The sequence below is a fragment of the Cajanus cajan genome, chromosome 1, assembly GCF_000230855.2.
Source record: "Cajanus cajan strain Asha chromosome 1, NIPB_CcT2T_4, whole genome shotgun sequence".
NCBI classification, from domain to species: Eukaryota; Viridiplantae; Streptophyta; class Magnoliopsida; order Fabales; family Fabaceae; genus Cajanus; species Cajanus cajan.
The window spans coordinates 23,517,156-23,589,244 of record NC_138517.1 but is presented as its reverse complement, the minus strand read 5'-3'; the positions used below and the strand labels follow the sequence as shown (position 1 = coordinate 23,589,244).

At 33.5% G+C, this 72,089-nt stretch overlaps 4 protein-coding genes across 10 annotated transcripts; 2 read left to right on the top strand and 2 right to left on the bottom strand.

Moving 5' to 3' along the window:
* The first annotated feature begins 18,786 nt into the window (after positions 1 to 18,786).
* LOC109818388 (UDP-rhamnose/UDP-galactose transporter 6) lies at positions 18,787 to 28,135 on the top strand. Of its 3 annotated transcripts, none has more exons than XM_020383836.3 (6): positions 18,787 to 18,949; positions 20,305 to 20,493; positions 20,627 to 20,811; positions 20,894 to 21,094; positions 21,287 to 21,448; positions 27,506 to 28,135. In XM_020383836.3, the coding sequence occupies exons 2-6, from the start codon at positions 20,364 to 20,366 to the stop codon at positions 27,794 to 27,796; spliced, it is 969 nt and encodes a 322-aa protein (XP_020239425.1). In that variant the 5' UTR covers positions 18,787 to 18,949; positions 20,305 to 20,363; the 3' UTR covers positions 27,797 to 28,135. The 3 variants fall into 3 exon arrangements, with proteins under 3 accessions (XP_020239425.1, XP_020239426.1, XP_020239424.1); XM_020383837.3 differs by having other exon boundaries at positions 20,254 to 20,493; XM_020383835.3 differs by having other exon boundaries at positions 20,246 to 20,493.
* Positions 21,455 to 25,552, top strand: LOC109792958 (uncharacterized). Its single transcript, XM_020352413.3, has 4 exons — positions 21,455 to 24,227; positions 24,311 to 24,498; positions 24,594 to 24,980; positions 25,072 to 25,552. Exons 1-4 carry the CDS (start codon positions 22,825 to 22,827, stop codon positions 25,221 to 25,223), a joined length of 2,130 nt encoding a protein of 709 aa, XP_020208002.2. The 5' UTR covers positions 21,455 to 22,824; the 3' UTR covers positions 25,224 to 25,552.
* A 3,709-nt stretch (positions 28,136 to 31,844) lies between the features above and the next one.
* Positions 31,845 to 34,420, bottom strand: LOC109818387 (small ribosomal subunit protein uS13z/uS13y/uS13x). Its single transcript, XM_020383834.3, has 4 exons — positions 34,260 to 34,420; positions 33,998 to 34,158; positions 33,394 to 33,582; positions 31,845 to 32,171 (listed from the first exon to the last, which is right to left on the bottom strand). The coding sequence occupies exons 1-4, from the start codon at positions 34,260 to 34,262 to the stop codon at positions 32,066 to 32,068; spliced, it is 459 nt and encodes a 152-aa protein (XP_020239423.1). The 5' UTR covers positions 34,263 to 34,420; the 3' UTR covers positions 31,845 to 32,065.
* A 2,792-nt stretch (positions 34,421 to 37,212) lies between these two features.
* LOC109818380 (protein GIGANTEA) lies at positions 37,213 to 50,932 on the bottom strand. Of its 5 annotated transcripts, XM_020383823.3 has the most exons (16): positions 50,713 to 50,928; positions 49,797 to 49,839; positions 49,388 to 49,605; positions 46,978 to 47,049; positions 46,792 to 46,846; positions 46,535 to 46,677; positions 46,040 to 46,314; positions 45,470 to 45,525; positions 44,440 to 44,680; positions 44,203 to 44,353; positions 42,941 to 43,150; positions 41,309 to 42,835; positions 39,206 to 39,274; positions 38,686 to 38,904; positions 37,921 to 38,013; positions 37,213 to 37,631 (listed from the first exon to the last, which is right to left on the bottom strand). In XM_020383823.3, exons 3-16 carry the CDS (start codon positions 49,472 to 49,474, stop codon positions 37,341 to 37,343), a joined length of 3,489 nt encoding a protein of 1,162 aa, XP_020239412.1. In that variant the 5' UTR covers positions 49,475 to 49,605; positions 49,797 to 49,839; positions 50,713 to 50,928; the 3' UTR covers positions 37,213 to 37,340. The 5 variants fall into 5 exon arrangements, with proteins under 5 accessions (XP_020239412.1, XP_082932914.1, XP_020239413.1 ...); XM_083076788.1 differs by lacking the exon at positions 39,206 to 39,274 and having other exon boundaries at positions 50,713 to 50,929; XM_020383824.3 differs by lacking the exon at positions 49,797 to 49,839.
* Positions 50,933 to 72,089: the final 21,157 nt, after the last annotated feature.

The window sequence follows — 72,089 nt, the reverse complement described above, 5'->3', positions numbered from 1 at the left end:
GTGACGGATTTTGTGACGGAAAAATTTTCGTCTCTAGCAATTCCGTCACAAACGGGGTCACTATTATAAAAAAAAAAATTTGCGGCAGATTTAGTGACGGATTTTGATTCCTCTCTAAATATTTCGTCACAAAATTTAATGAATAATTTTGTGACGGATTTTGTGACGAAAATTTTTTAAAATTTATATTCCGTCACAAATTCCATCACAATCTGTGAGGGATTATGTATCCCTCTCAAAATAGAAAATTTTATTGTACAATTATTATATTTAAGAATTATGTATAAATAAAAATATTTTGCTATAAAAATAATTAAAAAATTATGAAACTAAAATATTTTTTTCATCAAAAGATTAAAAATTAAAACATAAGAAATGAATTAATTTAAATAATAAGTTTTCATTTTGAAGTATAAGAAATTAAAATATGAATTAGGAAAAAACTTTTAATTTAAAAATACATATGAAATTATAAAAGACAATATTATTTTTCATTTTAACTAAAAAAGCTAAAAATAAATATATAAAAGTATATTTATAAATTATATATAATTATATATAACTATATATATATATATATAATGGTTGACGCTAGAAAATTCATTGTGCTTAATCATTTAATAAAAAGTACAATTAAGTCTATCAATAAATATATAAAAATATTATCATCATACTTTATAATACACTTAAATAAAATAATTTAATATATATTATATAATTAATAAAAGGTGAAAATATATATATATATATACATATATATATATATATACATATATATATATATAATTAATTATAAAGTGTATTATATATATTATATAATACACTTTATAATTAATACTTATATATTACCAAAAAAAGGTGAAAATAATATATATTATATAATTAAAAAATATGGAATAATTTAATTATTTTTTATTTAAAAATTCGTAAAAATAAAAAATTATGATTTTGTGACGGATTTTGAATCCCTCACAATTTGTAACGGATTTTGTGACGAAAATTTTTTAAAAATTATATTCCGTCACAAATTTCATGACAATCTGCGAGGGATTATGTATCCCTCTCAAATAGAAAATTTTATTGTACAATTATTATATTTAAGAATTATGTATAAATAAAAAATATTTTGCTAAAAAAATAATTAAAAAATTATGAAACTAAAATATTTTTTTCATCAAAAGATTAAAAATTAAAACATAAGAAATGAATTAATTTAAATAATAAGTTGTCATTTTGAAGTATAAGAAATTAAAATATGAATTAGGAAAAAAAATTAATTTAAAAATACTTATGAAATTATAAAAAGACAATATTATTTTTCATTTTAACTAAAAAAGCTAAAAATAAATATATAAAAGTATATTTATAAATTATATATAATTATATATAACTATATATATATATATACATATAATGGTTGACGCTAGAAAATTTATTGTACTTAATCATTTAATAAAAAGTACAATTAAGTCTATCAATAAATATATAAAAATATTATCATCATACTTTATAATACACTTAAATGGAATAATTTAATATATATTATACAATTAATAAAAGGTGAAAATATATATATATATATATATATATATATATATATATATATATAATTAATTATAAAGTGTATTATATATATTATATAATACACTTTTTAATTAATACTTGTATATTAGGGGAAAAAAAGGTGAAAATAATATATATTATATAATTAAAAATATGGAATAATTTAATTATTTTTTATTTAAAAAATTTTAAAAATAAAAAATTAGGATATTGTGACGGATTTTGAATCCCTCACAATTTGTGACGGATTCTGTGACGGAAATTTTTAAAAATTGTATTCCGTCACAAATTTCGTCATAATTTGTGAGGGATTATGTATCCCTCTCAAAATAGAAAATTTTATTGCACAATTATTATATTTAAGAATTATGTATAAATAAAAAATATTTTGCAAAAAAAATAATTAAAAAATTATGAAACTAAAATATTTTTTTCATCAAAAGATTAAAAATTAAAACATAAGTGTGACACCCTTACTACCCCAACACATATATAATATAATTTAATTAAGAAGAATAAACTTTTAGAGGGTTCGTAAAAGGGTTCACATAAAACTTCAAATCTGTTCTTTCTTCAATATAAGAGAATGACTGAAAAATAAAACTTGAAAGGTAAAATTTAAGAGTTTACAATTTTAAAATCATTTATTACAATACCAAATCCATATAAATATTTTGTCCTAGAAATCTCTGCCCCGATGTCACACTATCAGAGCATTCCCATAATTTAACTGTTGGCATTCTAGATGCCACTCGTAGCAGGATCTTCTTCACCTAAAATATCCACAGTTTATACGGTGAGAAAAGAAAATATCTACATGCAAAGTACATACAAACACATCATAATATAATCTCATCATAATTCATTATTTAATAATATATATATATATATATATATATATATATATATATATATATATATATCAATCATTCATCATCTTCACATCTCAATTCACATTTAACATATCTCATTTCACATACATATCTCAATCCATCATAATCCACACCAATTATACAATTTACAACATCATTTCCATATTCATAATTCATGTCAATCTCACAATTAACACTATGCCAAGACCTCGCCACATCTGACACAAGTGATACGGGTTAATTGCCTCCCACACCAAACCAGGGTCACACCCTCCCTGTAGCATCACTTACCCAGGGGTCGTGCCATCCCTAGTCATTAAGGAGTACGCTCGTCCCTGAAGCATCACCTACCCAGGGTTCGTATCATCCCTGATCATCCAGGAGTACGCTCGTCCCTGAATCATCAACTACCCAGGGTTCGTATCATCCCTGATCATCCAGGAGTACGCTCGTCCCTGAAGCATCCACTACCAGGGTTCGTATCATCCTCGATCCTTTAGTGTGAGGAACCACAATCACATTACAATCCACATAGTCTCTTGCAATTAACTCTATGCCAGGGCTGCCATAATCGACATAAGTGGTGTGTGTTAACTGTCTTACTCATCCCACACCATGCTAAGGTCACGCCCTCCCTGTAGCACCACTTACCCAGGGGTCGTGCCATCCCTAGTCATTAGTGTGAGGAAACACATCGCAATCACATTTTTAATCATGTCCATACAACATCTCATCTCATATCACGATTCCATATCACATACACAATTCCATATCACATACTCAACAGATAAGTCTAACAAAATAAGGGTTTACACATCCTCAAGCAATTCACATCTCGATCATCAATTCTTATAAAATAATATAAGAATAACATTCATAAACTAATATAATAAACATTGGAATTATCAATTTAATATAATTTTAACATAAACAGTAAAATCCCCAATTGTTCCAAAACCTAACTCACAAGCACTTTTCTACAATTTCGTTCTCCCTCTCAGATCATCATTCTTACAAATTATTAGCATATCTATAATCCTCAATACATACAGAATCTAATGGGATCCTCAATTTCTCAAACAGAAATCATCCAATTTTTCACAACCTAACTTACAGGCACTTTTCTATAATTTCGTTCTCTCTCCCAAAGCATCATTTTCACAAGTTAAACATATATTCGTAATCCTAAATATATATAGAATCACATAAGATAATTAATCCTCCAAACAGAAATAATTATAAAATTATTCATAACCCTAAGGGCTCTTCCTCTACCCAATTCCCTCATGTAACCCTACATATAAATAATCTCATTTTCTCCCGTACCTGGATAAATAGGAACTCGGGCAGAACTTCCTCCTCTTTTTCCTTAAACAAGGATCGGAACTAAAACTGGAGTAGAACCTCATCCTCTGAGTTCCTCTTGGTCTTCAGAGAGAAGAAGAGGAACGAAAGAGAGAATAGAAGAGAAGAGAGAGTGAGAATGAGAGGTGTGTAGAAATGAGAGGATTTGAGGCCTATTTATAGGATTTTTCGCCCACCTACCACTACGGCCCGTTCCAAAATCGGAACGGCCCGTTCTGGCCCTTCAAACCTACGTAAAATTTTCAACTGGAACGGCCCGTTCTCCAAACCAGAACGGCCCGTTCTCCCATCAGAATGGCCAGTTCTGCTTCTACAATTTTGACCATACTCACTATTCCAGAACGGCCCGTTTCAAAATTGAAACGGCCCGTTCTGGGCCACGAATTGGGCCTTTGGCCCACGAAAAATGGGCTGTTACAATAAGAAATGAATTAATTTAAATAATAAGTTGTCATTTTGAAGTATAAGAAATTAAAATATGAATTAGGAAAAAACTTTTAATTTAAAAATACTTTTGAAATTATAAAAAGACAATATTAATTTGCATTTTAACTAAAAAGCTAAAAGTAAATATATAAAAGTATATTTATAAATTATATATAATTATATATAACTATATATATATATATATATATATATATATATATAATGATTGACGTTAGAAAATTCATTGTGCTTGATCATTTAATAAAAAGTACAATTAAGTCTATCAATAAATATATAAAAATATTATCATCATACTTTATAATACACTTAAATGGAATAATTTAATATATATTATATAATTAATAAAAGGTAAAAATATATATAATTAATTATAAAGTGTATTATATATATTATATAATACACTTTATAATTAACACTTGTATATTAGAAAAAAAGGTGAAAATAATATATATTATATAATTAATAAATCTGGAATAATTTAATTATTTTTTAAAAATTCATAAAAATAAAAAATTAGGATTTTGTGACGGAATTTGAATCCCTCACAATTTGTGACGGATTCTGTGATGGATAATTTTTAAAAAAGTGTATTCCGTCACAAATTTCATCACAATCTGTGAGGGATAATGTATCCCTCTCAAAATAGAAAATTTTATTGTACAATTATGTTAAAAGATGGATGAAAAAGAGAAGGATAATATATTTTTAATACAAAGATGAAACTATTACTTTGTAATACATTGTCATTTGCATTTATTTAAACTTCTTTTAATTTTTATAATTAGTTTAAAAAATATTTATGATAATTTATAATATATAATTTATAAAATAATATATGAAAGTAAAAACATTCCTTAATAAATTAATAAAGACGTGACTCTAATATAGCATATCAATATCTGTGAATGCAAGTAATGTAAAAATAATATATATATATATATATATATATATATATATATATATATATATATATATATACATATGGTTGATGCTGGAGAATTTATGGCACTTGATCATTATTTTGGATTTAAGTGTTACATGTATAATTTTAATAAATATTATAAAAAAATTATTATTTATAATATTTTTTATTAATTAAAAAATTAGTTAAAGGATTATAAGTATTAGAATTAAAGTTAAATTTATAAAATTATCTAGTAATCAAATATAAGGTTTTAGTAATTGATTACAAGTTTCACAATCTAAACAACTATTTATTCTTTTCGTTTTTCCTCGTGTAACCGTTTTGAATAAATTGTTTTAATTTTTAAATTCTATTTATGCATTACAGTTTCGGAGTCTATTGTCCTTTTCTTTTTGGTTGAGGATATCACACTGAACTCAGTCCGTACGTATTGGGTAGTTTGGTCTAATCAACATTATTTTTTGGTCTTAATTTTTGGATGACTTAATTATCAAAAGGTTTGATCTTTTCTTTTTATTTTATTTTGTTTTGGAAAAATAACGCAAACAAATATAAGTTTAGTTTTTTTTGAAAATTTTTACTTAAGTGGTGTTATGAGAGAAATAAATTTTAAAATAAATTTTTCATTTAATTATTTATAAAAATAATTTTATATTTAAATATTTACTAAAAATATACTTTCAATTAAAATATATTTTAATTTTTTTTTAATTCATTATCATTCATTCACTTGATTAAAAAGTGATAAAATATAATAAATTTTCAATTAATTTAATAAATTAAAAATTCTAAAATAAATTATATTATGATTTTAATTATGAATCTATTTTAAATTTATTAGTTTGATGTTTAATGATGTTTGATATTATTGTGATAAAAATTGATATTCTTTCATATTTATATATATATTGTTAAATAAGTACTGAACTGATAAGGTAGCTCAGATGATTGGAGAATGAGTATTAAGGTTAGAATGAGTAGAAGGTAAGGGGTTCGAATCTTACCACTGCCAATTATTTGAAAATTAATAATTAATATTTGTAGATTAGAAGAAAAAAAAAGTGAAAATAATATATTGTATAATTAATAAATCTTGAATAATTTAATTATTTTTTATTTAAAAATTTGTAAAAATAAAAAATTAGGATTTTGTGACGGATTTTGAATCCCTCACAATTTGTGACAGATTTTGAATCCCTCACAGTTTGTGACGAATGCGTTCCCTCACAAATTGCGACGACTTCTTAGGCCGTCACAAATTGCGATGGAATTTTACTCAAATATTAACATTTATTTAAGTAATTTGTGACAGAAAATTTATTAGTTAGTGACGACATATTTCCGTCACTAATTGTGACGGACTGAATTTTTCCGTCACTAAATGTTTTGTAACGCCATTTTTTGTGACGACCCACAATCCGTCACAAATTCCGTCACTAATAATTTTGTGACAGATTTTCTTTAATTTTGTGACGGATTCTTTCCGTCTCTAATTTCCATTTTTCTAGTAGGCTTATGTAAGGCATTAGTCCACGTGTTATACCAAGAAATAAATAAACATTAGTATTTCAATATACAAATTTTTTTTTTCATAATTTAAATGTTAACTTTATCACAAGTAATATACTTACTAACCTTGCCCCTAAAAGAACATGAAATGTAGATAAAGGTGGATAAGGTGGTGCAAATGCAGGTAACTGATACCATGCCCATAACTGCACCAAAATAGCTGAACCACCAATTTCCTTGTGGTCGTAATTAGTGCACACGCATAACTCCCTGTACATGTTTGCCAACATGCATGAACCTCAACTCATACGACCACAATCATCCAAGTCTTCTAGCAAAGCCAAGTATTTGAGGGATACAAACAAGCTTGAGTGATCAGTTAATAGATATCCCCCGATGATGTGTAAAATGAATGCTTTAGTATAGTGTTCCAATTGCTCCTAGCTATATGCTCAGAGACATTAGAGAAGTGGCGTTCAATCCAGTTCATCCTCAAATGACAACCAACTAGCACCGACTCAGGGGGTGTAATGCCTAGAAGGCGTTGCACAAGACCTGCCCAATCCATAGTTGCATACCCAGTAATGGGCGCACCTGAGATCTTCAACCCAAGTAACATAGCAACGTCCTCTAGCGTGATAGTACACTCGTCGAAGGGCATGTGAAAGGTGTGGGTCTTTGGTCTCCAACGCTCTACTAGGGCAGAAATCAAATGATTGTCTACGGGAAAGTAATTGATTGGGGCCACCCCCAAAAACCCAACCCTTTGCAATAGATCCCGAATATCATCTGGAATCTGAGCATCATGCAACTCTATTTGTGTTGCTCTCCTAACCTTCAAGACCCTATCTCCAGCTCCATTCCATATATGCTTAGATATATGAAATAGTTGAAGCCTTCATAGAGAATCGTCAATAGGTCCTGGATGAACAATTTATCTAGACATCCTAAAACAAACAGAAAATGATAGTATTATCTTAACATCAAATCTATTATTGTAGTTAACTCTTAACATAAATCCTAAATTAAAACAACACAAAATAAATATTTAATAAAATACTAATTATGAACAACAAATACTGCTCCAAAGACAAGCACAAAAGTTATTCAAACCACAATGTTTTACTAAATACTACTTACATATATTATTATTAATTAGTATTTAAGATAATAATATAACTAAATTATTTGTTATAATAAATATAAAATATTAAACATTGCATAATTATTATTAATTAAATCATTTCCAACTTTTATTTAGTAATAACTACTTCAAATTTATGCTTAAATAGTAATTAAATGTATTATTTAAAAAATACTTATGAACAAACTTATTTGCTAAATATGTTTGTTATAATAAATATTATACAATAAATCTTCACTAATTATTATTAAATTTATTTTTAAAATTTATTATTAAGTATTTCATATTTTTATATATTACTTTAAATACTACTTACATACATTACTTATTATTTAATAAATACGGACGTTATTTGATTAAAATATGGATTATAATAAATAAGATATAATAAATCTTCAATATTTATTATTAATTATATGTTCTTTCAATTAATTTTATATACATTTTATTATTATATAATTTTTTTAAATACTACTTAAATCTATTATTATTAATTAGTATTTAACATAATAATATAACTATATTATTTGTCATAATAAATATAAAATATTAAACATTGTCTGATTATTATTAATTAAATTATTTCTAACTCCTATTTAGTATTAACTATTTCAAATTTATGTTTAAACAGTAATTAGATATATTATTTAAAAAATACTTATGAACAAATTTATTTGCTAAATATTTTTGTTATAGTAAATATTATACAATAAATCTTCACTAATTATTATTAAATTTATTCTTAAAATTTATTATTAAGTATTTTATATTTTTATATATTACTTAAAAACACTACTTACATATATTTCCTTGTTATTTAATAAATACGAACGTTATTTGATTAAAATATGGATTATAATAAATAAGATATAATAAATCTTCAATATTTATTATTAATTATATATTATTTCAATTAATTTTATATATTTTTTATTATCATATAATTTGTTTAAATACTACTTAAATGTATTATTATTAATTAGTATTTAACATAGCAATATAATTATATTTGTTACACCATCTACCCCATTATTAATATACAACAAATGTAACAATAAAATATTTTTTTTCTTCTTTTTGGGTAAATAAAATCTTTCATAGTTGACAAATATTTCAAATATAACAAGGTAGAAGATTCACATTTGTAACTCATAAATCATAACTCCAGTGTAAAAATTATAAAAGAAAAGAAGTTAAGATTTTCAATACAATTTAGTGTAAAACAAGAAATCATATATATACAAATAATAATAAAGGAAATATAAATTAACTCCAGTAAAGGTGGCAGTGCCTCCTGGTTAGGAATTAATGTATACTCCCAGATCATATAATAATAAATATAACAAAGATGTACATTTTGGTCTTTTCTCAAGAACGTTCAAAATTACATAAGAAGAGAAAATTAAAGCTTTTTAATATAATAACATCCCAAATTAAACCTAGCTATGCCCGACGTCACATCCTATCAGAGCATGCCCCACTGAAGCCTTTAAGCCTCATCACCAACATCCCCATGATGCTGATCATCTGCAACATAATTTAAAACATATACAGAAATAACAAGGAAGTGAGAAACATCTCACTCAGTTTCAGATGCAGAAATAAAGGCTAGATAGCACCCACACACACAACAAATAGAAGTCACTTATAAACAATACACATACATCAACAATATCACATATATATTCATCTATCATGCAATGATGTCATGATCTTGACTTATAAATGCATGCATGTGGCGCCATAAGGAAGTTTCACATATCATCACTGGTGACCCTAAGGCACACCTGGTTACATCACTGGTGACCCAAAGGTACACCTGGTTACATCACTGGTGACCCGAAGGTACACCTGGTTAGCAAGTTACATCACTGGTGACCCGAAGGTACACCTCGTTAGCAAGTTACATCACTGGTGACCCCAAGGTACACCTCGTTAGCAAGTTACATCACTGGTATGCGGCCTCAGCGGCACACCTGGAATAATATATGCGTATGATGCATGTCATACCATCATAATCTCATTGACTCAATATTTAACTTGTTACATAATTTCATTTAGTACATCATGTCCTCATTTGTCATAGTCTCATAATCACATGTCTCAATAGTCCATTCATAGGTCTCATGTCATTTGTCCATATTTCACAAGGTCATGTCATAAATACTCCTCTTAAGGTCCGCATAGGTATTCACAGAGATCCAGAGAGCATTCTTATTCATATTAAAACTTATTTATTATTAACATTAATTTCATATTCATTTATTACTTTCAACAAAGAAAAAGGTAGAGTAAATAGAAAATCAGACAGAACAATGGCACTTTCAACAAAACAAAGTAGAATAAATAGAAAATCGGACAGAACAACGGCACCTTCAACAAAAAGCAAAGTAGAGTAAATAGAAATTTAGACAGAACAACGGCACCTCCAACAAAAAAGCAAAGTAGAGTAAATAGAAATTAAACAGAATAACGACAAAGGATTGGGGGCCAATCCGACAAACAACTATCCAACAATTATCCCTACACCCCTGAGCGAGGTTCTCACTCCCCCCCTTACCTGGATAAGCGGAGCTGAACTTAGGCAGAGCCTCCTCCTCTGGATTCCCTCTTCCTTTCTCTCTCTCTTTCTTTCTCTTTCTTTCTCTCTCTCTCTCTCTCTCTTCTCTTTCTCTCTCTAAAATTTCACTTTCTTCCTCTGTATAAAAAATTTCACCCCCTGCCCCTATTTATAGGCAATCTGACGCACCCGGAACGGCCCGTACTGATTTCGGAACGGCCCGTTCCGGATCCTTCAAACGTGGGCAAATTTCTCAACTGGAACGGCCCGTTCCAAAATCGGAACGCCCGTTCCCAAAAAGCAGAACGGCCCGTTCTGAAACCAGAACGGCCCGTTCTGAAACCAGAACGGCCCGTTCTCAATCTCAGCAGAACGCCCCGTACTGCTTCCAGAACGGCCCGTTCTCCATACCAGAACGGCCCGTTCCAGGCCCGTTCCGACACCCAGAAATACCCTTATTCCTTTATTAAAATTACGAAAATGCCATCAATAATTACGAAAATGCCATTACTAATAAGAATATCCTTTTAAGGAAATTGGGTGTTACAATATTATTTGTCATAATAAATATAAATTATTAAACATTGCCTAATTATTATTAATTAAATTATTTTTAACTCCTATTTACTATTAACTATTTCAGATTTATGCTTAAGTAGTACTTAGATATATTATTTAAAAAATACTTATGAACAAACTTATTTACTGAATATTTTTGTTATAGTAAATATTATACAATAAATTTTCACTAATTAATATTAAATTTATTCTTAAAATTTATTATTAAGTATTTCATATTTTTATATATTAATTAAAAATGCTACTTACATATATTACTTATTGTTTAATAAATACGAACGTTATTTAATTAAAATATGAATTATAATAAATAAGATATAATAAATCTTCAATATTTATTATTAATTATATGTTCTTTCAATTAATTATACATACATATATATATATATATATATATATATATATATATATATATATATATTATCATGTTATTTGTTTAAATACAACTTACATCTATTATTATTAATTAATATTTAAGATAATAATATGACTAAATTATTTTTTACAATAAATATAAAATATTAAACATTGTCTAATTATTATTAATTAAATTATTTCAAACTCCTATTTAGTGATAACTACTTCAAATTTATACTTAAATATTTTTTAGATATATTATTTAAAAAATACTTATGAACACACTTATTTGCTAAATATGTTTGTTATAATAAATATTATACAATATATCTTCACTAATTATTATTAAATTTATTTTTAAAATTTTTTATTAACTCGATAACTCTTTTATATATTAATTTAAATAATACTTACATATATTACTTAATATTAAATAATTACGAATATTTTTTTTATTAAAATATATATTATAATAAATTTCATATAAAATTAGTTTAAATACTACTTACAAATATTAATTAATATTTAATCATTAACATAGTATTCTCTTTTGACTTTCGATCATATTATATATAAATATATAATATTAAACATTCTCTAATTATTATTAATTAAATTATTTCCAATTCCTATTTAGGAATAACTATTTTTAAAATTAAGGTTAAAAATTACCATATATTTTTTAATAAAAGTTTATGAATAAAATTATTTCGTCAAGAGGTTTCTTATAATAATTATTAAACAATAAACCATCACTTATTATTATTTAATTTATTTTTAAAATTATTTTTCAGTAATTAAAATCTTTATATATAACTTTTTTTTTTGTTCGTCCCTGGAGTATCCAGGGCCGATAGCGGTGACTAAGCAGGATTCGAACCCCTGACCTTGCTTAAGCGTGGATTAACCCCTACCGCTAAACCACACGCTTGAGGTTATATATAACTTAAAATGATATTTATATATTTTACTTATTATTTAATAAATACCAACATTATTTCATTCAAATATCGGTTATAATATTAATATATAATAAATCTTCCAAATTACTATATATAAATTACCGGTTTTAATAAACATGAAACACTAAATAGTGACTAATTAATATTAATTTTATTTTCTCCATTTTCTATTTATTAGGAACATTTTCTTTAAATTATGTTTAAAAACTTGTCGTTAACTATTTATTTTCAAATATTATTATTTTATTTTTTTAACTCATTATTATTTTTATATATGACTTCAAATACTACTTATATATTTTAAATTAAACACTTTCCATTAACGTTTTATCTTTAAATTATGGTTTATATATCCATATAAAACAAATAATATATCAATTTTAGTAAATATAATACAGAAACAATATATATTTTCAGCAAAACATTTATCTTAATTACACAAAATTATTAAATATTATATAATTTATTTTCATGTTAAATTAATAAATGTAATTTTTAACAATAATTCTACTAACAGAATTCAACATACCGAATAAAAAATATTTTTGTTTTACAATTTTTCTACTAACACAAATAATACAAATATAAATTAAACATACTAACAATTTTCTACAACTAACATATTTACATCATATTGTATTTAAAACTAATGTATACATTACTTTAAATTAAAATATACAATCTATTTAAAATAAATATAAATCTATACTTACTTGTCAATATTTTGTAAAATTATCTTTAAATCTTTTATAATTTGCAAAATAACACATTTCACTAATTAACATTTTTAACATATAAAATTAAAAATATATCATTTCATAACTTATTTTCTTTTTAATATAAACATACATTAAAATACTTAAAATAAATTGAAAGGGAAAGACAATGTCGTTGCTAGACTCAGAGAGATGAAAATAATGAAAATAACACATTTAACAACTTACCAAATTTATTGACTACCGGAAAACAATGTCGCTGCTTGACTTAAGATGGAGATAATGAAAATTTAAAGGGAAGATAAGGAGCAGAGGAGAAGAAAGACTAAAGGATTGCTGCTGGGGTAGGGGAAATTGCTAGTAGAAGTAGAAACAAGAATGAGGTGGGGGTATAAAAATAATGTATTTAAGGACCAACGGTGGTTGGGGCCGCACAGTGAGCATGGCATAGGGACCCTAGTGCGCCACCTGAAAACACAGGGGAAACCCTACGCCACCCATGCAATTGGTGGTCAACACTACTGTTCTGCTACTCTGACGCAACTGTACCCCTGCTTGCATGCAGGGACAAGGCAGGTTTCAAAGAAAGTCCCTCCACCCCCTATGCAAACTGTGTATTTCAGGTTGCACCTACTACCCCTGCGCCATCTGTTTCCGGTGCCATGTGGACAAAAACACCTAAAATGGTAAATACAATTTTTTTAAATTTATTTTCAGTATTTTTTTATTAATTTATTTTATACAGTCAAAAAGCCTAATTAAATAGTGATGTACTCATATATGAGTACTATAGGAAACCAAAAAGAAACGTAAGATTCGTAGAATAAATTTTTTTTTAAAGAAAAGCTCATATCTAAGGAGCTGTTGCAAAATTTATATTAAATATTGGTCAAATAAGGTAAGTGTAACATGTGACACCCTTACTACCCCAACACATATATTGTAATAATAAAACTAACAAATAAATTTTTAATCGTCGGTAAAAGGGTTCACATAAAAACCTTCACAAATGTTCTTCAATATTCAAGATGATTGAAAATAAAACTTGGAAAGTAAAACTTAAGAGTTTACAAATTATTTTCAAAATAATAGATACAACTCCAAATCTATATAAAAAAAACTCATGCCCTAGAAATCCTCTGCCCCGATGTCACAATATCAGAGCATACCCATAATTCAATTGTTGACATTCTAGATGCCACTCATAGCTAGATCTTCCTCACCTAAAACATCCAGAAATTGTACAGTGAGAAAAGAAAACATCTATATGTAAAGCACATAAGAAAAACACAACATAATCCCATCTTTACTCATTACTTAATGAAATATTCACAAGCATTTATATATATATATATATATATATATATCATAATTTATCAATCATGCATCATCTTCACGTCATAACTCACAATCATACCAATTCATCACAAATCTTGTAATTAAGATTATCATTTTCACATTCATAATTCACACAAATCTTACAATTAACACTATGTCAAGGCCACGCCACAACTGACATAAGTGATACAGGTTAATTGCCTCACTCATCCCACACCATGCCAGGGTCACGCCCTCCCTGTAACATCACTTACCTAGGGGTCGTGCCATCCCTGATCATTGATGTGAGGAACCACAATCACATCACAATCCACACAATCTCTTACAATTAACCCTATGCCAGGACTGTCATATTTGACATAAGTGATACGTGTTAATTATCTTACTCATCCCACACCATGCCAGGGTCACGCCCTCCCTATAACATCACTTACCTAGGGGTCGTGCCATCCCTGGTCATTGATGTGAGGAACCACAATCACAATCATAATCATATCCATACAACATCTCATCTCATAGCACAATTCCATATCACATACACAATTCTATATCTCATACACAACAGATAAGTCCAACAAAATAAGGGTTTACACACCCCTCAAGCAATTCACATCTAGATCATCAATTCTTATCAAGTAATATAACAATAACATTCATAAATTGATATAACAATCAATGGAATTACCAATTTAATATAATCTTAACATAACGGTAAAACTTCCAATTATTCCAAAAACTTAACTCACAGACACCTTTCTACAATTTCGTTCTCTCTCCTAGATCATCATTCTTACAAATTATTAGCATATTTCTAATCCTCAACACATACAGAATCTAATGGGATCATCTATTCCTCAAACAGAAATAATTCAATTTTCCAAAACCTAACTTACAGGCACTTTTCTACAATTTCGTTCTCTCTCAGATCATCATTCTTGCGAATTAAATATATATTTCTAATCGTTAACACATATAGAATTTAATGGGATCATCAATTTCTCAAAACAGAAATAATTATAAAATTACTCATAATCTTAAGGGACTGTTCATCTACCCAATTCCGTCATGTAACTCTACATACAAGTAATCCCTTTTTCCCCCGTACCTTGATATGTAGAAGCTGAACCTACACAAGATCTAGTTGGTCTCCCTCGCTGGGTTCCCCTCGGTCTGAAGCAGAAAGTAGAGGGAAATAAGAGAGAGCAGAAGAAAAGAAATCAGAAAATGAAAGGTGTGCTTTTTGGGAGTGGTAGAGAGCTCAATTTATCGGCATCAAGCTTATCCGGAATGGCCCGTTCTAGACCCTTATATCACGACTAAAAATCACATTCAGAACGGCCCGTTCTCAAACCAGAACGGCCAGATCTGGGGTGCATTTAATACTCACAACGGTCATATTTTGGAACGGCCCGTTCTCAACTCTGGAACGACCCGTTCTCAACTAAGAATCGTAGGCAAATTTAATGGTTTGGAACGGCCCGTTCCGGGCTACCAAAAGTAGGTCTATTTAGTAATTTGGAACGGCCCGTTCCAATTTTGGAACGGCCCGTTCCGAGCTACTAAACCACCTTAATTGGGCTCTTGGCCCAGTAAAAATTGGGCTGTTACATAACATGTTCGGGACAAGGAAGAAAAAAAAATATAGAAACAAGAATTAAGTACATGCATGCAATCATAAATATTCTCTTGTCGGTACGTTTATATGTTGCAAGTCTATCACTATGCAAACAGACAAATATCTATAAATTGGATAAGTCATAGAGTAACTAAAGTTTGAAAAACTTGTTACTTCTTCAGTAATTGGGTATGTCACACCTACATTAATGAGTTTTACTAATTTAACCCCCTCAATTAGTATGAAAAGAGGTTTGAATGAAGAACTCAACACAAAGAGAGGAACATTCTTCCTTTTGTTTTGAACTTTTCTTTCTTTACATTTTGTAAGGCACCTAAGGAGATGAAGTTCAGTTAAAGGAACATTATAGGTAGGGGAGGAAACATCTATCAATTTTTTAAAAAAGAAATTATAACTATGGTTACTTAGTGGGGTGTCTCTAACCTCATCTTGTTTCTTTATTATTTTTACCTAGCTAATGTTATTATACTATTTAACCATTACTATTTTTTTTTACATCTTATATGTGTTGTTGGTATGTTTTATAAGTCATTTTGATAAATAAATTTTGATTTACACATATTTCATTTAAAAGTTTGTTTCCAATTATTTAACACAATAATATTAAGATCATTTTTATTAATTTTGATATTATATTATACTTGAAATATATATATATATATATATATCCTCTTCTCTTTATGAAACATTATTGGAACTAAATATATACAATTATGTATATAGTTTAATAATAATAATAATAATAATAATAATAATATTATATAGTAATATGTTATTATTTTGTTTTAAGATTATTATAATTAATAATATGTTATCTAAGTAATATTAAACACTACAAAACCCTAAATTAATGAGCTTGGATAAAAAAAAATGAGTTTGAATTCATTTGTAGTTGAAGGTTTGACCTTTAGAATTTAAATGAGTATAAATTTGATTAAGGAATAATATCCTTAATTTCTTATATTATTGAAACTATGGTAACTCATTTATCTCGACTAGTCACTACAAATTTATAATTCAAATATCTCCATGGAGTAAAAATTTAAAATTAATAACTAAAATGCACAACTAATATGTATGCATGTGTTTATGTATTATTTTTATGTAAATACTTGATTTATATGATATATATTTTCACTCGTTTTATGTTTTTTTTAAATAAAAAAATAGTATACATATTTAATTAGATGGATGCACTAGATTTACCAAGACCTTTTACGATAGTGATACAAGCTACTTTTCTGGGGACTAGCTGGAACACTAACATTATCAACAATGTGATGACTTTTAGTGAAGTAGGAGTATCTTCCTTGGTGTTTTTCCCTCAACAAGGAGAACCTTATGTAATAGAAGGACCAATATTAGTCATTTTTTCTCCATCCCACTAGTCATGAAAATCCAATTGCATCTATGTTTCTACCATTCATATAAAATAAAATAGTAGAATATTATGAAAAAAAATGAATATAAATAATTTTTTTCCTACTATCTAGAGTATAGGATGGATATAATATTAGTAAGTTGTAAAATATAATTTATATAAAGATAATAGCCATATGAGTGTTGTTTGTATTATGGTATTAAATTTTATTTAACTTTCACAAAAAAAATTTATATAATAATTAAGTACAATAATTTGGAGTGTTCCAACTTTTAAATCCTAGAGAAATTTAATTGACTCCATAAATTTAATTGAAATATTCTTTTTGTTACAAAAGGTTTAGATTAAGATAAGATAGATACAAGACTAGAATTAACTACTAACCCTTTTGAAAATTTTTAGTGAAATTATGAATCATATATCTTATTCTCAACACATATCCACATAAAAAGATATATAATATGAAAGAAATCATATTCAATTTCAAATCCTACGTAATATAAGAGTAAAGGGACTTAACACTTTTTCATATGTTATTTTTAATTAAACTTTTATATACTTGAACAATTATAATACGTAAAATATATCATTTAAGATAAAACAATGTGTAAAAAATATGTGTATACATCCATCCATTACCATTAACATTAATATGTGAGATCCAATCATTTTAAAAAATTAATGAGATTTTTGTTTCATGAAATGATATAATATTCTCATAAATTATATTTTTAGGAATAATATAATCAGAAATGTCATTTTTAAAAATATTTCAAAACATGCTTAGTTAAATTTAAACATTTGTAAAAAATATTTTTAAATTTAAAAAATAAAAATAAAAGTTAGACCGAAAGTTCTGACTTTAGATAATAACCTCCGACATCTTCATAAAAATATAACTTTTTCACCATAATAATAAAGATGACTTATATCATAACACAAAAATAAACTATATCTAAAAATATATTTTTAAAACTCTTAATAAACATTTGGGAAACAGTGTCTTAATAAACATAAAATTATACATTTGTAAGCTAACATTTCAGAAAAAGTGTCTTAATCCGTAAAGCAATCGGCCTCTCGAATTTTGATCTACTAGAATTTGCAATTTAACTGCAACCCATGCAGTTATAATCCATGCATAAGTATTGGTAATTAAATTATGCTTTATTTTAATTAAAAAATATTTCAAAGGTTTTGGATCTTTCCAGTTAAAACTTTAATATAAATTCATAATATACTTCCAAAAAAAAATCAATGACACTCTGTCATAATATCCAAAGCAAACGAATATTGAAAATCAATCCATTCAATATCGACATCCATTAATTGTCACTGCCATGAGAGAAACTAGATCTTAATATTTAAAAAAAGAAAAAGAAAAAGAAAATAATAATAAAAAAACCAGAAACACATGGTTTGGTTCCTTATGAAGCTTGGGTACACAGCGCGTGTCACTTCTACTGAGAAAAAGTGAGAAACACAAACACAAACACAGACACCAACCTCAAACTTCACACACAACCAAAATCCACACTTCTCTTCTTCCATTCTCTCACGCTATCACCATCTACACAGTGTCACGTCCATCAACGGTGAGCTTCTCCTTCTCTCTTTGAATCACCGTTTTCTTTGCATCATGTTCGTTAAAGGGTCGCAAAAAATTGAGATTTTTTTCCACCCCTTCTTCAACTGAATCTTAAAAGCTTGCCATTTGACGCTGGAACCAAAGAAAAATGTTGTTTTTTTGTGAATACGACGTTGTCCCTTCTCTGATCTCCTTTTTGTCTCAACTAGTTTTCAATGATGTCCTTCTGGATCTGAGACCCCTCTCTGGATCTGTTTGTGATGGATGTGAAAAATAGAATTTGATGATCTTCTTCTTCTCTCTCTCTCTCTCTCTCTCTCTCTCTCTCTCTCTTTCTGGGGAATAGAGGTGAAAGGTGTGTTGCATTTTGAAATCTTATTGGTGAATGATTGAAGTTCAATTTTATTTAGATCGATAATGGAGTGGCTGATGTGGCTGCATCCAACCGTGATCAATGAATTTAGTCTGTTGTTATGGCCATCCGTCACTTAGTAAATCAAAATCAGAATTTGAATTTACAATTTTTGTTCAAATGGGTTGTAACGTGTTCAAAATTTGGTGTGTTAAATCTATTGGTTTCTCGCAGATCTGGTGCTAATTTTGAATAACAATGTTTTCTTATGATGAACTTCTGTATGTTAAAAGTAAGGATATCATGACTATGAGCGGTTGAATTGAAAGCCACTGTGGACAAGGTTTTAAAGATGTGGTGTGATTTTGGCAATGAGAGTTATCCTTCGTGTTGTTCTTTAAAGATTTAGTCGTTAAGTTGACCAATAGATAGTATAGTTGTTCGTAGGTGGCAATTTACTGAGTATGAATGAGAAAATGGAGGTGTGATGTCACATGAATCTCCTCTAAAGATAAGATTTGGTTACTTAGTTTTAATATTTATATCTGAAATAGTGATTCTTAAAGTATCATGAGTCTTGGCTGTACCTTATGCATATCATTTTTTAGGCAAGTCTGATTGAACACTCAGTTCTAGTCTGGAGTAATTCACTTATTGTCTTGGTGTCAAATTTCTACCAAAGTAGACCTTTCCTCACCCATAAGAGAAAGCAAATGGGGTAGATGCTAGAGGTTATACATTGAGGTTTTACATTAATTGTTGCTAGTTTTGTAAATAAATTACCAGAAGGTTATTGTTAAATATTTTGAGATGAATGATCTTTCGCTTGTCAGTTTCTGACCCTTTTGATTGTCATAAGATGATTTTAGGTTACAGACTTGCAGTTGTTTTCTAGAATGATTGATTGTATTAATAATTTAATTTAGATCTTAAAATTTATTCACCTTCCAGTTTTCCAGGTTTTACTTGCTGGATGAACTGACTGCCATATGTCATTTTAATGTGGATAGAGTGCTATGGAGTTTAGCTAGGAAGTGCCAGAGGTAAAGTTGTGAGAAGCAGAGAGAACATGGCTCCGGCTAGCAAGGCTGAGAAAAAGGCTGCAGTGGATGCAGCTGCATGGATGTTCAATGTCGTTACATCTGTTGGAATTATCATTGTAAACAAAGCTTTGATGGCCACTTATGGCTTCAGTTTTGGTAAATTCCTTTTTCAGTTTCTTAATGACATTTATGTTATGGGTCTACTTGGTCTTTCCACCAGGTAGTATATGATCATGCCTTAATGTTAATTTCTTCTCATTTAATGCAATTTATCTATTACTGCTTGCAGCCACAACATTAACAGGCATGCACTTCGCTACCACAACTTTGATGACAGCAGTACTAAGGATGCTGGGATATGTCCAACCTTCTCATTTACCCTTGACAGATCTTCTAAAATTTGTTCTCGTTGCTAACTTCTCTATTGTTGGAATGAATGTTAGTCTAATGTGGAACTCAGTTGGATTCTATCAAGTGAGTTGGTCAGAGCTTTAGCTATTGGTTATTGGTTCATTAATGCCTTCAGAAGTTATATTTACTTTTTAACCATTGGCAGATTGCTAAATTAAGTATGATCCCTGTATCCTGCCTTTTGGAAGTTGTTCTCGACAAGATTCGGTATTCAAGAGACACAAAACTGAGCATAGGTGTCGTTCTTTTGGGTGTTGGCGTTTGCACTGTTACTGATGTGAGTGTTAACACAAAAGGATTCCTTGCTGCCTTTATCGCAGTATGGAGCACTTCCATGCAACAATATGTACGTATGACATTCCTCTACATGCCATGGATTTGCCTTCAAATTTAAGTGACACAGTTAACTCAAATAGATTTAAACAGACACCTGCATGCACAACTTATTTCAGCCTGCTCTTTACTTGTGCGTTAATTACTGTCTTAACATGAATTATATCTTATGGTGCTCATGGATTTTCAAACTTTTTATGTGCAGTATGTCCATTTCCTTCAACGGAAGTATTCTCTAAGTTCTTTCAACCTATTGGGACATACAGCACCTGCACAAGCTGCATCACTACTGTTATTAGGACCTTTTCTAGATTATTGGTTGACAGACAAGAGAGTTGACAAATTTGAATTCAACACTGCCTCTTTGGTAAGTTCTGGACAATGGAAAAAAATATTGATGTTAAAATAAATATTTAGAAACTACATCATTCGGTCTCTGTCAAAATGAGTATATGCATATGTATATTTACATGGATGTGTATATTATAATAGATGGCTTGATATGTTAAATAAATTTTGATTTGATAATTTGACCTACAAACTTATCCATATACTTGTGCATGCATATGATGTATGAGAGTTTTGTTTGCAGGCCCAAGTCTAAACTCTATATACATGACTTATTTGGACATTTGTCTATGTAACCAACTTACACATGTGCCTGGGCTGTTCCGTATTCTTTTTACATTGATTATATACTGCTACAAATTTGTTTGGATCTTTATTTTCAAAATAAAAATCTGTAGCTACTGTAAATGGATTTTGTTACTAGTATTACTTATGCCAATTGATTAAGTCTATGCTACAGGGCCTCTCAAAGACTATATATTTAGTAATTACAACAACAAACAAAGCTCTGTCCCACTAGTTGTGGTTGTCTATGTGGATCAAACAACCATTATGTTCTGTCAAAAACCAATTTTTCAGTGAGATCATTTAGATCTAAATCCATTTAGTTGGTTTCACTTGGAGTTTTTCTTGGTCATCCTCTACCCCTAATTATTGGGCTATCATCAATCTGATCACCCTTCTAACTGGGTCTATTGTCTTCTTCAACGTGTTTAAAATTCACCTTAGGCATGATTCTACTGATTTTTTCTCAACAGGTGTCACTCCCATGGTAGTAAGTATCGCACGATTCGCGATACGTATCGTACGATACGATACGATACAGAGCCTCCGCGATTCGAATCGCATGTAGAATCGTTTTTGATTACGAATCGTATGTGAATCGCTTGAATCGTGTTCGGAATCGGAAAATCGCGATTCATAGGAGAAATCGCACGATTCTGAACATTTTGGGTCACCCCCGAAACCGGGTCGGGTCACGCACGACCCGGTTCTAAAAACCCTAAAAAAATGATTTTTTAAAAAAAAAAAAACGAAATGAGACAGAAACTCCCGCTTAGACTCCCTGTACATGACCCACTTAGTGGGTTTCACTTTTTGTGGTCCATTTGCGTGGTCCAACTTCTCTGCTTCGTTTGTTTGGGTTGCTGTTCGTGGTCCAAGGTAAGGGCTTCCTTCTTGTTGCTGATTGGGTTGCTCTTGTTGCTGCTTGGGTTGCTGTTCGTGGTCCAAGACTCCAAGGTAAGGGCTTCCTTCTTGTTGCTGTTTGGGTTGCTGTTTGTGGTCCATTCCTTCACTTGTTCTCTCTTTTTTTCTTTGTTATTCCCTCTACAACTTCCCTCTCTTGCTGCTGTCTAAGTTTCTATTTATTGGTACTTGGTAGGCCATTAAAAAATGGGTCATTCAAAAAGAGAGCCGGATATCACTTGGAACTATTGTGATAGTATCCCTCCAAATAGACTCAAAGTAAAATGTAAGTTTTGTTCTCATGTTTGTTGGGGTGGTATTTCAAGGATGAAACATCATCTTGCGGGAACAAAGGAAAATGTGATTGCTTGCACAAGTGTTCCGGATGATGTGAAGGAAATATTTGTCAAGCTCTTGGAAACTAAAGATAAAAAGAAAGAGGATTGCTTGAATATAGAGAATGGGACAGTAAAAGGAAAAGAGGGAACATTTCAAATTTTCCAACAAAAGACAATGAATGAAGTTTGTAAAGATAGGGAATTTGTGATTCAAGAAATTTGTAAATGCATTTATGGTAATGCATTACCATTTAATTTGGTAAGGAGTCCTCTTTTTATTCAAATGTTGAAGGTTGTTGGAGAATATGGGAGAGGTTTGAAGCCACCAACTTATCATGAGGTGAGGGTTTCTTTTTTGAAGAAAGCTGTTGACAACATCCAAAAAAGCTTAGAGAAATATAGAAGTGATTGGGAGAAATGGGGATGCACCTTGATGTGTGATGGTTGGACGGATGGAAAAGGAAGATCACTCACTAATTTTCTTGTTAACAGTCCAAGTGGGACTGTTTTTTTGAAATCTATTGATACTAGTGATGTGATAAAGGATGGGAAAAAAATGTTTGAATTGTTAGACAACATTGTTGAAGAAATTGGGGAGGAGCATGTAGTCCAAGTTGTGACGGATGGGGCTTCTAATCTTGTGGCTGCTGGACAAATGTTAATGGAGAAGAGAACCAAACTATTTTGGTCCCCATGTGCAGCCCATTGCCTTGATCTAATCCTTGAGGACATTGGAGAGCTTCCGATATTCTATAATACCATTGCTAATGCAAAGAAGATTACTACCTACATATATAGGCATACATGGGTCCTTAATTTGTATAGACAATATTCCAATGGAGGGGAATTAGCAAGACCAGCTGTGACAAGATTTGCAACTTCTTATCTTACACTAAATTGCATTAAACAACAAAAGAATGCTCTTAGATCAATGTTTGCATCGGAGGAATGGGCTACTAGTCCACATGCTAGTAAAAGTGAGGCTAAGCAAGTCATGAACCTAGTGTTGAGTGATGATAGATTTTGGAGATCAATTACATATTGTCTAAAGTGCGTGATTCCACTTGTGAAAGTGTTAAGGCTTGTAGATGGTGATTCAAAGCCAGCCTCACCATACATTTATGAAGCAATGGATAGGGCTAAAGAGAAAATTGCTCAAAACTTTCAAATGCAAGAGTCAAGGTATAAAAAAGTGTGGAAGATTATTGACACTAGGTGGAATCTGCAGCTTCATAGGCCTCTTCATGCAGCTGCCTATTATCTCAATCCTAGGTAAATTATTTAAAAATAATTATCATTTTAAGAACTACTATTTTCTTTGTGCCTAGTAGCTAAGTTATTTCTTATTTGGTTAGGTATCATTATGACAAGAACTTCAATCCGGATAGTGAAGTGTTAATTGGTTTATATGAAACCTTTCAAAGAATGGTTCCGGATATAAGGACAAGAGTTATAATAGATCAACAACTTGAAAAGTTTAAGGGAGCTAAGGAGATCTTTGGAATGGACATGGCAATAGCTACTAGAGATAAGAAACAACCGGGTATCCCTTTAATTTTTACTCTTTATTAATATCATAAACATAATACATAATAATTAATAACTACATTTGTAAAATAAATACATTTTTTTTTGTAGCTCTTTGGTGGGAGAGTTACGGTGGAAGAGGTAAAGAGTTACAAAAGGTGGCCATGAGAATTTTGAGTCTTACATGTAGTGCCACGGGATGTGAGAGAAATTGGAGTACATTTGACCAAGTGCATACTAAGAGAAGAAATCGATTGGAGCAACAAAGATTAAATGCACTTGTATATGTCAAATATAATCTTCAACTTGAGATGAGGCAAAATAGTAGAGAAGAGAATGGAGATACCTATGATCCCATATGTTTGTCAGATATTGAATCCGATGATGAATGGATCACCGAAAAGGAGAATCCTTGCTTGCCTATTGATGCCTCATGGATGGATGTACATGAGTGCTTTGGTGTTGATGAGGGAGCTCCAAAGAAGAAAAGAAAGAGAGGTAATTATTTATATTTAAAAGTTAGTTTAGAACTTGGAAGTTGGAATTAGAACTAGACCTTATTATTTTCTTATTTCTTTTGATTACATAGGTCCAAGAAACTTGAATGCCAAGATTGGTAAGGGAAAATCAATAATAGAAGATGAGGATGAAATTGAAGATAATGAAGAAGAAGAACTTTTGATATTAGAAGATGAAGATGACTTGAATGATGTAGATCTTGGGGTTGGGGATGATGAATGATCTTGGATAGGGGCATTTTGTATAGATTTTTTGAGGCCATATGACTGAATTTGTGTGGCAGAATTTGTGTGGCAGTAGCACCACTTGTTGCTGAGTTTATGCTGCAACAACACTAATATTTTTTTTGGGTAGCTATATTGCTGAATTAGAATAGCAATCAGTCCTTGGTATATGCATATATTTAGCAACAACAATGATTTTTTTTGGAGGCTTTGTTGTTGAACTGTGCAGTCATTTCTTTTGGCTTTGAGACTGTTTTTATTTGTATAATTGTATCTTTGTTTGTATTGAAGTTTATATGTTACTAATTACTATATATTTATGTATGACTTCATTTTTATATGTCTTGTATGCATATATATACACTATGTTTTTATTGATCATGAATCTTACGATTCACGATACGATTCGATTCACGATTCAAAAAATAAGCCTTCCGATACATTATTTGTATCTCGATTCAACTACCATGGTCACTCCTACTTTCTCTCCAATTCATTTTTTGATGCAACATTCTTAGCTTCAGAATACTTCTGCTTTTGCACTTGTTGGCTCTTATCATTCAGCATTGCTTGTCTTATGAATGTGACAGTGATAGAACCCAATTCATAGTAGCAAATCTAGTTTATGACTATGTCATTTGAATTATGTTATCATAGTTTATCTTTAGGATTATCCATTTAATTTGTTATCATAGCTTATCTTTAGGATTTATCATTTGAATTCTGTTATCATATCTTATCCTTAGGATTAATTTAGGATTACGAGTCTATTTAAATAAGCGCTTTTAATAGCTATTCTACTAAAAATAAAGAATATTTTTTTGTAGAAAAACTCTAAAAGAACTTCTAAACTTGTATCCAAATAAACTCTATGTTATCTGAATTCTGTTATCATAGCTTATCTTTAGGATTTATCTTCTTTTATCAAATTTAGTGAGTTAGTTGAGGGAGATGATAAATATTGAGTAGTTTGAGAGTGTGAGAGAGAGAGAGAGAGAGAATTTTGGAGAATTATTATTGAGTTGTATTCGAAGCTGGTGCTCTAGGAGAGCGAGGCAGTAGATTAATCTGCTTCTATTTGAAATAATAATACCCACCCATTTTTGGGTTTCCATCAGAGAATGTGTAGTAAATTTTATTTAGTTGAGGAAGCACCTCTCTATCACATATAACACTTAGAATCTTATGATCTACATCGCTCCCTGTTTCTTTGTTACCTTGTATGATAGATCAAGGATACCTAAACTGTGTGACATGTGGTATTGTGTGATTTCCCATTTTCATCTCCAAACTATTCCCAGTATGTATTTTACTAAATCTTGCAATTTCTACACTTTATTTTACTTCTGCTTAAATGGAAGCCACATGACTCCAAATTTCCCCTTCATATTCTTGTTTACTATTTATTCCCTTTTTTTATTCTCCCGCTAGAGTTACAATATTTGTATAATAAACGCATTCAGCACTGAGTTCCTGGTTATGTTGAGCAAGAATGACCAAAACCAAGGCAAAAAGTTAAGGCTTTAGGTTGGCCATTGGTGTAAGCCACACAACATGTTTGCACATTCCTTAATTATAAGGAACGCAAACTCCTTTTTTCTCATGTGCCTTTTCAAGACTTCTGTGGACACCCTATCATTGGCCTTTTCCAGATATATGAAAACCATGTGTATCATTGGCCTTTAGGTTTCCTATGATGCTTTTCCATCAATCCTTGCCAATGGTATATTATTTCTTTAGTAACTATTGTATTTTAATTGAACATGAAGCTTACAGTTATAGCTCTCCACCAACATTTTTTTTCCTCTCCAAATTTTTATCATGCAATTATCTTTTATTTGGTCAAATTTAATTAAATTTCCAGTCATTACGATCACTTAAATAATTGAAGGGAGTTTTTCCCAATGGATATTATAATCACTTTGGGCAAGTGGAAGTTAGTAAATATGTTTAACATATGATTTTCATAGAAAGACCAATCAGATTTTCATCGATTGTTTATAACTTTTTGAGGGGGGTAAATCAACATAATTTGATGCTATAATGACAAAAGTGAAGCACAAGTTTGGGGAACAAATGAGAAGAGTCCAAATTGAAGAACCTAATTTAGTTGTAGACTCATAAGTATTTACACTGCTCAATCAAAATGTAGATAAACATGATCAATCATGAGAACTATACATGACTTTTTGTTACTCTTGGCTGTATTATGTTGGTTGATATCTTGTCAACACTTTCACTGAGTGACTGACTCATCTTTCTTTGTCTTTACTTTGGCAGATTTTCATAATTCTGTCATGCACTATTGCAGTTGGCACCAACCTAAGCCAATTTATCTGCATCGGCAGATTCACTGCAGTTTCTTTCCAAGTACTGGGGCATATGAAGACAATACTTGTCTTAATCATGGGGTTCTTTTTCTTTGGTAAAGAGGGTCTCAATCTCCAAGTGGTTTTTGGAATGGTCATAGCTGTGGCTGGAATGATTTGGTATGGCAATGCCTCATCCAAGCCTGGTGGAAAGGAACGCAAGAGTCACTCTCTTCCTACCAACAAAACAGAAACAAGATAGTTTAACAGCAATATTCACTAATTTTTGTTGTTTTCAAGTGCAGTGGCTTTATTTGCCAAAGTTGAGGAGCATACAAAGATAGCCGATTCTAGGAAAGTGTTTTAAGTTTATTTGAAATTAAACCTCATTGGTTCTAATTATTTTCAACCTCATTTTGTAATTCATAAAATTTGATTTCTTGTTATGGATTCTTAGGGCCATTGGATGTGTCCTTATAGGTCTAGGTTCCCAGCAAAAATTTTCATCTTTTGCATGATTAGATGAATATATTTATATTCTTTCTTGACTCATTATTTGAAACTTGTACTTTAGTAGTGTGCAGTGAGATTGATTCAGTAATTCATGTGTGAAGTGTGATGATGTGGTTTAGGATTCTCATCTTTGATAAGGTACAGGTGCTGTTTAATCCTCAGATCAGAAGAATTGCCTAGGAAAATGTCTCTAATAAAGCAAATCTTTTGTAAGACATAATAGCATTTTTTTTTTCATCTTAGCTTTTAGTTTTTTGGTGGGATTGAGGTATCTCCATAAGCTTTGATCATCTGGATTAGTTATAAGACTAATTTTTTATCTGACTTAATATCACTTAAAACTCCTTGTCTCTTTCCAAAGATGTATTATGAGACATAATAGCATTCAAAATTTTATGCATTTAATCAAAGGTTCATCCGTATTTATACTTAGAAGGGGGATGATTTAATTTTGCTTTATTTATTTAACATTTAAAGCTTGATTAACTTTTTCTCCATATTATACATCGACTTTGGTTTTAGACTCTAGAAGAATTTCATGTTGATTCTGATCCTTTGTTAAATATGATAATAGTTTTTGTCATCGATAGAGTTTAGTGATGACATGAATAACCAATTGAAAAATATCTTAAACAATATGGGCTAAAATGAAAAAAAATTGTATCAATAGTTTAAGATTTGATAGGAATTAAAACAGTAACATGGGATACTAAAATCAAAGAAAAGAAATGATAGAACCAACCCAACAAGAAATATTTTAGGGACTAAAAATCAAAATTATATATATGAAACTGAAAAGTTAATTATGCTTAACTTTAACTACAATGCAAGACCACTTTTTTCTTCTAAGACTATGCTAGACATTTTCAAACCTACTTAGTTTTCATCATTTAATTACAATTTTGCATACTTCATTTTGTGCCACTTATATGATGGATCAACCATCTAGATGCATGTGAAAGATTGGGGGTAAGGATTTGAACTTAGTATTTTTCATTGGGATCGAAGAGGAGCAAAACTTGGATTAGCTAGCTTACCGCTAATGCAATATTTTATGCTCCTTTTGATCTCTGTAATAAGGTACTTTTATCTAAATCACATTAATGTAGTTATGTTAGCTGATTTTGGCTTTGTTTATTTGAATTTTTTTTTCTTATAAAAGTGCTTTTTAAAAAAAATAAAATAAACGTTTTTTTTTTTTAATTTTTAATGTGTTGGTCTAATTATTTTTTTTAAATAAGCAATTTTATTATCTTTTTTTGAGAAGCAACTTCCATCTGCTTTTTGAAGAATTGTTTTTTTTAAATAAAAAAATACTTGTTTACAAATGCTTCTTTTTAAGTTTAAACAAACATGTTTTATTAGGCTTATACTAATTTTACTTTTTTAACTTACCATTAATTTTTTATGGGAGGCGTAAAAATATTATTTTATATCGAAGTTTATGCATCAATATCAATACATTAATAAATGATAATTGCAAAAGAGAGAACATTTATTATAAAAAAAATTCTCATTATTCAACCATAAGAAACACATATTTTAATAAATTTTGATAGGTATGAAAAATAAAATTAATATTTTATAAAAATTGTAAATTCTCTTAATAAAAAAATGATATTTTTTTTTAAATTATGTTTTACAATAAGAACTGACAAAGTATATTTAATCTTAATTTTAAAATAATAAGTTATCCATCTTGGTGGTATCCATTCAAACATGTTTAAAGAACCAACTGAGAAAGGACGGATTACTAAAAAGATATAATATTTTCTCCATTGAAAAATAAAACTCAAGATAAGACTTAAATATATTTTGTCTATGTAATTCATCAGTTTCGTCCTTGTAAAAATAAAAAAAAAATCTAGAAAAGTCCCTGTAAAAATTGTCCGTCTCTTTTTCTTTTCTTTTTTTCTTCCTTTTTTTAATTCTTTGTGGTGATGAGACACCAAACCAATCGAATTTCAGGACACATTAACTTACGTGGCACAAAAGCTTTTTAAAGAAAAAACAAATAAAATAAACGTGATTTAAATTAATTTTAAAATGTTAATATTAATAAACATAAAAGTGACACTGGTTGAGGGGTATGCACAGTCTTCATTTGAAAATTCAACATATACAAATCTATCACACGTTTGTTGATGCCACGTTAGCCTTTGTTTGCCACGTCGGTTAACTTTTTTTTTTTTTTATTATTATTATAAAAACGGATGTTAAAGCAAGGATGGAATAAGAGACAGACAATATTCACAGGAACCTTTGTAGATTTTTTTTTTGCAAGACAATAAGTAACTAAATTGTAGAGAGAAACAATATATTTTTGCTTAAAAATATTTGTCTATTTGATTAATTGTTAAGTGATAATTGACTGACCTGATAATAATATTATTTATTATTCATAATTGTGACTTAAAGAGATTGACATGTTTGAATATTTTTTTTATAAACACTTCTAAAAGAAAAAAAAACACTTATCCATAAGTTTAATTTATCTTATCCATAAATTATTCCGTAAAACTTCCCATATAACTTCTTTTAAAAATTAAAAATGAGTTTATGCATGATCTAATTTTAATTTGTGAAAAATATTATTTCATTTTTTCTTCATATTTTGTATCCCTATTAAAGACGTTTATTCAAAAAAAAATTATAATTAATAAATAAAAATGACATTATTCATTATCCATAAGTTAGAAATTAATTTTTAAAGAAACTATATTTTTTTTTTTTGAAAATTTACTTATAAATGAACTAATTTTAACTTCCAAAATAATTTATTTCATTTTTATTTTTACCTTTTATTTTCTTCTAAAAATACTTATGAAGGTTACTCAAATGTTATAAAATAATATGCAATTTAAACTAAATAAATGAAGAGTAAGTTGCAATTAGTTCAATTTGATATTTAATTAATAATGTATGATGTAGAGTACCTCCTTAAGGAAAGACAGCCCTTAGGCGTGAATTGGAAGTTTAGTTCTCTAATCTACATGTAGAGTTATACCGAACAATTCAATATAGATCTCACACATGTCATTTTCAAACAAGAAAGCTGATATAAGTATTTTACTCAAGCAAAATTTATATAAACTCATTGTTTTTTTACATAACCAACAACGTAGGCAACACTATGAATTTGTAATTTCTAGATTCCCATGTAAATTGTATAGTTCCTAAAGCTTGGCGAATGTTTGACTTCCGGCTTAGACACGTTTCAAAGGAAAACCAAATCTTAAACTATGTTTGAAAGGCAGAAGAATGGAAGGTGGGGGGAAGAATTGTACCCTCACTTGCATTCTTTCCAGTTTGATATCACATTATCACTTAAAATGTTTAGAGGAAGGAAGAGATTTTTGAGACCCACTCACATTTTGTCCTTCGAAATTGGATGAAAAACCCATAGAAAAGAGGTTTTGGTAATTAAGACTAAATTACTGTTATACTTATACTAACATAATTATATAAAATAAAATAAAAATTAGTCTTAACTTTTACATTAAAAAAAATCATCTAATTTTCAACTCATTTTATTAAAGATAATTATCATTTTATCATACAAAAAACCATCTAATTTAACTTTCTTCCATGTTCTTTTATATAAAAGAAAACGTACAAAATCATCTAATTTTCAACTCATTTTCTTTTCATTCTCTCTTTCCATTACTTACTCCCTAAACCCCAAACGTGTCGTTAGTATACTGAGAACTCAGGATCCGAATACATTTTCTGATATACATGTTCTCTCTTAAATACTCTGCTTGATTTAATTTTCTGATGTACTTTGGTTTTCACAATTGAAGTTGAATACAATATATCCTATTATTTCACCATTTTTCTGGTCCGCATCAAATGCTAATATGCATCTCAACACCAGGTAAAGCAAATTAAAAAAACAATTGAAAACATCACAAAACTTAACAACCAATACAAATTTATGTTTTATGGAACCATGTCTCACTTAATTCAAAATTTGCTTCACTAACCATATCTATTCTCAAAGCAAAAATATAACAGCTTAACGCTTCTTAGAGACACCAACAGTTTTACCCCTGCGACCAGTAGTCTTAGTGTGCTGGCCTCGAACACGAAGGCCCCAGTAGTGCCTCAAACCACGGTGATTTCTGCATAATAGTATGAATACAAGATGTTAGTGTTATTACCTAATATGCACATAAAATGACAAGAACACACAACTTGACATAGACACCATATTCAAAAATTCCAGAAATGTCACATGGTCATGTCTGTTGACATTTTCTACATAATTTGCTTGAGGTATATATATATATATATTTTTCAAAAGGAACTTTATATCTTATTGCTCATCAGGTATTCACACATGTTTTCATATTAATATGATATTGTCCGACTTAAACATCTTATAAATTTACTTTTGGTCGTCACCTTAAAAGCTTCATACCAATGGAGTATTGTGTGTTTTATGAATCTATGTTTCTCCTCCTTTCCTAATGATATCGGATTTTGTTTGTATCCCAACAAAAACTAGTATATACAAGAACACCAAAACAATCATGCTTAATAGGTTATTTTTACAACAGCCACATAATTATATCAATCAGTCAATGCACCAGCTATTTTCCAGACCTTGAATAGCATGAAGTTAATTACACAATTGAGAAAGAGAAACACATGCATCCCATATCACAACATGAATGCCCTATCCAAGATCACTATTTGTATATTCAATAATCATAATGAGTTCTTGGCACTATGATCAATAGTACATATGTTATTACTAATACTTGGTAACAATCAGCAAAGTGCTATATTTAAATACTTTCCTCAAAGAATAAACTTCTGTCAGTATTAGACAAACTAAATACTGCATTGCATCAAGTATATGAGAATCATTCTTCATTATGATATGATATCAAAAGGATAGGCAGACAATCAGAACATCAAGACAAGAAAAGGAGATGGTCGACAACATAGATCCAAATTAAAATGGAAACAGAGAACACTGTCCCAATGATTCATCACATATTTTATCAGAAAAACAACTCATCTCATGACACATCATTCAGCCCACGTATCAATTGGAGGATCTTGAGCTGCTCTACATATACAATTTGTAAATTTTAGGGATAGATCTATAATAGTCAACTAGGCTTTCTCAACACCAGTTTGATTTGAACAAAAAGAACATGATTCAGCACTAATGGTTACCACCAGAACCTTGTAGAAACTATTAAGGTGCATAATTCTCAAGGATACTGCAATTCCCTATCCAATGATAAATCACTCCTTCAAATAGAAAAACTTCATCAAGTGATGTTTTAATTCTATAAAAAAATTCAACACCAAGATACGAATATGAATCACCTGATTTTCTTCAAGCGCTCCAAATCATCCCTCAACTTCATATCCAGAGCATTGGACACCACCTGAGAATATTTGCCATCCTTGTAATCCTTCTTCCTATTCAAAAACCAATCTGGGATCTTGAATTGCCTAGGGTTGGCAACCACAGTCATAAGATTATCCAACTCAGCAGCAGTCAATTCACCAGCTCTGTAAACAAAACAGAAATTCATTAAAAATAAAATCAATGACTCATTCAATTAAAGTATGAAATTAAATTAAAATACAAAGCCCATTTCAACAAAAACCATTAAATTAAAGTAAAATAAAAACACATTTCAATAACATCCATCAAATTAAGATGATTAAATTCATTTCAATAAAAACCATCAAATTATAATAAAAGTATAAAACAAAACAAAAACAATTGGTGTTATTCTCTGATCTAAATATTTAAATTTGCTTTTTCTCTAATCAGAATTGTTTTATATCGTAATCTTCATATCAAAATTTGTAATCAGCACAAGTGATCGATAAAATTCCAATTATGATATAAGAACAACACCAAAAAGCACTTAAATCCGGCAAAAGCAAAAAAAAAGACGAATGTTTCACGAGACCAAACCTCTTGTTCATGTCGACATCGGCTTTTTTGCAGCAAATGTTAGCGAATCGCCTGCCAATACCTTTGATAGAGGTAAGAGCGAACATTATGTTCTGCTTCCCATCTACATTGGTGTTCAGCACACGCAGAATGTGCTGAAAATCCTCGTTTGCCACCAGAGACTGCAATCACAAAACCCTATTTAAAATTTCCAAAAGAGAAAAAAAACATTTTTTGAAGAATGCCCGCATAACAAATCAAAGCAGAAACATCAAAATCGTACCATTATTTTATGAGATCGCTTCCGAAGCTCTTGACCCGATTAGGGATTAGAGATTCTAGGGTTTCCGCGCTCTGTATCTCCGTGTTGTGGCTCCTCTCTCTCACTCACTGCTTTAATCAGTTTAGGGTTTTCACTTTTCATAGGGAGAAAGAACTGGAGTGACGATTTTGCCCCTTGAACAAGCCCATTGCATGCTTATTTTTTTAATTTTAATTTATTTACTTTTAAATTTAAATTAATTAAATATTTTTTCTCTGTTAATTTTTGTTTTATTTAATTTAAAATCTTCATATTCTTATCTTGTATTCATATATTTGAATGTTTGCCATGCATTCGAGAAAAGAAGTCAACTCTTACTTGGAATGTTTGATAGAAGAAATTTATTTTATAGATTTTTGAAAATATTTATAAATTTTATTTAAAAATTATAGAATTTTATTATTAATTAAGGTAATGTAATATTTTTAGTGTTATAAAATATTCCTTTTCATTCATGGATGTAGATTCTCATGAATTTAATTTGGTGAGAAATTTGCATAAAAAATATTCTCAAAAAAATATTTTTTTAGGAATATTATTTTTAAGATGATAAATAAATGCAAGATAGTAAAAAAAATTTATATATCCATATATTAAAAATGAACGAATATATTATCTCATTGCATTTATAAAAAAAATTTCTAACTTTTTATCTATTTCAAATTTTATTTATTATATTTATTTATAAGTTAAATTTTAATAATTTTAAAAATAAATGAACCTTTATATATTAAATAAAACATGTGCGTGTTAGTTATCATATTTTTAGAAATTCTTCTAATTTCTATTTTAAAAAAAATTTATTTATCATATTTATTACTAAATAATTTTTTATAATTTTAAAATAAATTATCAATAGTTAAAAATAATTTTGTTCCACAATATAAACTATATAACATAAATATAAAATTTAATTTATATATTCATCCTTATATATTAAATACAAACAACTATTTTACACTAAGGATTTTTTTTCCACAAAAATATTTTAGAAGATTTTTTTAACTTCTTATCTAATTCAATTTTTGTATGTATCATATTTATTTATAAAATAAAATTTAATGTTTAAAATAAATTGTTCATATTTGACTATAATATTGTCACAATATAAAATATTTATCATATTTAAAATATAATAATTATATATACATATACATACATATATATATATATATATATATATGAGGAGGAATCCTTTTACTCTAAGAGTAAGTCTACCTAGATTTATTATGTTCAATAACTCATGTTCTACATCAAATTTCAACGATCCAATCGTTCAATTTAAAGTTCTTAATGCATAGATCAAATCTGCAAATTTTTAGAAAATTTGAAAATCATTAAATACTTCATTTCATTAATTCAAATCAATGTATAAAATGATTTTATGATTATCCGTCAATTTTAATTAATTAAATGAAGTATCAAATAATTTTCAAATTTTCTAAAAATTGCAGATTTAATCTATGTATTAAGAACTTTAAATTCAACGGTTTGATTATTGAAATTTAATGTAAAACATGAGTTATTTATTGAACGGAGTAAATCTAGGTAGACTTGCTCCTATAGTAAAAGGATTCCTCTCTCTCTTTATATATATATATATATATATAACTTATTATAAATTTTAGTTATGTACAATAAATTTATACTAGTAATTTAAAAGTTGGAAGTTAAAAATTTAGTAAAGATTAAGGGTATGTATAATGTATTGGATTAGGATTTTATTATAAAAAAATTTTGTGGTATTTAATAAAAAAATAATATAAAATTATTATGCAGTATTTGAGATTTTTTTAAGAATACATTAAAATTTGATGGTATTCAATTAAGATAATTAAAAAATTAGTAATCAAAAAGTTGGTTATGCATAGAATATCAAATGTGTAATTATATCTTGAGGTGTATCAGATGATGTTGTGTAATTGTTGTATTTAAATTACGAACATGTGTAATCATTGTACTACTTAAAGTTGATAATTGGTTGTGGTGTGAGTATTCTATTGATATGATATTTTGTGAGTTATGTATGAATTAATTTATGTGTTTTGACATTGATACAGTTGATGTGTATGAATCATGTGATGGTCATATGATGAGAAGTTTACGTGAAACTTAGCCATGATATAATATGATAAGACGTGTGATATGTGAATTAATGAGATCGTGTGAAATGTTATGCATAGAGTTTGTTTGACATATATCATATGCATAAAAGTGTTTTTAAAGATATGATGTGAAATACACCACCAAAAAAGTCTCCTCGTGTGAAAGCTTAAGAATCATAAACAATTCAAACTAGTGTGTACTTCCACTCCTAACGGGTGCATAGTGCAATGTCTAAAATATATTTCCTAAAATTTAAAATTTCTTAGAAGCAAAGGTTTTAGTGCGTGAAATTTCAAGAACTTATATTTTTTTTAGTAAAACAATGAATGTTTTTGGTCTATTATTGAGAATATAACATTAGGTTTGAACTATTTCCTCCTTGGCCATCTTGTTCCTATCTAACCTACACCCATGGAAATCAATCTTGACTCAGAATATCAAAGGTTTTCTTTCTAAAGTCAAGAGGTTTGGTGAAAGCTGCTTATATGATATTATCAACACTACTTAGGTGATTTTTTTTTCATGGTCACATAGGGATTAGTTGGTTTGTATGAGATATGTTTCTCATTGGTTAATAGAAGGAATTTAAAGTATAGAACCACTCTCCGACGAGACAATCAAAATGGTGACGTGACAAGAAAGAATTAAATTAAATCGTTAATGACATAGTTCGTGCTTCAAGATTTAAATATTATATGTGCCTGTTAGCTATACCCGCCTATTTCTATACACGGTAATCATTGCTTGAACTCGTGTTTAGGAAAGAAAGATGGAATAACAATCAAGTTTCTGACTTAATAACAGAAACTGGCAGAATGAGAAGGTTTACTTTAATTGCAAACCATTAAGCTCCTAAACATAAAAAAGTCAAGTTTTCTACAAACCTAGAGATGAAATTTGTTAAAGGCTAAGATGGATTTTACACATGGTTTCGTATCAGATAGAAATAGAAAAGCCCAAATCCTTCGCAGCAGTGTTAAGATATTCAATAGACAATCCATTTGAAAGCCGGCTGTGAGCTTCCCATGTCAAACATTTTTCTATGTGAGTTTGCTGGTCAATGAGATCCAAATTGAAGTACTGATTATGGGTGCCATTCTTTTGCTGTGGCTTAGGACTCGATCTAATTGAACTAGTTTGCCAAATGTCACGCAAAACTGAAGTGCTGAGAGCACGGACATGTGCACTTGGATGAGAAAGGCATCTGATTGTAGCTGGAAGGCGACACTGCATGTGTATATGCACAAGGATATTGGTCAAATTTTATATTTAAACTACAGAACATGCATATGGCTACAATTTAGAAGTGCTCATGCAAGGGTTTTGTTGTCCTTTTTGTTATTATTTTGCCGTATCTATTGATTTTGATTGGTTTTGACTTGTGATCAGATATACTTCATGAAAAAAATACTCTCAACTACGCAGTTTGCAATTTAGAATCAGATTTTCGAAGGTCAGCTAAAAAATTTTCTAACTTCATTCAAATTAGAAATTCAAATGAGGGAAATTTGTTTACCTTTAACAGGTTTGAAAGGCTATCTGCCACTGCAAATCCAGATTCTCCCAACTCGATGACTGGCTGAACTGCTTTAGCAGTAGCTTCCAATAGCTGGCCCGTTTTACCAAAATTCGAAATATGAATATCAGAAAGTGTAAGAATAAACCTGAAAACATATGAAATACCAAATCCTCCTTTAAAGTATCACAAAGTCATTGCTCAATGTTTTATAATTGGGACTTGATTTATGGCAGTGGCAATTTCTTTAGGTTACTAGTCAGAAAGATTTGAATTAAAAGGGAACAAAAAGCAGTTGTGTTATACTTGAGCACAATTTCACACTAGGTTGCCCAAATTTATTTCCTTATATTTCCATACGAAGTCTCCCATATAGCTTATAAATTTCATTGTTATTTTAATTCTAGGGAAAACAGACACATATGTGTATATATATTGGCTGCTCCAAAATCGATATTTTCTCATATTAATAAATGAAGAAGGAACAAGGGATTGCTGAATAGATATGCAGGTGTAACATTTGTCTCCAAACAAATCATTTGATATGCATATATCTTCATCAAAGAGAATTAAATATAAAATGTTTAAGGAGCCAAATTAAAGATTAAATAACATATATTAAGTAAATTATAGAAGAACACTCCTGTCTTTTATTTTGAAAAAGTCTTTATATTGACATGTGGACATTAATTGAAGACAGGTTTCTGGTTGAAAGACATTGAAACTTTTAAAGTTCATAGTGAAGCTAATGTTTGAACTTGTTACCTTTAGTTGTGGTAATGTGCAAGCTTCTCCATCTACTAGCATTCCATCTGTGGCTCGCAGTAGTAAATCTGATGCACTTGCCACAATTACTAATGATTCTAAACTATCATGATTCCTCATTAGTTCAATTATCAATTTTGTAATACGCTGATTGATTCTCCACATCTTCTGGCTTAGACTGTCATCTTTAGTAATCCATGGCTGCAATTCCTTCTCAGCCTGACAAGCAACAAATCAAGGAATAAGAATGAAATATTTTTTTTTTTATAAAAAAAAAAAGGAAGCTGATTTGGAACACTGGTTAGATGAGTTTTTTTCAAATCAGATATTTGAACTTTATATACATCAAAAGCAGAGTCATTATTTATGCAACTATTTCATAGGTATTACATATGGTAATTCAAAATTATTGTAGTCTGTCCCAAAAATGCTAGCAATCTTGGCTAAATAAAATAGGTATTCTAGTCCATACCCAGAGTCATTATTTATGCAACTATTTCATAAAAAGACAAAAATGGACCTGAAGAACAATTGCTGTAGCTGCTTTCACAGGTGATGCAGATACAACCTTGCATAATGCATCAACCACCTACATCACATTAAATCACTTAATGATTAATAATGAACCTTTTCCAAGGAAAATAGGGATATAATTGTGGTATTTTAATCCACACAAACATATGGCACATACATATAGATGTTTATATTTTTGGAGGAATATGCATTTGAGAAAAAATTGAGTTGTGTTGCACACTAAGAGGTGTATTGGATTGAGATTTTAAAAGACTTATTGTCATAAAAAAGTCTTGTGAAATTCAATCAAGATGTTTAAATAATATAAATAAGTCATTCAATCAATGTTGTCAAGATTTTTTAAAAATGTGTCAAAATATGATGGTATTCAATTGAAACTTGAATTTATACCAAAGGCTCAAAAGATATCACATGTTTTTATGAGTAAATTTGGTCACATGGGGACACAACAAGCAAAGTGTTGTTCCACAATGATGTGCTTAGAATTTATACCAATGGCTCAAGAAATTTGTGAGCTACTGGGGATGAAAAACATCCTAGATGATTTAAAGAATGAAGGTCCTATGGAATTGTACTGTGACAACAAATCAGCAATAAATATGGCTCATAAAGTTGGATAGTAGGTTGATAACAATTGTCTATGTTCACACAAGACACCAGCTAGAAGACATGTTAACCAGGGACCAGTCTACCAAATGGTTACATCAGCTTACTTGCAAGCTAAGAATGATTGACATTCATCAGCTTGAGGCAGAATGTTGTAAATCCGTAATTTATTTAGGACAATATTTTTCCAATAATTAGCACTAATTTAGGACTTAGCTTGATAGCCTGTACTTATTAGGAGTTTTTATTTCCCTGTTATTTATTGATTTTCATTATTCTATATAAGTGGTTTGACTATTTTCAATGAAATTTCATGAAACGCTTTTTGTATAAAATTTACAATCAAAATTACTCTCTATATATATAAGAATAATATTTTATTTTGTAAATATTTCACTCTTTTCACTTCATCTTTATATTTATTCTCATTTGAATACTTTCCTTTCATAATAGTTGGTTTTCACTCTGAAAACGTACAAATGTCCCTTATATATATATTTTTTTATCAAATGAACAATTTATTATTTAACAAAACAGTAATAAAATATACATTTTTATCTATATAAACAAATATATATATATACATATATTTAATACTACTTAAAATATATCAACCAAAATTTAATCACACTAAATATTAATCATATTTAATAAATAATATTTAATTAAAATTATTAAATAATATAAACAACATATGTAATTAAAATTCTATAGAATAATTATATATAATAAATCTTATAATATTAATATACAATCCATATGTAACCACCAAACAAAACCTTTCTACACACAAAAAAATATAAGACGGATTGATTGAATTACATGTATAAAAAAACTTAAGTATATTGAATTATGTTTGCGGCTGCAAGATTAGAAGTTTGTAAAATTTTTTAATAATTACCATTAGATGCCACCACATTTTTAAAAGTGCAGAAAATAGTGAAAATAACATTTTTTTCATTTTCAATTTTGGGCTTCTTTTGAAAACATTTTCTAAAATTAAAAGTAAACACATTTTCGTGCTTATTTTCTATTTTCTTTGAAAATGAATTTAGAAAACGGTAAAACTAAACAAACCCTAATATTTCCATTTCAACTATGGATGTTACATAACCTATTATCTTTTAACATTTTGAAATCTATTTTTTTCTTTTCACATCGCTGTTTAAGCTAGTTAGCAGTTCCTTTTTCATCTGTCGCTTGTGGACTACAGATCATTAGTCACTATTTTTGCCAATATCTATGAGAGTGCAATGTCTATGAATAACAAGAACTTGTATTATAAATTAAAAGCATGCATAGTTCTAGCATGAGAAGAATAGAGGATAATATCTATGAGAGTGTAATGTCTATGAATAACAAGAACTTGTGTTATTAATTAAAAGCATGCATAGTTCTAGCATGAGAAGAATAGAGGATAAAAAAATTATTAACTAAAAACAGCAAAGAGGATAATAGTTGTAGTAAGTATATGAAATAGTACCTGTCTCCACCCCTGTTGAGCAGAAGTGCTTTCTGCACAAGGTTGAGTCTCAGGAGATGCAATCAACTTCTGCCATAGTAATGATACTACAGAGAAACATAACTCTTGCTTCTCGGTAAGCCTAGATCTCAGAAAAATTTGGGCACTGCAATTGAATCCTATGTGCCTATCATTAGTAAGGAAGTTGGCTAGATCAGAAGCATCAAATAGGAGACTTGTGGCAACTTTTGCAAAGCTAAATCTTGATGGTTCATTTGAATATGAAGTTCTCTTGCATTTTTGACTGAGTTCTGAGGGAGGTGAATCCTCAGAAGTTGAAATAGATCTCTGTCCAGAGTCAAGGCAGCTATTATTTTCACACTGATTTTGTCTTTTACAACTACCACAGGGGTCTTTACAAATAGGGGTATGAATTAAGGTTGCTCCCAATGGCTCTGCCTTGTTAACTATGGATGCAACAGCTTTGCTGTGAATATCTATGAGATTGTACAATGATGAAGCCCTAAAATGAATTTCATTATCCCATTTGCAATGCATCAAAACAGACAGAGCACGCATGCAAGCTTTTGACCGTCTAAATAGCTCAGAAATATGTGCAGCAACCATAGCTGCTGCAACTATTTCATTTGAGCTGTAACTCCATGAGGTACCAACAGAAGATGGCTTCAATGAAAATAGGGCCTCTAAAATTGATAAAATTCTGCGAGTATGGCGTATTGCTGAATCTATGCCATTCTGCAACTCATGAGAAGATACATCTATTTTGACAGGCTTGGCTATATTTTGTACATTGTTGGGAACTGCTTGATTGTCTCCTCGTGAAACCACAGGGAACAACTGAAGCTCACACGCAAGAGCACAAACAGCAGCCAGAACATAAGAATCAAATGCTGCTACAGGACCTTGCTTCTTCATTTTCCTATTTTTCGTTTTTTTCTGGCTTTTAGTTACTGCTTGTAAATCCTCAGTAATTTCCTCCACCGAATAACTATCTTCACCTCTTGGTTTCTTGCTTCCATTGAATTGGACCTCATGACTAACACAAACAGTTAAGACAACAAATAGAAGGCGTGAAGCAAGCTCAACAGATGCACATGATTCTAAGAAAAGTGAATGCACCATGGTACGAAGTTCTGCAACAGCAAGGTTTTTGGAGGCAGACCCCACGCAATAGTATCTTGGGTTTCGTTTTTGATCACTAACTGGAAATGTCCTCTGAAGAATAGCTTCGACTGTAGCAACAAATATTTTCATGAGACATGCTTCAGATGGACTTCCACGAGGAAGATATTCCAGAACCTTGAGTAGGGGTATGTACAAATTCCATGAGAGTATGGGAGGTTGAAGTGGTGTTGCAACCACAATCTCTGGAAGATCAACAGCTGAGGAATTTAATGGAATCAAACCATAAGCAGCTTCCCAAATGGTACAAATTCTCCACTCAACTTCTGAACCATGAGCACAAAGCATTGAGGCAATGCCTTGGGCAGTTGCATCAATAGTGGCTTCAGTTGCAGCAGTTTCAATCTGATCAACAAATATAAGCTATACATCTTCAGCATACATAAAGAATCAGCACTAGTGCACTACAGTACCATACAAAATGAGTCAACTTGCAATGAATAACAGAACCTGCTTTCTGTTAGAAGAAATATAGCCACCCAAAGGTTCATGTTGAACTTCGACTCCATCAACTTGCCTTAATGGAGGAAAAAGTAAAGCAGGCTGAGAAAGTATCCGGAAAAGCAATGCAGCTGCAGCATCAGCAGCTACACCAGATCTCAAGGACATTGCAGTCCCTATGGCACGTAAGAAATGAAAATGTATCCAATTTCTTGGAAGCTGTATTAACATTTAGAGAGAAGGTAAAAATAATTGAATTAGTCAGTTGGTTCAAGAATTCACAAAGTTTCTTCAGATAAAAACATCAAAATGCACATAGTATGCTGTATGCCATCACAACAAAGCTATATATATATATATATATATATATATATATATATATATATTCTATACTGCACTTATTTGGAGGCTACAATAAAAAATGAAAAAGTTAAGGCATTAATACCTGCAAACGGTTGGTTTTGCCTCATCGTTTTTTTTTTAATTTTGTGCACTTATATTCTTTTTTACATTCACATGGCACAATCTACATGTACCCAACCACAAATGCACATGCCACTCAGCCTGCAACTTAGTTATTTGCCACTACAGGCATATGCCACTCAGAATGCACACCATCAAATTTTCCTCATTTCTCTCACGATGGAATAACAAAACACAATGGTATAATTTCACTCATGTAGCCAATCTAACCTAGTTAGGAACGGCTTAAATTGTTGTTCTATCACTATATGGAGCCACTTTCAGCTTATTATTTTTTACAACAATAACTCAGAAGTGATTGATTAAAGCTGTAATGATGAAATTATTGAAATATTGATTGACTCATCAATATTATCAGCAAAAAATGTTGTCTTGTGTATAGAGATCCCAATCCAGTTAACAAGTTCCCTAAGGACACTGATTAAGGAGTATTTAATAACCCTGTTAAATGCTTCTAATTACTTTAACAAATATTATTTTTTTACAACAATAACTCAGAAGTGATTGATTAAAGCTGCAATGATGAAATTATTGAAATATTGGTTGACTCATCAATGTTATCAGCAAAAAATGTTGTCTTCTGTATAGAGATCTCAATCCTGTTAACAAGTTCCCTAAGGACACTGATTAAGGAGTATTTAATAACCCTATTAAATGCTTCTAATTACTTTAACAAATATTAATGACTTTTGTGTATTTTATGTAATAAATGATTTATAATTATTTATTTTTCAATACTACTTTCTACTTCTGATTTCTTAAATTTGCATAAAGATTGTACAGCTTACCCTTATACCACAAGCATAATCTTCAGCAGCTCTAAGAAGTTCTACAAGCTGCACAGCAGCATCAAGTGCATCTGGAGCCCATGACGGGGGTGCTTCTAAAAGTCCAAGAAGAAGTCTTTGAGTTGCACTAGGAGTTGCAATGGCATAATATCTAGATAATTTAGGCATATAAATTTGCTCAGAACAATGCATTCCAGGACAACAAAATAACTAGAAAGGTATTGAGTTCAGAATAACCTGTGAAATAAACGTGCATATGGTTCTAGAGCTGGTAATCCGGCAACAAGATGCTCATCCAAAGCTGTTGTTGGAGGAGGAAGCAGTAGTGCAGGGACAGCAGCTGCTGTTAAAGTAGCAGTCTCATATCGAGCAACTTCATCATCACAAACACTTAATATAACACCAGCACCATTAGCAACTGCCCATCTTGGGGTTGATGGCATGAGTTGAGGATGCTTCCCAGAACCACGTGCAGAAACTATGGAAAAACATATTCAATTACGAAAAGTTCTACTTAATATAAATCATGTTTTTATAGAATCAAAATTGCTGATGCCTTTTCATACTTCTGTTCAGTACAAAATTGAAAATGATGAAATCAAATTGCCACTAGATTGACAAGAGCGCTCTTTGAATTTAGGCTTAGGACCTAATTCAATTTCACAAAACCAACTTGTAAGATGAAGACTAATTTAATCTTATAAGGACTACATTGGTCAAATATGTCTGCACACCCCCTCACACCCAAAACTGGACATCTAGAGAGTAGATAAATGCAGTTTGGGATGGCCCAACAATAACACTCCCTCCCACCTAGAAAATAGACATCTAAAGCACAGACAAATACAAGTGGCTCAATAATGAAATTAAGATATGCTCATAGGTTCTAATACCATCTTAAAATTTGGGTTTAGGTCTAACTCGACTCTAAAAGTTTGCTCATGGGGTGAGGGGTGCACACACACATATATATACACACAAACACACAATACACACACTATTTTGGCCATATCATTAATTAATGTGAGATCTCCAACATGTACCATGTATATCCAAATAAGGTTTTCACATAAATATCACTGGAGGATTTATGTTTTGAATTACAAAAGGTAGGGAGATGTCAATTGTGATTTTAAGTTTCATGGATCAATTATACAAAACAGAAGAGCAGTAAAAAGAAATGGAAAACCTCAAAATATTCAAATATCACATTAACAGAAGTACAATGTCAAAAAACTTTACACTTGGATTATGTTAGGATACGTACCAATTGTAGGTGGCTTGAGTTCTCCTGCAGCATATTTACCCATAACACCACTGCACCTGTTAATGCATGACAATTTTCACCAATTTAAGCAAAAATTTACTTGGAACCCAAGAGGAAACAAGATAACTAAACCATTTGATTCAACTAAATTGATATAATCAAACATTCTAAACTACAATTGTAAGAATCAAACCAAAAAAAATCAGAGACTAAAATCACAGTACGAATGTTGCCCCAAGATATGCTATTGACAAAAAATTATATTGCTGATCCCTGAACTTGGTTATGCTATACTCCATTCTGGGTTAACCGTTTGAAACACCAATAAACCATGGTTCAAAACTGAACAAAACAACGAATGGTGGTTTACTTTGGTTTCCAATAACTTATGAATCCATAGATAAAATTGGGTTTGAGGATGAACCTTGAACAGAAACAGCATGGACCATGAAAAACCCTAGAACTTGCAGGATGAGCTAAAACGTACACAACTAATATCATCCATCTTAAATGAAAGAAGCAAACCATATGTGACTTTCAGACTTTGTAGGTCAGACAAAAAATACTCACCACCGAAAATAGTCACTTCTAATGCCTAAAGGTGCAGCCAATAATATATCAGTAATCCAAGGGGATAAGGGTCTTATAGGTTTCTTCTCCTGTTGCATCAAAGAATTATGGCCAGACTCCCCATCTACAGAACCCTTAGTAGTTGCAGGGCTTTTGCCACTGCTTCCTTCAGCTTCACAATATTGTCTTTCATTTTTGTATATGGGACGATTGTAATGAGTTAAAATACGCAAAATTTCACCACATGCCAGAGCCCACTGTTCTGAATATTCATTCTGTAAAATTACACAGAATTAATGAAAAGGTTGGCAGGGAACATCTTTAAAGATACTGAAGCTAAATAAATGATATAATTAAATCAATTAGAAAATAAAAGTCGTAGCAATTTCATTTAAGTAATAATAATGTGTTTGCTTTTAACAAACTAGAAACTTATTTTTCTATCAATTTGAATTATGTACAAAGAAAACCAAAATATAAGCCAAGGGATTATACCTCACTTTTTGGGCAGACTAAAGAAATGAAAGAAGCAAATGGAGGACTAGTCTTATCATAGACCAGCGTACCATCAATAATACATGAAATGATTGGAAGCACAACTGCATGCCCATGCTCTGGATGATGAAGAACAAGTACAGCTGGATGTACATGTCAACGAATCAATAAGTTATTTAGACAAGAAATAATCATAAATTTTAGTTGAGCAAGTCATAATTGAAACTAATAATGACTAAGAAGTAAAGCATAAATACCCAAAACATCGTCGAAGAGGAGCATTTCTTTTGATGGATATCGGTTGCGGATCAACTGTCAAAGCAAAAGAGACCAGTAAGTACCTTTGATACAAACTCCTGGATTTCATAAGTCCAAGCACGATGTATTATTGAATCTACGAAAATAATTTGTATGTATTTCTAATTTGTATGCATTTATCATACCTCAGCAATATCATCAGGAAACTGTTCTGATGTAAATTGACCAATGTATTCAACATACGCAGCAATTTGATCCTAATAAAAATTTACAAATATAGGTCATAACAATCAAGGAAATGGAAATACAATAATGTGTAACATAAGTGCTTGCTTGTAGGTTCGGAAACATAAAATTTCAGGTACAAAAATGACTAAAATGCTGCTGCTTCCTGACAAGTAAGATATATAAAGACTGGAATGGCAAAAGCTGTCACGCTTTCATTCTTCATTAAGGGATTTAGCATTGGGGCAACTAGTTAGGAGTAGTGCTAAAGGCAACCAAAAATCCTTAAATGAAAGCAATTTGGGGCATTATATATGAGAGTTTTGATTCTTATTCTCCTTCGATCAAAATACAAGAAGAGCTGTTCTTTCTTGATAAGTCTTATTGCCCAATTCAACAACTCGGTTTGAAAAAAGCCTTTCTACATGGGCATTTAATAAAGCAAGTCTTTTTTAAGGCTCAAGTGATCACTCCAAACCTGATTTTGTAAGTAGTCTCAATAAAGCCATTTATGGTCTTAAACAAGCTCCTAGAGCTTGGTCCCAAAGGTATGCTCTATGCCTCTATTCCTTTTCAAGCTAGGCTTTCAATCTAGTTGCTTTAACAGCACGGTTTGTTTATCATAGCCTGAATGGCATGTCTGTATTTCTTATAAACGTGGATGACATTCTTTTAACTTTTATTCCCAATTTTTTTTGAAGGATTTTGACATTGTTTAGTTGAGAATTTTGCATGTAGGACGCGGGTGATGTTCATGGATTTTTAGGAATTCAAGTTCAATCTAATTCAGTTGGTTTATTCTTACATTAGCATAAGTATACACTTTCTTTGCTGGAACTAGTGACTACAGTGTCGTATACTATTTTATATTGTTTTCAATTTATCATTTTAGGTCAGGAACCCTTGAATAAAAAATTTAAGAAACAAAACAACAAAGATCCTCCTAAACTAAAATACCTTAAAAGAGGATGTCAGGATTCACAGCTACTAAGTTTCAAAATTTCAACAAAACTAGATATATACCCACAAGTTGTGCTGATGTTAAGTTTTTTAATATCACAATTAGTAATTTAAATATAAAAATGATAAAAAGACACGTGAAAAAATTGGTACAACTAATAATATAGAAAAAAAATATATATCCTTAATTATATACATATAAAATTACCATTTGAGAAAAATAAATGGTAAATCTTAAATTAGAAAAAAAAAAATATATATATATATATATATATAAAGACATATTTCAAGAAAAAGGAAATATATTTTATTTTCAAGAACTAATTATCTTCTATTCATTTTTTCTGATAAATAAAGACAGAATTTATTTTATTCATATAGTGTAACATTGCAACTATAGCATATAGTGTTACAAAAAGACAAAATATTCATAAGATAAGTGCGTCTTCAGTTTTTTTGTTTGTTACTTGAAGGCTGTCATGTCCAATACAATAGGTAGAATAAATTAAGTTAAAGCCTTCTGTACACACACCACAATGCTCATAAAAAAAATAAAAAAAAGTATTTACTAGAATTTTAACCCCTACAAATGTATGAGATACATATTTTTTTTTTACACAATTAATTAATCATATAAATTAAAATTATTTTATTACATTCTTTTAATGAATCAAATTAATATATAAATAACATTTAGTTTTATTTACATTTAAAAATAAAAGTATAATTATAACAATAATATTTTAAAGACAGTTGAATTTATTAAAACTTAAAATAAAATATAATTTAATTTGAATTTAAAGATAATAACACACTTTTAATAACAATAATTTATAAAATTTAATTTAAATTCAAAATAATAATAGTAATTGTAATAATTCAAAATAAAATATAACTTTATTTAAATTTAAAATTAATAACATCTTGACAAAAACAATAAGTTAAATTTAAAAAAGTTTAAAAATTCTTTTAAAACCCAATGGTCGCATAATTTGACATCTGCATATAATAAGCTTTGATATTATATTAGAAATAAATTAAGTCTAACTCAAGGTTAACTTAAAAAAAAATTTCCAAATCTTACAAGGATTATTTCGGTTATATTGATAACCAATGTCTCTTTCTCCTATTACAATAACAGTAGCCATTAAACTATTATTATTATTAAAAGAGAAAAAAGATTATGCACAGACAATGTTAAATAGTTTTACATTGTCATCTAATTACAACTTAAAAGTTATACAAACATTGATTTATGATTGGTTGACAGTGCCGAAGGTATTAAACCCTTATTAAAACCCTTAGAAGGAGGTAAACTAATATAAGCTATAAAGGTACTGGAGTTACAATTTATACAAGAGACCACTCAATTTAAAAATATTTATTATTAGCATGGTAATAACATGGTACCTTTCTTTGTTGTTCATCTGGTGGGGGAGGCCAGAACAATGAGGAAAACTGAAGACGGTCAATCCACCTTTCACCGGAAGCGGCCATTGAATCAGAAATGTACTTTCACTTTCAACTTTCAAGGTATTCCTTTCTGCTTCTGATATAAAAACCAACAACCCAAATCCAGCCAAAACCGGCTACCAATCAAGAATTAAAATATCGTAATTCAACATTCCCTGTTTAGCATGCCCACATATTTTCACCTTAGTATCCATTAACAAGAAATGGTATACCAAAATTCAAATTTCAGCAAATACAAATAATAAGCATTACAAAAAATGTCCAACGAAATGACAAATTAATGCATCTAGTAGAAAATTTAAATTATTCACTACAGCAGGTTGCCCTGTGATGCTTAAATCCTTACACTTTAAATTGTTAAACCGAAGGTGATGTCTTAGTTCTTTTCACTGCAGAACACAGAAGAAAACAAAATCCAAAATGATTGCTTATATAAAGAAAATCAGAGCAGATATAAACCCCCAAAAGAATCCTATCAAACAGACTAACAGAGCAAGAACAATTTTGGAAAATAATGAGATTTCAGATTCTCTTGTAGAAACATTCAATTTTCTTCACGAACAACCAGTTCAATTAATCTTCAAAAGCTGGTTTCCAGAATATATATAAACGAAACTGGAACCAACGCCAACAACACAGCTCGAAAACTAGATGTAATCAGAAGAAAAAAAATGTAGCAGATATAAACCCCAAAAAGAGTTTTACCAAACAGAGTGCAAGAACAGTTTTGAAAAAACAAAAAAGGAAAAAAAATTACAATGAGAATGAGACTTTCTCGCAGAAGCATTCAATTTTCTTCATGACCCAACAGTTTAACTAAGTTCAAAAACTGGTTTCCAGAAAGGAAAAAAAAATTAAAAACGAAAACTAGCACCAAAATATCTAACAACTCAGATTCGCCACAGATTAAAACAAAAAAAAAGAAAAATTTCTCTTCGATTATCAACACAGCTACACAAGCACCAGCAACACAACTCGAAAACAAGATCCAATCAGAAAAAAAAAATGTAACAAAAAACTGCATAACAATAATTAAAAATGAAAACCAGCACCAAAATATCTAATAGCAACTCAGATTCAAAACAGCCAAACAATTCAAATCAAATAAAATAAAATAAAAAATAAAATCCACTTCAACAATCAACACAATTACACAAGCACCAGCAACAGAACTCGAAAACAAGATGCAATCAGAAAAAAAATGCAGCAGAAAATTGCATAACAATAATGAAAAAAAAAAGTGTGTATAACTGTATAAGTACCTAACGAGTTGTATATACGAGGAAACCGATGAAGAATAGTACTCTGGTTTAGAAGGTGAAACTGCGAGAATGAGATATTTGCGTTGATATTTGCTCCTTTATGTAGAAAATAATAATAATAATTATTATTATTATTATAATATTTCATGAAATAAAATATTGAGAAGCGGTGAGGTGGTTGGCTACGGTGACAGACACTGAGGAAGGAAGAGAAGGGAAGCGAAGGGAAGAGAAGATCTTTTGGAGAGAAGGAAAGCCGTGTGCGTACGTGGCAAGATATTTTCCTCACGCTTCTTAGCCCACTGTTTGCCACCTCATCTTCCTGTCTACTGTCATACACCTTCTACATTCATGTATGTCTACGCTACATACATACCCATCACATCATTGCATAGTGTGAATCCCTCATAATATAATTAAAAGGAAAATGATTCATTATTATAAAATAATTATTTAATTTAATATTTTATTCTTTAAATAAATTTTTTAATAATTCGGAACGAGTTTCCATAAATTCATTTGAAAGATACGGCATTTTTCATATAATTATCTTTTGAACTTGAACCAGGTTTGGTTAAATCAATCAATGTAGGAAAATTTGGTTGGAGAAGCACGTATTCCAATTTTAATGGTATAATTTAAAAATTATTAGCGATGTCAGAATATAAAAGGCATTAAGGTAGTGTTTGTTTTTGAGGATGTACTGTTTACGAGCAACGAAAAGCGAGAAAAGTATGTGTTTGTTTCCCGTGATTTGGAGCGAAAGAAAGGCGAAGAAAAGCGAGGAGAAGCACTGTTGCTCTCCTCGCACAAAAGTGAAGAAAGGAGCTGAAAGACACGTAGGATTTCTGAAAATCCGAAAATGCCCCTGCCATGCATGTGCCATGCAGTAGAGGAATCTCTGCCATTTCACGGACCTTCCCTGTATCCTTGTGTCATGCATGCATACTGCCAGGAATCTCTACCATTGTTGACTGCCATTGTTGAAGGAGCTTTATCGTTGAGTGGCTTTGAAATAATATTATAAGAGAGTTGGAAGCTCTCTTTTGTGGTGTGTCTTCAGTCTTCACAGAATTTCGAGTGTTGCTCACTGATTCACGTTCTCCACGGGCTGGTGCTGATTCTCGACGTTGGGTGGTTGGTGGTGGTTGGTGGGTGTTGGTGGTGAGTGATTGTGGAAGGAGGTCCTCCATTAAAGGTAAGTTTGATCTCATTTGGTATATACGAAGGAGCATAATCGATTATGGTTGGCCACATAATCGATTATGCAGGGTATTTTCGCTGCCAGTGGAACCCGGAACGGCCCGTTCCAAAAAAGCATGTTATGAGAAAAATGCGAAATCAGAACGGGCCGTTCCACTTTTGGAACGGGCCGTTCCACTTTTGGAACGGGCCGTTCCACTTTTGGCCTTTGCGGAGTACTTTATAACCCCAGAACGGGCCGTTCCACTTTCGGAACGGGCCGTTCTGAGCACATTAATTTGTTATTAATGACGGTTATTTAATACCGTTTATATATATATATATATATATATATATAAAATATTAATATTTAATATATACTACCTTAAATTAAATATAATTATTTAATATTAATATTTAATTTATATATATATATATATTAAATATTAAATATTATTGTACATTTTTTTTATATTAACAAATTTCTATTATTTAAATATTAACATCAAAAAGTGGAAATATAAAAAAAAATATAAAGTAATACATGTTTATAAAATTAAAATAATAACACTTTCATAAACATTAATAAAATAATGTTACAAAATATAATTATCATAATATATTTTGTTATTATTATTTATTATTATAAATATTATTGTTTTCATTTTTATTAATATTAATATTATTATTTATTATAATTAGTATCATTATTATTTATTATGATTCTTATTATTTTTCTAATATTTATTATTATTATTATCATTATTTATTATTTTTTTAATAAATAAACCCTATTAATATAATTTTATTGTAATTATTATTAATTACAATAAATAATATTATACTCATTTTTAATCCAAGGGTAAAAGTATAAATTATATATTCATCTCTTAAATTTTTATTTTTTATCTATCATTAAATTTAAAGCAAATATTTAAATTAATTTATTTTTAAATTAATGTTTTATAAGTTTTTTTAGTTAAAATTTATATATTTATCTTTTAATTATAATAATTATAAACTTTTTTTTAACCTAAGGGTAAAATAGTAATCTTCCACAATTATCAATTAAAAAATTTATTTTTATCTATCACATCAATCAATTCATTCACAAACTTTCACAAACTTTCTCTACACTTTCCACTCACTTTCCCTTAATCCAAACAACCTCACTTTCCCTTCAAATCCCTCCTTTTCCACTCCCATTTTCCATCCTCAAATCCAAACAAAGCCTAAAAAAGATAACAAAGTGATTGAAACAATGAAAACATGGTCAATTTTTACAATGAAAAGTTATTAAAAATGAGGCCAAAAAAAAATCAGAACATGACGTAAATTATATAAATATGTGTGTGTTTTTTTATCAGCAGTTGTGTAAGTTGTTTTTAATTTAGTTTTATATTATTTCATAAATTCGTATAACCTTTTTTAAAGGAAATTCTTATTATTACCTTTAACTAATATAACATTAATTAAACGACACCGAAAAGTTAGAAACTAGGGAAAAGATAGCCATTTTATGCCTCTCTAATCCATATTCAAGAGAGAGAAAAAAAAAATGAATGTTAAATAGAAATAATCCGTGTCTGAGGTTAAAATTAAATGAAGTAGGGTAACTGGAGTATTAGTTAAAGGATAAAAGTATTTATACAAATGTGAAAACCAAGTCAGGTATGATATTTATTAATATTTATAATATATATATATATATATATATATATATATATATTATAAAGATTAAATTATAAATATCTTATGGAGAAGGATAAAAAAAAAAATTTAACTCGAAATTACAGAAGTGACCAAAGGTTGTTGAGTAGGTAAAATTTTATATTCTTTATCAAGATATTTTATATATTTAGTTGGTCGAATAAAAAGTTACTTTATGGAGAATTAGTAGTTGATTGTGCTGGTGTTTGACTTTTTTATTTATTTATTTATTTATTTTTTTTTTTATGGATTCTCTAACATTAACATGCCGAGTCTGAGTGTGTTAGCACTTGAATTCAGTAGGATCGTGAAATCATTCGATAAAAATATCTTTTAATAAAATTATAAAATTAAAGTTGGTGTTTTAAGTTAATCATGTTAAATTTTTATTTCATCTTAGAAATTGTAACACTGTATATTTTCTTAATTATTATATTTTATTAATAATTATGTGACATATATGCATTGTTCTTAGAGTTATTGTTGAAGGATTCTAAGAGTTAAGAAACTTTCAAAGAGTTTTTGAGTATTAAGAGGGTTTCTTAAGACAGAGGTTCAAAATGATTTTGAGAGAAAGAGTATATAAAGTTTCTTTTAAGAATTGAGTTTCATAAGTTTATTTTTAAAAAATTTTAGAAAGATAAGTTCAAGAAAAGTTCTTTAGAATCGAAAATTCCTTATTTTTCCTTTGACCTTCTTGTGAGTGAGTGATCCCTTTCTCAAGGAGTTGATTTATTGTTGTTGTTGATTCAGATTTGTAGACTCGGGGATCAAAGCTTTTTGAGTTGTACGAAGTTCCTTAGATGGGCTTAGTTCCCTTCTCCGTTCTTCTTCCTCTCTTTTAGCTTGGGGTTGATGTAAGGAAAGCTAGAAATGACTTGTTAATACTTTGGTTGAGTTTTATGTCGTTTATTTTCATCCAAAAAAGTGGTTGCGTTGCTAAAATTCTCAAATGGTATGATGAAGGGGTGGGTTTTGGGTTCTTTGGGTATGAGAGTTGGATTTTTTTATGTTTTTGTCATTTAGTGGTTGTATGTTGGATTTTTGGTGTGGAATGAACCGAGGATGATGAATATATGTGTATGATTATGTTGCATGCTTTAGATCTTTTGTTTTTTTAGGTAGTTAGAGTTAAATTTATGCATGGTCTGTTAAGTGTAGAACTCACGGTCTTGCTGAGCGCACCTTTGAAGCACTAGGCATGACTTTAATTGGTGGTGTCAAACGAGAGAAGATAGAATTGCCTCGGGTTGAAATGGCATCGCGTGTGGGTGGAATGGCATCAAACATGAGGTGAGAGAATTGACTTTGTCTAAATTAGCATCAAGCATCAAGGAGTGGCGTCGTACGTGAGGAGAAAGAATCGTCTCAGGTTGGTTTGGGGTCGAGCGTTGAACTTTGCCATGCCAGACATAGGTAGTATGGCATCGAGCGTCAATGAGATAGAAAGTTCCTTGTCTTAATGGTGTCAGGCACTAGATGTGTGACATCAAGCATGAATTTCTTTGAAAATATTTGTTATTTATATGATTAAATGGTAAACATAGATAAGTTAGGTGAATTTATTGCACATTGTATGTTGATTAGTGATGTTATTATATGTATATTGTCGAGAAACTTGGTATGTTATAAATTGAATAATATTATATCTATATACATTGACCTGGGGTAATGAGTATAGATGATGATTGATGAGGTGTTGATGTTGAGAATGTTATGAGAATTAAAACATGTTGATTGACTAGGATTAGAGGAGAGGGTGTTTTCAAAAGTTAGATATGTTGAATCCTACCTAAATATAAGTTTTAATAATGACAAAGTCTTAGTTTTAAAATTTAGTATAGAAGAGTTCTTATGTGAGTGCTAATAATTTTGTTCAAGTGTTTCAAAATTATTTATATTTGATTAGAAGGTTGTTTGAGCTTAAGCAGTTAAAAAGATTCACAAGACATTTTTACATATGAATCAATATGGTTGGACTGCCAATTAGTACTAAATTTTTGTCTATCTCAAGTAAGAAGATGAACATCCTATGTCTTTGTTCAAAAAACAATAAGTTAAACATCCCTTCTCAAGAGAAATATCTTGAAGACTTGGCTTAGAAGATTAATAGTTTAAGTTATCTATCAAAAGACTTCAATTAAAACATAAATTCTCAAAAGACTTGTATTGAAGACTTTGTTTAGAAGGCTAAAAGAGAAGACTTATTCAAAAGGTATCTTATATGAAGAAAAAGCTAATAATACAAAAAAATAAAATAAAAAGTAAAGTAGAAGATGTCAGTTTTGCTTAAAGAATAAGCAAGCCTCAATGGATCTATTTTCAATGGCTATAAAGGAAAGACAATGGACATGTTTTGAAGCAAGCAAGATCAAAGAGAGAAATCAAATACATTAGTTAGCAAGTTGTAATCCTTGCTTCATTATTTGATTTGTTTAGAAATTTCCACTTCAATATTATTGTATCGAATTTGTAATAGAAAAGAAGTGTGAAAGCTTCCTTAGTGGAAGCTTCGCCATAGGAGAGTTGATTATAATGTAAACATTACTCCTACCCAGATAGGTGAGCCTCCTTCACTAGTACGTTGGTTGCTCCAAGATAAGGGTGGTACCTACAAAAGAGACTCTGATGCTAAAGTTAGTGTTTGTGGGAGTAATAGTCTCGTAATGCACGTACCTTCGTGTGGATTAGGGTTTTTCTGGGCCTTGGGCCCGAGATCAGTTATGATCTGTTTGGATGCCGAGCTGACATCGCCTAGCGCGTGTCCGAGGTCACTCCACGCTGAGATGCCGAGCTCGAGCTCGGCATGGCACTACGGATAGTACACTAGCCCCCCGAGCTTCGAAGACCGTGGGTCAAGGAGTTAAGACCGAGCTTGTCAAGGGGCCGTGACTCTTCGCATACGCCTGTCTGTCAGGATGCCATGTGTCATAACCGTTGCCCCGTTCTCGAAGACGTGTAGGTGGCGTATTGACGGTTTTTGTAATGATGGCCGCACCCCTCATAATGGGCTTCATTTAATGTGTCGTCAGGCATGTCCCTTGGGCGACACGTGTTGTTGGCCGTTTGAATTTTGGAGGTTTCTTTTCTCTCTCTCGCGCCTCTTCCCCTTTCACTTTACTCTTTTTCTTTGTCTTGTTCCCGACGCTTCTTCGTTTCTCTGCTTCGCTCTCCGTCTTCGCCTCTCTTGGCGCCTTTCTCCTCCTTCGCCATAACTGAGTTCTTCTCCCTCCTTATCATTCTTTCATTTGTCAAAGGAGTACCAGGTACTTCGATTTCCCTATCTTCTCCTTCTTCTCGAATCTTGTGATTTTCTTAATGGCTGGTAGTAGCGATGCTGCTCCTTCCGCGCCTGCCAAGGGGAAAGACAAGGCGCGTGGTAAGGCGGTGGCTGCCAGGGCGGCCGCCGCCGAAAAGAAAAAGGGGGGAAATCCACCTAAAGAACCCCTCCCCGACATCCCTGGCTACGACTGGGTCAAGAGCGATGTCGGGGAGTTTCCGAGTGTCTTCAGAACGATCATGGAGATTAATGCGATTCAGAGGTCACATAGAATCTGTGAACCTTCTGTTTCTGGGCTCATCCGGCTCGAGCCCTGTTGGCCTGATGAGCGCATATACATGGGGGGGTCCTTTTGACCCTCCTTTCTTTTATGTGTATCAATGTTTCTTCAGGGATTTAGGCGTGTGCCTTCCCTTCACTCAATTTGAGTGTGATTTCTTAAATTTTGTCAACTCGGCACCTTGCCAGTTGCACCCCAACAGTTGGGGTTTTTTGCGGGCTTTTCAAGTCCTATGTTTGGCCTTGGGGATAGAGGTGTCTCTGCCCGTTTTTCTGCATTTTTACCAGTTAAAAGTGGGTGTTCCTCCTTATGGCTTGATGTCCCTGAATGGGAGTAAGGCTGGGGGTCTATTTTCCCTTTACTCCCAGTCTTATAAAAATTTTAAGCAAGAGTTCTTCCGGGTGGTGCTTGTGGATGTCAACCCGTTGGAGGACGGGGTGTTCTATTTCAGCGGGTTGCCGAAATTCCCCTTCTATTGGCGGCCAGCCCCGGCTAGATTTCAAGGGTCAGGAAACCTTCAACTGATGGCGTCGGAAGTGACCGCCATTGAAAATCTTGAAGCACTTCCTCGTCCGCTAGATTGCAAGCTCGTCCTATCGCTTGCGAACTCGGCGTATAAGGAGAGAGGTTTAGAGAGTGAGTCTCTTGTCCTCTTTAGTCGTTAGGGTTCGGAAACTTCTTTTACTGATGTATCTTTTCCTTGTGTTTGCAGGAATAATGGGCAGAAGCAAATGGCGCGAGTTGAAGCACCGCTACAACGTCGTCGAAATTGAGGTCCCAGAGCCTCAAGAGGAAGATGTGGCCCCCCTGGAGACTCGCCGAAAACGAAAGAAGGGAGAGAGAGAGGTCGGGGGAACCTTTGCCCCTTGAAGTGCTGAAGAGGTGACCTCCAAAGCCGCTGATGCCGACGTGGTTGATCTCACCGGGAGTCCTCCGCCCGAGGGAGCTCCCCAGGTGGCCGTCGAGGAGATCGCTCAGGCCACCGAGCAGGTTGCTCAGGCCGTCGAGGTGGCCACTCAGGCTGTCGAGCAGGCTGTCCAGGGTGCCGAGGTTGGTGCCTTGCTCTTGTGGTTTTCTTTTTATACTGCACTTTTCTTGTCTTCGTATGAAGCAATTTTTGATTTTTGTCTTTTGTAGGTGGGGAATGCTACCGAGGTCCAGGCAGCCCCGGGATTAGAGGCACTAGGGGTGGGTGCCCCTGTTGCTGAGCAAGGGGCGCTTGCCTCTGCCTCCATCGATAACCGCGGAAAGGGGCCAAGTTTTGAAGTCCCAAGGTCTACTCCTGCGGCATCGGCGCCGCCAGCTGGCTCACCAAAGGGCCCCCCCAAAGGTCAATACCTCGCGCAACGTTATGGGAAGGGCCGCTTTGTGGAGAGGTTGGATCACTTGAGCGCTTCAGAGGACATCGACTCATGGTGGAGCGCGGGGGTCACTTCGGAGAAGTTCTTTCCCGTGGGTTCGCTGAGCGCGGCTGATCAAGCTATGATCGAGTCGGCCGGGCCTGTGGAAGGCCTGGATGCTGCCGAGGTTTTCCTCCAAAGGGCCATGGTCATTGTGGACCACTGGAAACAGAAGTGGGCCAAGCAGCAGGGGGACCTGGCGAAACTGAAGGGCCGAGTTCAGCCCTTGAGGGAAGAGATCAAGTCCCTAAAGGAAGAGAGCAGGGCCTTGGCGGGCGCACTCGGGGATGCCAAGATGCAGAATGAGGCCGAGCTTCAGGCTACTCAGAGGGAGGTGGAGAGAGTTCAGAAGTCCTTGGAGATCGCCCTGAGGTCTAATGAGACTCATGCCGCCCAGGTGAGTGAGTTGCAGGAGCTCGCCAATTCTTCTCGAAGTCGGGTGCGCTCCCTAGAGGATGAGGTGACTGCCCTCAAGGTTGACCTGGTGGCGGCGGCCGAGAAGCGTCTGTGTGACGAGGTGCTTCTCGGGGGCAAGGAAGAAGAGGTCGTTGCGCTGAAGGCGGACCTGGCTAGGTTAGAGGCAGAGAAGGCAGAGCTGTAGAGGAAGCTCGAGGGAACTGAGCGAGCTGTCTTGTTTGAGCATAAGAGGGGATTCTTAAAGGTCGCTCGCCAGGCGAGGCTTCTTGCGCCGGGGGTTGACCTCTCTACCATGCATGTGGAGAAAGAAGTTCGCTTCGGGAAGCTAGTGAAAGAGGATGACCTTGCGGACAGCTCCAGTGACAACGCCTCCCTCTAGGCCATTTTTTGTAATAGCTTAGCTCATTTGGTCCTTTTTCACCTTGGATTGATGTTTTAAGCTGGTAGACCTTGCTGTGTATATATATTTTTTTGTTGTTTACCTTTGCGGTTTTGGTGAGTTTGTTTGGACCTCTGATTTCGCGTTTTACGCTGTAGGCTTAGTTTTTTCCTGTTTGCGCGATGTGAAAAACACGTTAATTTGCTGTGTATTTTTGTACTTTGTGGCGCTTAGACTCGATTTAGAGCAAAATGATTTGTTCCAAGGTTCAAATTCGACCATGGGTGAAAGTGAGCTATTTCGCAGTGGGGTTCGAACTTGACCTCGAATGGGTCATACCAAGGTTCGAACTCGACCTAGTAGAATGAATCATATGAAGGTTCGAACTCAACCTCGTCTTGGAGCTGTAGACCCCTAAAATTGTCCGGGTCGGAAATAAGACTCGAAGACTCTCAAAGACCGAAGGAAAGTTAGCCGGAAGGACTCCTGGAAGACCCTGGAAGACCCTAGGATGATTATTCGTAGGTTTAGAAGTCTTAGAGTAGCTTAAAATAAAGATGTGGGAGGATTGAAGCTCAATACGACCTCCTAGAAGTTCAGTACGGCCGTACTGAACAATTTGAACTACAATACGGCCGTACTGAACTCAATACGGCCATACTGAAGTTTTTGAACTTCAGTACGGCTGTACTCAAACCAATACGGCCGTACTGAAGTTTTTGAAACTTCAGTACGGCCGTACTGAATTCAATACGGCCGTACTGTAGTTCAAATCTTCAGTACGGGCCGTATTGATGTCAGAGGCCGTACTGCGCCTCACTCCTATATATAGGACGTCATTTGGACATCATTCCACACTTTTGGCACACATTTGGACTCTCTTGTTGAGGATTCTGGGGTTTTTGAGCAGTGTTCTGCCCTAGGAATCTCTTCGAGAGCCGATCCGACGAAATTCTTGAGTTCTGAGCATTTTGCTTGAGAATTCGAATTAGTCGAAGGGAAATCTTCTGATTTCCATAGTAAAGATTAATTTTTAGGGAAGGAGCGAGCGAGCGTGTAGTGGGAGGGAGCGCCAAAAAGCCTCCTAACATTTGAATATATAAAAGCACGCTTCAAAGGTTTCTTCTTCAAAATCCTTCCTTTTACTGCTTTCTGATTGTTGCATCGCATGTTTAATTTATTCATCATGTAGATATCTTATTCATAGCCGTTTATAATAAATAGGGGTAATTTAGTAATTTTACACTGTTATTTATGAAATAATCCGTCATAGGGAACCCGAAAGGGGCGTTGTGGGGTGCTAACACCTTCCCCGCACGTAACCGACTCCCTTACCCAACTCTGGTTGTAACGGCCAAGGTTGATTTGCGAAAATCAATTGCCTTATCCCTTTTTCCAATGTTTTGAGTAAAACATTGGTGGCGACTCCAAGAACCCTTCTTTTTGCGAAAACCACTAATCCATGGAGGGTCCCGCTTGGGATTAACATGGATTGGTGAATCATTTAATAAAATTGTTAGTTCGATGAGGTCTCAGTTTGAGAATAAGTCGTTCTAACAATCCACCACTTTTCAAAACTTAAAAAGAGTCCGACCATCGTTGCGAATGCCAAGGTCCGTTTCGGCGGGTGGCAACAGATGGCGACTCCACTGGGGAAGCCTCGAGAGTCAATCCCATTTAGTGATGGATTCTTTTCAAAATAATAGTTTAAAATTACTTCATTACCCTTTACTTGTATGACAACACGTTTTATCTATTTGGCTTTAATAATTGTTGTATGTTTAAATTCTTGCAATTGTTTGAAATACAAACTGCACACGAACCTTTGCACACAACAGTTCCCTCTATACCCGGGGGCATGAGTGGTAAGCCATAGGGAGTGGATGTTAGTACGGCCGGTTGTCGAATGGGTCTATAGGTGCCCATAGACCGTTGTCGGAAAACATCACTCAAGGTGATAACCATGAACTCAAGTCCGACAGTGCGTTGGAACTTTCCATCGACTTACGACGAGAGGAATTGGGTCCCTATAATGGGGGCACCTTGGGGGCCTCAGACCAGTGAGAACAGTTAGAACCTCCTTGAATATGCACTTTTCTGCAGGATACCCCTACCTCGTGATTCGCTCGTGACTGTTCGTGGATGAGTGAATTGTTTGTGCATTATTTATGTGACATTGTATGAGCATACATTGCATTCTTTAAACATACAACATTTCCTTTTAAAATAAAAATAAATAGGAATAAGAATCTTCCATTACATGGTGTTAACATCTACCTTCATCACATTCATATAGGTAGTTTCCCTTTTCACCCAAAAAAATACAAAAAACAAAATATCCAAAAAAAGATATTTATCCAAACCAAGCAATATCATGCATCATCTTAGGAGCATCCCGAAAACATGATAATGCTTAGTTGAATAAACACAATGCATGCATATTCAACGTCATCATCTCATGTCATGCATTCTTATCAAAGATCATGGAGGGATCTAGGTTTGCATTTCATATATCCCTCCCAATAAATCATTAATAAACATTAATAAAAAGAAAGAATTAATCGATGCGTATGTTCAAGATGGATCGCACGCCATTTGTTATTAAATGCAAGCCAACAACCGCGCCAAGCGAACGCACGTCAACTCCGTTGTTGGTAATCATGACAAATAAAGGGGAAGGTCCGACACCGTTAAGGATCACTGCTCCAAGACCTTTCCCCTACGAATCGATTAAGGCTGTGCCATGGATATACGACATCCATTCTTCTGCCGACAGCGATATCTCTAACATCGCTGGACTTGGGGGCATGACTAGGAGTGGCAGGATCTACACTCCCGAAGATCTTCATGATAAAGCTCCCAAGAATAAAGGAAAAGAAAAAGAAAAAGAAAAACCGAGGAAAATAAAGAATCCGAGGAGGAGACAGACGAGCTGTTAAAGTATATCCGACAGAGCGAGTACTCCATCATGGATCAACTTCATAAGACGCCAGCAAAGATTACTCAGTTGTCGTTGATCCTATGCTCCGAACCGCAGCGGCAAGCTGTGTTGAAAGTCTTGAACGAGGCATATGTGTCGCACACTATCTCCCAAGACAAGTTTGAGGGGATTGTTAGTCACATCACGGCTAATGATCACCTCACTTTCACCGATGAAGAAATCCCCGCTGGGGGACCAAATCATAACAAGCCCTTGCACATCTCTGTAAAGTGCAAGGAGTATCACATCGCTAAAGTCTTGGTGGATAATGGATCTTCCTTGAATGTGATGCCAAAAAGAACGCTCGATCAAGTGGCAATCAAGGGAATCCAAATGCGCCCGAGCAACATGATCGTCCGAGCTTTCGACGGTTCTAAAAGAGAAGTGGTGGGAGAAGTCAATCTCCCAATCCAAATTGGGCCCACCATCTTCAACGTCGAATTTCAAGTGATGGACATTACTCCCGCATACAGCTGTCTCCTTGGCCGACCTTGGATTCATGATGCAAAAGCTGTTCCCTCTACGCTCCACCAGAAAGTCAAATTCATAGTGGGTGACAAGCTGGTAACTGTACAAGCTGAAGATGACATACTCATCAGCAAGCCATCCACCATACCTTACGTGGATGCAGCAGAGGAAGCTTTAGAAACCGCCTTCCAAGCATTGGAGATTGCCAATGTTGAAACGTTTCCCCGAGAAATGAAGAAGGTAGCCTACATGCTCACCAAGAACGGATACTTGCCGGGACAAGGACTTGGCAAGGATTCCCAAGGAATTCCCGAGCTACCCACTATCAAGGATAATCCGGGGAAACAAGGGTTAGGATACAACCCTAATAAAGATCAAAGGACGAAGAGGAACCAAGATCCTTCTTGACGTTCTTTAAGCCAGATCTTTAGGAAGGCCGGTTCACAAGCGTCAAGGCCGGTCATCGTCATCAAGTGCTCTTCTCCTTCCGATAGGGATGTATAGACCTGATGACTATTAGAGATTACTCCTCGGGGACAGCCCGACCCCCGAGCCTCGATAGGGCACATGTTTCCATTATGATTATAATAAAATCATTCTTTATTATTTCTTACTGCTTCTCTTCTTGCTTACAATAAATTTCTAAACCGCATTATTTTTAACCCTGTTTGAATAAACATGAATGAGGTTAAAATCATCTTAATAATAATAAACCCGCATCATTTTTATGTGGAAGTGTGTGTGACAACTTGGAGCACCTTCCCTTGGCCTCGACAAGTGTCATCATGGATAAAAAGAAATCCTTTAAAATAAAAGAAGCTCGGCAGAAACAAAAAAGGGGCTGCGCAAAAATAAGAGCAAAAGACCCGCTAGGAATCCCACAAAAGGGTGACCTAGGCAAAAGTTAGGGTTGCAAAAATGAACAAAAACAAAAGTCCTCTAAAACGCCACAAAAGGGTGTTTTAGGCAAAAATAAGGACAATCAAAAAAAAAAAAAAAAAACAAAAAAAAACAAAAGAAATCCATGATGGTACCACGAGCCGAATTCAAGAAAGGTTCAAGGGAAGCTATCTAAGTTGTTAAATCACAACGTCAATAAACAAAGATTTTCTTAACTTCATAAGTGTTTAATCAAACAAGCCTAAACACATAAGCCTACCTTGGCCAACCATTCTTACAAAAACCATTTTTGAAAAATAAATCCCCTCTAAAACACAAACTTCAGAACAAAAATATCTTTCCTTTCTCTCTTGTCCCAAACGATTTTAGAATAATCTAGTGGAAGCATGGAGAAATAAATCATCACTGAAAATGGATCTAATCTGAATAATAAAATGGTGGAAAAACTGTGCCAAGAATTCAAGATCCAACACCACAACTCTTCCCCATATCGGCCGAAGATGAATGGGGCAATCGAGGCAACCAATAAGAACATCAAGAAAATAGTACAAAAGATGGTTGTCTCATTTAAAAACTGGCACGAGATGTTACCCTTCGCTCTTCATGGTTATAGGACTTCAGTACGCACATCTACAGGAGCTATTCCATTCTCCCTCGTCTATGGGATGAAGGCAGTTCTACCCGTCGAAGTCGAAATACCTTCTCTAAGGGTAATCATGGAAGCAAAACTTTCCGAGGCAGAATGGGTTCAAAGCCGATACGACCAGTTGAACCTTATCAAAGAGAAACGGCTGAACGCCATATGCCATGGTCAAGCCTATCAGAGGAAGATCAAAAAAGGCTTTTGACAAGAAAGTCCACCCTCGAGTCTACCATGAGGGAGAGTTGGTAATGAAGAAGTTGCTACCAGTTCAAAAGGACAAAATCGGAAAGTGGGCCCCGAATTACGAAGGACCATACGTGGTGAAGCGAGCCTTCTCAGGAGGAGCATTGATCCTCACAGACATGGATGGAGAAGAACTTCGATACCCAGTCAACGCTGACGTGGTAAAGAAGTGCTATGCTTGAAGACGTTGCTTGCATAGGCCCGCTAGGATGAAAACCCGAAAAGGGCGTCCTAGGCAAAAGTTAGGGCAAAATAAAAAGCCCGCCAGTACAAGGGTACTAGGCAAAACAAAGGCAAATTTATCCCCGCTAGGATACGTCCTAGGCAAAAATTAGGGGCAAAAGAATAAGACACAAAAACAAAGCAAGCAACGATCACTTGAATCGAAAACCGAAAGGCGGTTCAAGTGATTATCTTCTAGAAGCAAGCGTCTTGCAGTATCTACACTCCTGGCTCAGGCATCTCACCCGAAGCAATTAGGGGAACGTAAGAACAACAATTACAGATATAATTGTTAAGCCTGATGTATATAGCCTACCCTGGCCAACCATTCTTCAGAAATTCCTTTTGTATATCTTTCTGTAAAAACATTTGTGAATATCAATAAAATATCTATTCATTTCTCTTCTCTCTTGACCATGTGATTATGCCTCTAAATTGGTGTTTTTTAAAAATTGTATGAAATTCCTTTAATAATCGGTCAATAAAGAAAGTTGGAGGGGTTCCTATAAAATCCATAATCTCCTGCGAAAAAGGCTCACAAAAATCTTCCCTCACGTCGACGACAGAAATTCCTCCAAGAAAAGAAGGATAGGGAGAGCCATTCATTTTTCTAAAAACATTAACAAAATAATTAAACTTGCATTTTATGCATCACACACACATTAGTTGCACATTCAAAGACCTTATCATGAGGCAACCGCATAAAATAGAAAAATAGGAAAAATTGCTTGTGTATGACGGCAGCCAACAGAAAAAGCCGAAAAATCGACAAAAAAGGCAAGAATACAGAAAAAGCCAAAAATCAACAAAAAAAGGCAAAATACAGAAAACCCAACAAATTGTACAGAATAACTGAGCCTGGAGAGGCTTGCCGAAATAATACTCCCCAGAGACTTCGCAGCTTGCACTCTTGGGCCGAATCCCCAGTGAAAGCTATCAAAGTAGGATCAGTAAGATTCCCCAATGGAAGCAATGATCATCCAAACTCAATATCCGAGTCAAAGGACTCAGACTTCCTCAGTGGAAGATAGCTTTCCAACTCAAGCGACGAGTGAAGCTAAGCCTGCAGAGGCTTTCTAAATAATACTCTGGGAGGCATTCTTTCAGAGAAAATCCAAAAAGATCAATACCCATTCCCCAAGCGGAATTTGGTATTCAACCACATACCGAACGTCAAGATAATTCGCCTAACAGAAGAGGCCAGTCAAAACCAATACGACAGAATCCCTCAGCGGATAATAGCCTACACAGAGGCAACAAAAATCAGAAAATCAAAAAGAGTCACCCGAATAAGGATAACCGGGATACTCCACCAACGTCGAAAGGACGTCAGCCAATCATAAGGCATCGCTCACCTCAGGAAGAGCATCTTTGTGTCTGCATCCCCACGGAAACAGAATTTCCCAATGGGCACCAACTACACAATGAAAAGTTGGGACACAAGAACCTATGAGTAACTGCACATCCCCTAGACGGATCCCTGCGTTATCCAGCCCTCAGCGGCATCAAAATAAAAAAACAACCGTCGAAGCAGCATCGTGGACTGTGGAGACAAAATCATACGACAGAATCCCCCAGTGGATAACAGCCTACGCAGAGGCAATAAAACTAGAAAATCAAAAAGAGTCACCCGAATAAGGATAACCGGGATACTCCACCACCGTCGAAAGGACGTCAGCCAACCATAAGGCACCGCTCACATCAGAAAGAGCATTTTTGTGTCTGCACCCCCAAGGAATCAGAAATTCCCCAGTGGGCACCAACTACGCAATGGAAAGTTGGGACACAAGAACCTATGAGTAACTGCACATCCCCTAGACGGATCCCTGCGTTATCCAGCCCTCAGTGGCACAAAAATCAAAAACAATCGTCGAAGCAGCATCGTGGACTGTGGAGACAAAATCATCACAAATCCCTGGAGAGGGCAAACTCACACTGCCACCGTCGTCACAAACACGGAGGTATGCAGCTTCTGGCTCGGCCGTCGAGCGAAGCTAACCCTGGAGAGGGCAAACTCACACTGCCACCGTCGTCACAAACACGGAGGTATGCAGCTTTTAGCTCGGGCGTCGAGCGAAGCTAAGCCTGGAGAGGCGGGTACTCACACTACCCCGTCGTCACAAACACGGAGGTATGCAGCTTCTGGCTCGGGCGGCGAGCGAAGCTAAGCCTGGAGAGGCGGTACTCAGCTACCGAGGTTGTCAGAAGCACCGAGGTATGCACGAGCCTGGAGAGGCGACGACTAATACTCAACCTGGAGAGGCTACTCAACAATTTTCCATCGGAAGACACTACAAGTCAGAAGGATGGCCTACTCCCCGGACAATTGGGTCAACTCCTTTACTTCGCAACCGGTACACTAAAAAGCCGTTTGACTAAGTAAAGGGGGGGCAGCTGTAGACCCCTAAAATTGTCCGGGTCGGAAATAAGACTCGAAGACTCTCAAAGACCGAAGGAAAGTCAGCCGGAAGGACTCCTGGAAGACCCTGGAAGACCCTAGGATGATTATTCGTAGGTTTAGAAGTCTTAGAGTAGCTTAAAATAAAGATGTGGGAGGATTGAAGCTCAATACGGCCTCCTAGAAGTTTAGTATGGCCGTACTGAACAATTTGAACTACAATACGGCCGTACTGAACTCAATACGGCCATACTGAAGTTTTTGAACTTCAGTACGGCCGTACTCAAACCAATACGGCCGTACTGAAGTTTTTGAAACTTCAGTACGGCCGTACTGAATTCAATACGGCCGTACTGTAGTTCAAATTTTCAGTACGGGTCGTATTGATGTCAGAGGCCGTACTGCGCCTCACTCCTATATATAGGACGTCATTTGGACGTCATTCCACACTTTTGGCACACATTTGGACTCTCTTGTTGAGGATTCTGGGGTTTTTGAGCAGTGTTCTTCCCTAGGAATCTCTTCGAGAGCCGATCCGACGAAATTCTTGAGTTCTGAGCATTTTGCTTGAGAATTCGAATTAGTCGAAGGGAAATCTTCTGATTTCCATAGTAAAGATTAATTTTTAGGGAAGGAGCGAGCGAGCGTGTAGTGGGAGGGAGCGCCAAAAAGCCTCCTAACATTTGAATATATAAAAGCACGCTTCAAAGGTTTCTTCTTCAAAATCCTTCCTTTTACTGCTTTCTGATTGTTGCATCGCATGTTTAATTTATTCATCATGTAGATATCTTATTCATAGCCGTTTATAATAAATAAGGGTAATTTAGTAGTTTTACACTGTTATTTATGAAATAATCCGTCATAGGGAACCCGAAAGGGGCGTTGTGGGGTGCTAACACCTTCCCCGCACGTAACCGACTCCCTTACCCAACTCTGGTTGTAACGGCCAAGGTTGATTTGCGAAAATCAATTGCCTTATCCCTTTTTCCAATGTTTTGAGTAAAACATTGGTGGCGACTCCAAGAACCCTTCTTTTTGCGAAAACCACTAATCCATGGAGGGTCCCGCTTGGGATTAACATGGATTGGTGAATCATTTAATAAAATTGTTAGTTCGATGAGGTCTCAGTTTGAGAATAAGTCGTTCTAACAATCCACCACTTTTCAAAACTTAAAAAGAGTCCGACCATCGTCGCGAATGCCAAGGTCCGTTTCGGCGGGTGGCGACAGGAGCAAACTGAATCGTTTGGAGGTTCGAACTCGACCTTGATTGGATCATGCCAAGGTTCGGACTCGACCTTGAGTGGACCATACCCAGGTTCGAACTCGACCTTGAATGGATCATACCGAGGTTCGAACTCGACATCGAATTTAGAGTAATATGAATTATACCAAGATTTGAACTCGATCTCAGATTTAGGCGGAACGTATTAAGGTTCGAACTCGACCTCGTATTTGAGTAAAGCAAAACATATCAAGGTTCGTACTCGACCTTGACTATGAGCGAGATAAGTCGGACCAAGGTTCGAACTCGACCTCGGTGTAAAGTAAAATAAATCGCGTTAAGGTTCAAACACGACCTCGATTTTGCATAAAGCGTCTCATGGTAAAATGATGCTAAATTAAGAGAATATGAATGGAAAAGAATGAGTTATTTTATTGATTGTATATATGTGCCTCGTTAAAAACCCTCTCAGCCAAAACCCATTTTTATGTTTTTTGGGACAAAAAACTGAGGCGGGAAAAGAGTGCACAACTCATTCTTACAGGTTTAGCTAAAATAGAATTTAAGGTGTGTGGCGTTCCAAGTCCGCGGGATGACTTTGTCGCTGAGTTCTTCTAGCCTGTATGCCCCATTTTCCAAGTCTTCTACAACTCGGAATGGGCCACCCCAGTTGGGTGCAAGCTTTCCGTCCGATGCGTCTCTCCGTGCTTCGCCTAATAGTCGCCACACCAAGTCGCCAACTAGGAAAGAGCGAGGTCGCACTCTTTGCATTTTTGCACGTAGGCTTGACAATCCGACTTCAAGGTGGGCCAGTAGTAACCAGCTCGGAGTACCCTGGTTGCCATCGAGCGCGCCCTGGAATGCATGCCACATATACCTCGATGGATTTCTTCGATGACATAAGCGGCTTGAGGTGTGGTCAAGCATTTGAGCAAAGGGGTGGAGATGCCGCGCTTAAATAATTTGTTTCTGACAATCACGAATTTAGTCGATTTTACCCTCATCTTCCGAGCTTCATCTTTATCCTCGGGTAAGGTTCCTGACTTCAAGTAATTCCAGATACCTGTCATCCATCCCTAGTCTTCACTGTTGCTGGTGTTGACGACCTTGTCGTCTAGGCTAGGTGAATGCAAGATCTCCTGAATGATGGTCCGATGTTGCACAGGGCGTTTGGTGCTAGCGAGTTTTGATAGGAGGTCAGCCTTGACATTTTGTTCTCGCGGTACATGGCGTATAGTGAACTCGTCAAAGGACGAGATCTGTTGTGATGCCATATGGAAATACCGTTGTAGGAGGGCATCCTTGGCTTGGTATGTGCCGCTGAGCTGCTCTACCATGAGTTTGGAGTCACTGTTGCAACTTACTTTCCGTGCTCCGAGGTCGTGGGCTAACCTTAGCCCTGCGAGAAGCACTTCGTACTTCGCTTGGTTGTTCGTCACTTTGAAGCTAAACTTGAGGGATTGCTCCAAAGTGACTTGATTCGGACCTTCCAATATGATACCTGCACCGCCACCTTTAGAGTTAGAGGACCCGTCAACATATAAAGTCCATACCTATGGCTCTTCGACCGAGGTTAGTGTCAACTCGGCCACGAAATCAGCTAAGTACTGAGCTTTTAGAGCATCGCGGCATTCATATTGGATGCCGAACTCAAACAGTTCGACCGACCATGCTATCATTCGCCCGACGAGCTCTAGCTTTCGCAGGATTTTCTTGATTGGGTAGTCGGTCTTGACTACCATCTGGTGACTCTAGAAGTAAGGTCGGAGACGCCAAGTTGCGGTAACAAGTGCCAGTGCCATCTTCTCGATCATCTGGTACCGTTTCTCCGTGTTTTGGAGTACCCGGCTGATGAAGTAGATTGGTGTCTGCACTCTCTGGTGTTCTTGTACTATAATTGCGCTGATGGCGCTCTTTGCTACAGCCAAGTAGAGGAGGAGGTCAGCTTTGTGATCCGGCCTCTGTAAAATTGGCAGAGTTGTGAGGAAGGCTTTGAAACTTTTGAAGGCCTCTTCGCATTGAGCGATCCACTCAAAATTTTTTGGCTTTCGGAGCAGAGTGAAGATGGGTCCTGCTTTCTCCGCGAGCCGGGGGATAAATCGGGATAGGGAAACCAATCTTCCTGCCAGGCGTTGGACTTCCTTCACCGTTTGAGGACTCTACATCTGAATGATGGCTTTGCATTTTTCCAGATTGGCCTCAATCCCCCTGCTTGTGATCATGAATCCGAGGAACTTACCTCCCTGGACGCCGAAAACACATTTTTCTGTGTTGAGGCGCATGTTGTACTTCCTGATCTGGTTGAACACCTCGGCCAGGTTGGCAACATGAGCTTCGACTGTGGTTTTGACCACCATGTCATCGACGTAGACCTCCATATTCCGTCCGATCTATTGGTAGAAAACCTTTTCCATCAGCCGCTGGTAGGTGGCCCCTGCGTTTTTGAGCCCGAAGGGCATGACTCTGTAGCAGTAATTGGCCTAATCGATGATGAATGATGTGTGCACCTCATCTGGTGGGTACATCATGATGTGCTTGTACCCGGAGTAGGCATCAAGGAAACTGAGGAGGGCGTGGCCGGATGCTCCATCGACCAGCCTGTCGATGCTCGGCAAGGGGTACGAGTCCTTGGGGCATGCTTTGTTTAGGTCGGTATAGTCGATGCACATGCGCCACTTCCCCGAGTTCTTTTTTACCAGTACCACATTTGCCAGCCACGTGGTGTATCTGACTTCGCGGATGAAGCCCGCATTCAGCAGCTTGTGTGTTTCGGCGATGATAGCCTCTCGCCTCTCGCCACTGACCTTCTGCTTCCTCTAGGCCACCGGTTTCGCCTCTTTGTGGATTGCTAACCTGTGACAGATGAAGTTAGCATCTATACCTAGCATGTCGGAGCTGGACCATGCAAAGAGGTCGACGTTCTTGGAGATTTTGGCTTCGATCTGCTGTCGTAATGCCAGGTTCAGCTACCTTCTTATTTTTGTGCACTGCCTAGGAAGCTTTCCAATCTGGAGGTCATCGAGCTCGTCGATGGGACTTGGTCGTTCATCATGAGAGTCTTACCTTGGATCCAATTTAGTGATGTCCACATGGGTGATGTGAGACACTATAGGAGGGTCATTGCTGCGACGCTCGTCAAATGGTGAGATTTTCAGACTTTCGGCGTAGCATTGCCGAGCTGTCTTCTGGTTTGCCTTGACAGAAATGATCTTGTCATCACTCCCTTGGAACTTCATGGTGAGATGTGGGGTAGACACCACTGCTCCGAGTTGGTTCAGCGTCGGCCTTCCAATAATGATGTTGTAGGACGTGTTGACTTCTACGAGTAGGTATCGGACCATAATTCTCCTTGTGGCGGGAGAGGTTCTGAAGGTTGTCAGCAGGTCCACATATCTTCGAGTGTGTACTCGCTCTCCTGCAAAACCAACTAGGGGCTCTGTGTGAGGTTGGATGAGAGAGTGAGGGATATCTAACCTGAGGAACGTCAGCCAATATAGGACGTCAACCAAGCTCCCTTGGTCGATCAACGTCTTGTGGACCTCCCAATTGGCGACCTCCACGGCGATGACCAAAGGATCATCCTGGTTGGGGCTGACGCCAACGTAGTCGTCGTCGGTGAAGGTGATCGGTGGTGAACTTTGATGCGAGGCC

What these genes read in the sequence shown, in the direction of transcription:
- LOC109818380 (XM_020383823.3), bottom strand. Translation starts at nt 49,474, where the DNA reads ATGGCCGCTTCCGGTGAAAGGTGGATTGACCGTCTTCAGTTTTCCTCA. An exon ending in CAGATGAACAACAAAGAAAG is followed by an intron (nt 47,050 to 49,387) that starts GTACCATGTTAT and finishes AATTTTTATTAG; the next exon opens with GATCAAATTGCTGCGTATGT. An exon ending in ATTATGCTTGTGGTATAAGG is followed by an intron (nt 43,151 to 44,202) that starts GTAAGCTGTACA and finishes ATGTTAATACAG; the next exon opens with CTTCCAAGAAATTGGATACA.
- LOC109792958 (XM_020352413.3), top strand. Translation starts at nt 22,825, where the DNA reads ATGGGTCATTCAAAAAGAGAGCCGGATATCACTTGGAACTATTGTGAT. An exon ending in GCCTATTATCTCAATCCTAG is followed by an intron (nt 24,228 to 24,310) that starts GTAAATTATTTA and finishes TTATTTGGTTAG; the next exon opens with GTATCATTATGACAAGAACT. An exon ending in AAAGAAGAAAAGAAAGAGAG is followed by an intron (nt 24,981 to 25,071) that starts GTAATTATTTAT and finishes TTGATTACATAG; the next exon opens with GTCCAAGAAACTTGAATGCC.
- LOC109818387 (XM_020383834.3), bottom strand. An exon ending in GATGTCGACATGAACAAGAG is followed by an intron (nt 33,583 to 33,997) that starts GTTTGGTCTCGT and finishes TTTTGTTTACAG; the next exon opens with AGCTGGTGAATTGACTGCTG. An exon ending in GAGCGCTTGAAGAAAATCAG is followed by an intron (nt 32,172 to 33,393) that starts GTGATTCATATT and finishes ACTATTATGCAG; the next exon opens with AAATCACCGTGGTTTGAGGC.
- LOC109818388 (XM_020383836.3), top strand. Translation starts at nt 20,364, where the DNA reads ATGGCTCCGGCTAGCAAGGCTGAGAAAAAGGCTGCAGTGGATGCAGCT. An exon ending in ACTCAGTTGGATTCTATCAA is followed by an intron (nt 20,812 to 20,893) that starts GTGAGTTGGTCA and finishes AACCATTGGCAG; the next exon opens with ATTGCTAAATTAAGTATGAT. An exon ending in GCACTTCCATGCAACAATAT is followed by an intron (nt 21,095 to 21,286) that starts GTACGTATGACA and finishes TTTTATGTGCAG; the next exon opens with TATGTCCATTTCCTTCAACG.